Here is a 72,089-nt window from a genome sequence, read left to right as displayed (position 1 = left end):
AAATGAGATTTGGACCAAATCAACTCTAATTTTAATTTAATTTAATTTCCATTTGATTTATATTTTAATTGAAGTTACTAACAATTTATTCATGATGTAGCAATTTAAAGGAATGCGCGGAATGTGAGTAATTAATTAATTTAATTACTCTTATTTTATTTTAATATTTCTAGTATCATGATTAGGGTTATCTTATATTTGATTTGACTAACGCTATTATTGTTAAATTGCTTCCAATATTAATGTTTATTTTATTATATTTATTGATCACCATATTGCATGTTGAAAGGGAATATGTAATTGAAAATCACGCCTAATAAGATAATTTGGACAACCGGTTTAGGAACCTTTTTAATCTTGTTATTAATTCAAGTAATCACGATATTTTAGAATTATCTGTTGCATTAATATTCAACCAATTTAGCATAATAATATTTTAGAGCGAATTGAATCTTTGTTTGTATGCCTTTGAGATCGCAGGAATGCTTTTCGCAATAATAATCGAGTAGAGGCCAATATCAGCGAATGTGACTCCATGACTCACTTCGTACCATCATCCTCGATCCTCCTTTCATGGTTCCAAACCATATGGAGTTAGTAATCTCATTGATTATGAATGGGGTGTAACCTTCACGGGTCAATCGTTGTTGCCTTCGTTGTCCCTTATTCGTGGTTGCCTTAAATGATTCGTGAACGGTTTACAAGTTCCTTAAAAACTTGTTGGCGGCTCCCTACTTTCCTTGTCCCTAATCGTATACGTCGATTCCCACTTCTTAAGAGTGCCAAGCATATTCTCCACATGCTTAACGTACGCGCACTTCGAACGACGCCTACAATTTGGTGACTCCACTAGGGAGGATTCTTGGTTATTTATCGATTTGAGTGATCGGTATTTAATTAAGATGAGTGGATGAGACTTGAAAGATTCTTGGATTGTATTCCCGCGATTTAATTGGCATTGTCACATATGCATATGCATTTTAGCTTACCTATTTTGCCACAATAGTACGTGTTCAAATTATGTGGCTAGCCCGGGGGATTTATGCTCTATCAACCCGAAAACGCTCATGGCAATAAGGGTTCATCCGAGTTTTTTTAAATCCACCCAAACCATGGAGTCGAGTTCGATTTCATCACGAACTCGCGGAGCCGCCCGTTGGCATACACCCTCAAGGGAGGCTGCCTTGCTAACGCGTCCAAACTCTTAACCATGGTACCCTTTAACACCCAAAAGCTTGACCATAGTCGAACATAGAACTTGACTTTTGGTTGCGAACTTCATTGCATCATGCGTGACGATATGCTTATATGTGCATTTTTTTTATTGACTTTTTTTAATTATTTTTTTCTCTTATCAAACCCTTTTTTTTTATTAGAGTCGAGTCATTGATTTTTTTTTATTAGTTACCCGGATTTTTATTATAGTATACTGCATAAGAGTCAACTTATTTTGGTCATAGCCGGAGTTATAGAAAGAGTTACGTGTCGTGGAACCTATGGATCTGTAGCCCCGAGTTTTCTCTTTGATTTAGAGTTGGTTTCGTCCCAATAAGAGTGACATATAAAAAGTTATAACTTATATACTACAGCCTGTTCAGTTTAGGTGTCTTTTTAGCGTTACCTTTATTTATTTATTTTTTTTTAAAAAAAAAACGTGTCAACTAGTGTTACCCAAGTCCTTTAATCCGTGTCAACTCGTATAACATAGGATTGTAGATTTTTATTTTATTTTTTATACCCATGAGTCCTAACTCTTCTAGAGTTTTAGTCCTCTTCCTAGTTTCTTGTGATCAATTTTTGTGCTAACCTTAACATGTGTTCTTTGTTTTTGATTGTGGATGATCTTATTTATGACTAACGATTGCCAATGGACCGTATTCACCTAGTAAATAGCATAAACATTAAAATTGGACAAAATTAATCAAGTTAGTTTGTCTTTTAGTCTTCCGTGCTATTTGGTCATTGGGTCTTTTGTTTTTCACAACGTCCTCATGTCTAGCCATGCGATCATACCACGAGTCTTAATAAACTCACCTAATCACACATGTTGAGTCATTGCACACACTTTGTCTTCGAGTAATGCACTATATTGTTTATGATCGTATATTAGGACCATGCATGCGCCGTTTTTCATTGTAATAGGAATGAGTGGAGTTTTTCCCATCAGTTTTCAAAATTGTTTCATACACTCTTCCTTTCCAATTCGACTATTGAGTGAATGCATTAAGTGATTTCATCCTTACACAGTACTTGAGTCTAAAATCACTAGGCAATAGTTGGAAGAATAAGGGGAACGTCACTCCTTCCTTCTTTCCTTCCAATCAAAGCATCAACAACAAGAAACATTTTTCCTCACCAAGCGGCAAGAAGTAATGAACACAAGGCGCACAACAGATCCTTCGTGCAAGATTTCATGATTTCTTTTTTTTTTCCCTTTATCATTCATCTCCATTCCTCCATTCATGTCTAGCATAGGTTTTCCGTTTCGAATTCTTATATGTTTCATGTGTTTCGTTCACCTTTATTCCATTAATAAAATGAGCAATTTCCTTTACATCTTGATTATAGCATTTTTCATTCAATTATTCTAAAAAAAAAGAAAAAAAAATTAATTACCGAACTAAACACAAGGTACACCAATGATTTCAGGCACCTTTGCAACCCTGTCATTCCCTGTTAACTGAACCACTTTGAGCCTCGTCTAATGTTTGGCCTTCATTTCTTCAACCCACATTCACTTAACCATGGGATCGGAAGATGTGTAATTGTATAACATTCAAAAAGCAAGTTAAAAAAAAGCAGCAAAGCAATAATAAAACAATGTCTAAGGGCAAGTGTTCCAATGTCTTTGATATGAACACGTCTCAAATTACGTCTCTCATTGATTGCTTGGTACCGTGCCTGAGAAACATGAATGCTAAGTGAGTGATGGACTGCATGATCTGAGATTGCCCACATTGATTCAAAAGAATGGAAAAAAATCAAAGAAAATAAAAAGAAAATACAATGTTAAAAATAAACTTGCAAAATTCAAAATTTTCAAATTCGCAATTACACATCTTAGGGATTCTCTCGGGTCTTGAGCCTTGTACCCTTTTCTTCTTTAAACATCCAACTTAACCATATTACAACCCTTGAAAGACCGCTTTGAGGTGTACATACACTTGTGCAAAGTTCGCTTAGAGCTACGTTTGACCTGATTCCTAACAGATACGTAGGCAACCTCACATCGAGGTGCGGCCACATTCATATTCATATCCATGCATGATCGAGTCAAAGAATATCCAATGCTTACCCCTACCCATTTAGAGCTAGACTTGGGGCTTGAACCTACATAATTTAGCCTACCTAGCCTAAAGAGTCACCATCTCGACTCTTCTCACATCTATTTCCCTCACCATAGCCTTTGCAGCCTCACCTTAGTATCACTTTCACACACTTCTTTCACACATACATATCCATATCATCTTTCCCTTAGGAACCCTTTACCATGAAATCTTGTTTCCCTACCGCGCATGCTTCATCATCTTTTAAGACAACATTCATTAGAAGAAACGTTGTATACTTGCTTAGCTTCCTGACCTGAGCAATGTTCATTGTTTCATGCATCGCATAATGTGCTGAGCAGCATTTATATATCAATGATTTGTAATCATACAAAGCATATCGTCTTGATTTGTAATCATAAAAGCATATCATGACTAGTTCCTTGACCTAAGAAACGTTCATAATCACTTCATTTATATACATGCTTAACTTCCAGACCTAAGGGACGTTCAAGATCGCTTCTTTACACCATATAAGATGCTTATCTCCATGACCTAAGTTCGTTAATCTATCGTGTCACATGATGTAATTGTCCTTAGCGTCTTGGCCTAAGAACATTCATCATGCATACATTATTTTCAAGACAAGCAATTCAATCCGTACAATTCATTTCGTCTTGCTCAGGGAGGAAGTTCAAAATGACGGAAAATTTTTGCTTTTGCATTTTTGATTGTTTGCGTCTGCACACAACCACAAGTTATATACATGTCATGTCGTGTCAAGTCAAACTTGGTCAAGTTAGTTGGTCAAGTCAATCATAGTCTATACGAGTCCCTTGGCAAATTTTATTTTGCAGGTCTCATCTACAGCCCATGTCCGGGGACAAACGGACCATCTAGAGCCCACGTCCGAGGACAAGCGGACCATCTACGCCCACGTCCGGGGACAAGGGGACCATCTACATCCCACGTTCGGGGACAAGCGAACCATCTACAGCCCACGTCCGGGGACAAGCGGACCATCTAAAACCCACGTTCGGGGACAAGCGAACCAACTATAGCCCACGTTTGGGGACAATCGAACCACCATCATTTCACGATGCAAGGTTCTTGATACATAGAGACTTGCAATCTCATCATCAGACAAGTCTTTCCTCAAGCATGGAAAGCATTATCGGTGGATTTTTTTCTTCAAGTATAGAAAACCGCCAAGTTGGCTTTCCTCAAGCATGGAAAATATTATCGGTGGATTTCTTCAAGTATAAAAAAACCGCCAAATTATTCTGCCGGCTTTCCTCAAGCATGGAAAGTGTTATTCGGTGAATTTCTTCAAGCTTAGAAAAGCGCCAAATTCGTATGTCGACTTTTCTCAGGCATGGAAAGTATCATCCGGTAGGTTTCTTCAGGCTTAGAAAGGTACCAAACTCATCAGTCGACTTTCCTCACGCATGGAAAGTGTTTCAACGAAACATCATTCGGTGGATTCCTTCAAGCATAGGAAGCTACCAAGCTACAAAATAAATCTAAGGAGAATAAAAAGGTGCCTATGCTAGACTTATTGGGGAAAGGGTAAATAAAAGAAATAGAAAAGAGGAGGTCACGAAATCTCGTTGTTGAAGCTCGCCTCTTATCTTGTGTCATTTTGCTTTATCATCACTCGCTCTTCTTGTTAGCTGGACGCATGGGAAGCTTGTTATTATCGATCAAATGTTGGATAACCTCTTTTAGATTCCAACAGCTCTCAGTAGTATGACCCCTGCCTTGATGGTATTTGCAATGTGCATCTGGATTCCAACTAGGCAATCTCTTTTCAGGTGCGGGATCTTGAATAGGTCCAATGGGAGTAATGAGTCCCTTAGCATGGAGTCGATCAAAGGCAGTATTGTAGCTCATCCCAATGGGGGTGAAGTCTTCCCTTAGTTGCTTCTTAGATCCTTGATTATCCATGGCTAAAACTTCACTGAGATCAAAGGTACTAACATTGTTACTAGAGTGGGCATTTTTGGAAGAAGAAGGATTGTCATTCTTCTTTCCTTTTCAGCCACTGTGGTTGTTATTGTTAGTAGCTTTTTGCTTCGCGAGGTCATCTTCGATCTCGATGCCTATGTCATAGACAACTTTGAAAGTATTCAAATTGTGTTGATATTTTAAGTGCTTTGAATACTTTTCTTGTAAATTCTTGATAAACATCCTCACAAATTCTTTTTCGGAGGGCACCTCAATCATTTTAGCGGAAGTTTCCCTCCACTTATTGAAGAAAGATGTAAAGCCTTCATTCTCTTTTTGTCTTAACATCTCAAGTTGTCTATAATCGGTTTTGACTTGTATATTGCATTTATACCTATCAATGAAAGCGTTTACAATAGCATCCCAAGTAGAAGTTTTCTCTTCATCATGAGAAAAGAACCATTGTTGACAAACGGTTCAAGAGATAAGGAAAACAAGGAATGAAAGACTTTCCTATCAATCCCCTTAATGTTCATTATAGTTTCAAAGGCTCTTAAGTGAAAAGAAGGATTATCTGTTGCCTTGAATTTAGGGATGTCAGTGGCATTGAACTTCTGTGGAAGAAGCTCCTTGTCCACCGAGACCCCTTGTGAGCTAATGCCCTGGAATTTATAGTCATTGGATATCTTGCTCAAGCTCTCTTGCATGAGCTCCATTTGTTGTTGCTTCACAGGGTCATTGATTTTGAGGGTTAAAGCCTTCAACGCCTCAGTCACGTCAACCATTTGCTTCTTAAGCTCATTGACTTCTTCTTGACTTGCCATTATTTTCTTAGCTTTTATTTTCCGACTCACTGGTTTATCAAAAAGTTAAACTTGAACAAAGGTGTTGTCTTTGATTAATCGCCCTTTTCTTCTTGACCAAGTACTGTGGAAAGGGAAATTAGGGATATTCATTGTTAATTATTTGACTTAAACTCTATTCAACATGCATGGATGGAAGAAGATAGGAAGAATGAAGTTGTGATATGGAGAAAGATGATGTAGATGGAGAGATAAAAAAAATTAGGAATAGAATGTACCCCCAACTTAAATGACAAAAAAAAAAAATATCGACTCATGCATGAACCTAAGACCTGGTCATGGTGACATATACTCAAAGTGTGTGCTAAGACTAGTGAGTGTAGGTGACATTTTAAGACTCGTGTCATGACCATGTGACTAGACTCGAACAAAGACTAAGTTAAGAACACACGTATATGCATTAAATTGGACAGGTTGTGGTATTTTAGTCATAACTTTTAATTTGTGATGGGATGAAACCAATGCCAAATTAAAGATAAAACTCGGGGATACAAATCCATAGGTTGTACGACTCGTAGTTCTTTCTAGAACTCCGGATATGACCAAAACAAGTTGACGCTTGTGCAGTATACGGGAATAAAAATCCGAGTTGACTCAAAGGGACTATGACTCGATTTTAAGTTTATTTTTTAGTTCAAATTAATTAATCAATTAATTAAACAAAATCCCTTAGTCATCAGTTAGTTTAATTAGCCGTAAACACAAGTCAAACAAACGGTTAGGAAAAACACATAGAGTATGCACAACAAATAATACACAATTAGTCAAGTAGGCACAACATGATGCAATGAGTTTGCAACCTAACCATGACTCTAGTTCTCTAAAGTTCGGGATATGAGTTAGTCAAAGAGGGTCCATGTTACTTGTTCGGATGCACCACGTGGAAGCCTTACCTTTTGAAGGGTTGGCGCGAGTGGATGGGACACCGCGAGTTAAAAACTCGCTTCCATGGTTTGGTGAATTCAACATTCTTGGATGTACCCTTTGTTACACAGAGCGTTCAATCAGGTAGATGGAACATGAATTCCCATAGGGTTATGTCCATATGTAGAACACATATGGGTTTTAGAAAAGTGAGAAAAACTCATTCAGGAAGTAGGATCGAGCAAACAGTGTTAGAAACTGGTCAAAATTAGAACGCATATTTCTGGCTCGGTATTGGAAGAACTTGGCGCCAGCAAAAAGAGGCCGTCGCCGCAATTTGGCTCTGGCGCCTGGCAACAGGAGTGTCGCCTGGAGCCAGAGTCAAATTGTTGTCGACATACTCTGTTTTCTGACGCTAGTTCCTACATGCCTCAGCAGCTTTCTGTGCTCGATAAAATTTTCCAGTTTCGCGAAGCATTATTTCAATCCTAGTTGTGAAAGATATTCCTCAAATTTCCTACGTGTAAAAATCCTATGTTTTTAACTCATTATGGATAGTCTTTCCAATGAGATCTTTTTTATACATATGACAATAATGTTAATCAAAATTACGCACATGAAATACTTAGAACTTTTCGAGTCTCATCCACTCATTCTAAATTATTGCCAAAATAAATTTTTGGAATTAAAATAGAAATCTTCCCCAGTGGAATCGCCAAAAACTGTAGGGAATATTTCAAGCATTACCCCAAACTTGAACCCCATTGTGATCATACACTTAAGCATGGTGGCGTCCAAACGAAAGGAAGCTAGAGCAAAAGAGTCGCCAACAAGTTTTAGGAACTTGTAAACCGTTCACAGGGTGAAGGTTACACCGATCGTTAACTCCAAAAGGTCTGGAACCAAAACTGGAAGTTCGGGGATGAAGGTACAAATCCAACCTAAAAGAGATTGAATATGCACTAATAATAGGCCTCTACTTTATTTTGATCGTATTCATGTGCGCTTTCGGACTAACATGCAATCAATAGGTTTAACCGTAAACCTGTTTATCTATGTTGGTTGAATATTAATGCACAAATAAATATATTATTGGCGATCACTTGAATCATAATCATATTATCCTAAACAAGATTATTAATTATCTTATTAAGCGTGATTACAAGTACAAAATCCCTTTAAACATGCATAAAAGGCGTGATCAAGCAATAACAATATATATAAATATCAAGCAACATAATAATCATCATAATAACAAATAATAACAATAATCATAATCATGTTAAAGCAAAATAATAACAAGATCCTAGGCATGATACTAACAAGATTAATAACAAACCCTAGCATGTCACTAAACATCAAAATCAAATTCTTAACCCTAAGATGATACTAACATGCTATTAGGAAAGAAAATAAAAGGCATCATAGAAATTATAATTGATTTAAGAAACTTATTCTTTACCCTAAACATGATACTAGGAAGCATTCTTTTAATCATACTTGATATTAGAAATTACCCTAAACATGATACTAAGAATCAAAATAATAACCTAAACATGATTTCTAAATCATAATATCAACAAATCAATTAAAGCACTTACTTGGATGACTCGTACCTCTTTCTAATAACAAAATACACACGTTAGTAACTTCAAGGAAAATAATAAACAAACAATTAAATCAAATTATTGGGACCAAACCCTCAGAAATTAAAACCTTTCACGTCTAGGGCGAAAGCAACTTCGAACTTGGCTAGGTGTCTCTAGATCTTGTGAATGCGGAATTTTGTATGCAAAAGGCTAGTTTAGAAAAGAGAGAGAGAGAGAGTAATCAAGAGATTCTTGATGAGAGTTGGTGATAGAGAGAATTGATGATTGAAAATGGAGGTTTTAGGAGGCTATTTATAGAGAAAATCAGCCGGATATGATAAAAAATAAATCAGAGTTTCGAAAAGAATAAAACACGACCGCAGCGCCAAACACGTGCGTGTCGCCAAACGCTGGAGTGCAGCGCTAAACGCCAGGGCGCCAGACACTAGGTCTGTCGCCAGACGCTGGAAATAAATTTCCACGTGTTTTCTTATTTTGATAAAATTTAGCCGTACGTGAGGGAAAAATCGTATTTTCTTTAAAAACACTTCTTTTATTCTGATTAAAACTCTTAAAAGTCAACTAAAGTCAATTTATCAATGCTAATTAAATTAGGATTCAAAAGAACCATCTAGAGGAATCTAGAAGGCTATAATAAATTTTAATTTCATTATGAATGATAAATCAATATTAGGCCCTCTCTAGATCATTGGGCCGCATATAAAGATCAAACCGGGCTTAGTTTAGTAATTTGGCCATAACTTCCTCATTACTCATCGGAATTGGGCTTATAATATATCGTTGGAAAGCTCTTTTTGAACTTGACCCAACTACACCATTATTGGACCCTTTCCATGGACCAAATCAAACTAGATTGGATGTTTTCTTAAAATAGGTTTTCAAAAACAGAGAGAAAGAAAAGATATAAAAACTAACCGCAACACTAGACTTTCCACACTTTCACTTCATTCGATTATGATTCGACGTGAAAGGTACTCATCACTGGGTTTCGTTTAGGGGAGACACAAATGGGTGTCTACACCAGTGCCTCGACGTATTTTGTGAATGAGCCGGTACCTCGGCGCTTGTGCTTCTTTCTGAACCATTACTTTGGTGCTTGCGATGAGCCAATACTTAGGCGCTTTAAGCTAAGTGAGACGATCACTTTTCAGGTTGATCACTTACTGCGATTGTAATTAAGTTGACTACTTAATCATGTCAATTTGCTTATAGGGGATAACTGGCGTACCAAGGAACCCGAAATTGCTGTATAAGGTCAACATAATCATTTATGGGGGCCACGCATCTTGTCGCCGCATTGACGCGCGCTGCTATGCGCAACAGGCATTGTTGCCAAGCGACAACTTCATCGTCTGACACTGGATTCGGGATTTTCGAATAAACCCTCTTTCCTCCATTTCCGCTGCTGTTACGATTTGTGTTCCAATTTGAATTCAAATTGGTAGTTTCCTTTTAACCAAATCCGCTTAAATCTTTTTGCAAATTAAATCTCTTCATCTCTAGTTTGCCGATATATGTAAGTTTTGCTCCTTGGAAGTGATAGCTTCCTCAGCCTTGAAATCTTATCCTTCAAGATCCTACCGAATCCAAGTAAATTTCCATAGAGATCTTTTATCTTGGGAAGTTCGTGTTCATGACCAATTACTACTCCAAATGAGGTGCTTGATCAAAACCCGGATGTACTCAATTAATCAACATGATTATCATCAGGTCAATTGTTAATCTAACTGCAATCATGACGACTCTAGTTAATTTGTTAAGCTGTTTGCGTCCTTTTACTTCAAATCCTTTGTAAAGGTTTCTCGTCCGTCGGGGACTTAGTGTACTTGCATCTCTATTTTGGGCTTAGTGTTGCTTGACTCATTGTATAAAATATAATGTGCTTTTAACACATATGACTTGTCATGACTCGACTCAAAGCGTTGGACTTGTGTGACTTGACATGACTCAAGGTGAAAACTTGACTTAATGATGACTTACTGCGTGTGACTGGTGTGTGAAAAGTGTTGACTCATGACTCAATGTGCGACTCGAAAACAAAAATTTCTATCATTTTTGTGGAGTGACAACTTTCTCCCGAAAAAGGAAGACAAGAAAAGACAAGAGTAAAGTGTTACGTTGCATGTCGAATGAGCTTAAACAACTATATGTGTCGATGTCGTATCTTAGGGTGTATAACATCCTAGGCTATTTTGATTGTTGATTCTAGATGAAAGTATTTAGGTAACTTAGGCACGGAGGCTAAGTACTTCATACTTCATGATTCAATGATGACAAGGTATGCTTCCACGTTATGTTAAGATTTCATGACAAAAGGTTCCTAAGGGAAGTATCATTTGGGCATGTATCTGTGACGTGTGTTAAAGTGATACTAAAGTTAGGTTGCAAAGGGTAATGGTATGGAAAAATATTATTTCGAGAAGAGTGAAATGATGGTGAATCTTAGGCTAGGTAAGCTAATTATGTAGGGATCAAGCCCCGAAGTCTAGCTCTAAATGGAAAGGGATAAGCATTGGAAATCCTTTGATATGATCATGGTGTAAGTGTTTTAATATGAATGTGAATGCATTTTTATTACGGCCGCATCCCAATGTGAGGTTGCCTACGTATCCGTTAGGAATCAGGCCGAACGTAGCTCTAGCCGAACCTCGCACAAGTGTGTGTATACCTCGAAGAGGTCTTTTAAGGTTTGTAATTTGGTTAGGCTAAAGGTTTGAAGAAGAAGGGGATAAAGGCTCAAGACCCTAGATAAGCCCGTAAGATGTGCAACCTTGCTTTTGAATCTTTATATTATTATGCTTGAGGTTTCCTCACTTTTGAACTCTTATTCTTTTATTATTTTAAACTCTCTCTTTTGTTTTATCATTTTTTATTTTGATAAGTGTGGGAAATCTCGATCATGCGGTCTATCACTCACTTGGAATTCATGTTTCTCAAGAACGGTACCGAGCACTCGATATAAGAGACGCAATCTGAGACGTGTTCTTATCAAAGACATGTTCATGTAAAAGACATTGGAACACTTGCCCTTTTGTACACATTTATTATTTTTTGATTTTTTTTTTTGAAATTTTTAAGTTCTATGTAAAATCACTCAAGCTTTCGTATTTAGAATTTGCATAAGTTGCACACTATCACATCCCAAGGTTGGGTAGATGTGGGTTTTAGAAAAAAGGGTCTAGCGTTAGACGGGGTTTAAAGTGGTTTATCAAGAAAGGATTATATATGTAGACACCCAAATGTGTCTCCACAAAACCGAACCTAGTAATGAATACCTTTCACGACATTTGATTATCGAACGAGGTGAAAGTGTGAAAAGTCTAGTGATGTGGATGTTTTTATTAAAATATCTATCTTTCTGTTTTCAAAAATGTTTCTTCTTTCACTTTATTTATGAAAATATCCAGCCCAATTTGGTTTGGTCCATGATAAGGGTCCAATAGTAATATATTTGTATGGGGCTTGAAAAGACCTTTCTAACGATATATTATAAGCCCAATTCCGATTAATAATGAGAAAGTTATGGCCAAAATACTAAACTGGGCACAAACCGAATTTTACCTACGACCCAATGATCATGTGGAGGGTCCAAAGGTTTAATATTATTCCTAAACTAATTAGGATTAATTAGAAATTTCTATGAGTTTCTAAAAGATATTAATTATTGTAGGGAATAATTTCAAGCCTTTAAATCCCACTAGCTTGAACCCCACTGTGATCATACACTAAAGTACGGTGGCGTCCAAAAGGGAAGAAGATAGAGCAAAAGAGTCGCCAACAAGTTTTTAAGGAACTTGTAAACCGTTCACGAGGTGAAGGTTACACCCCTTAACGATCCAAGAGATCGTCAACTCCATAAGGTCATGAACCAAATAAGGGTTCGGGGATGATGGTACAAATCCAACCTAAAAGAGATTGAACCTGCCCTAATAATAGGCCTCTACTTTATTCTGCTCGTATTCATGTGCGCTTTCTGACTAACATGCAATCAATAGAATTAACCCTAAACCTGTTTAATCTATGTTGGTTGAATATTAATGCACAAATAAATCTATTATTGGCGATCACTTGAATTATAATCACAATTAACCCTAAACAAGATTATTAATTATCTTATTAAGCGTGATTACAAGTACCAAATTCCATTTAAGCATACATCAAAGGTGATCAAGCAATAAATAATATAATCAAGCAACATAAAAAAATAATCAACATCATGAATAAAAATAATATCATCAAAATAATAATAACAATAATATTCGCAATCATCATAAATTATAACAATCATAATCATAATCATGTTCATGTTAATATTAAAGCATAATAAAAATAGCAAGATCCTAGGCATGATACTAACAAGATTAATAACAAACCCTAGCATGTCACTAAGCAATAAAAATCAAGTCTTTAACCCTAACATGATACTAACAATCATAAATATTAGGAAGAGAATAAAAGGCATCATAACAATCATATTCAATATTAAAAATACCCTAGACATGATACTAGGAATATCATAATAACAATGTAAACATGATATCTACATCATAATATCAATAAATCAATAAAGTACTTACTTTGATGCCTCGTACCTCTTTCTAATAACAAAATACACACGTTAGTAACTTCAAGGAAAATAATAATCAAAACAATTAAATTAAATAATTGAAAGAGAGATTTGGGACCAAACCCTCAGAAATTAAACCTTTCACGTCTAGGGCGAAGGAAGCTTCGAATATGGCTAGGTGTTTCTAGATCTTGTGAATGCGGAATTTTGTATGAAAACAAAGTAAGAAAGAAAGATGAATGTTTTAAAGAATGCTAAAGAACTAATGTTTGTTGAGAATTGATGAACGAGAGATGATGAATGATTGTAGATGAATGAAAGCTTGCGAATGAAGAGAATTCATGAGAATTGGTGAATAAAAACGGAGTTTTTGATACGATATTTATAGAGAAAATCAGCCAAAAAAAGATAATTTAACAAAACAGAGTCTGACGATCGCAAAACAGGATTGGCGCCAACCCTGGCTAGCTGGCGCCAGGCACCGGTGGCTAGCGCCTGGCGCCAAGCCTGGTTCCAGGCGCCAAGGCCTGGGGTTGGACGCCAAACTGGATTTCAACGCGTTTTCGAAAATCTGATAAATTTCCCGTACTGGAAGATAAAATAATATAATTCCTTCGAAAATGCTATTTGATCTTGATTAAAACTCTGAAAAGTCAACAAAGTCAACTTATCAATGCTAATTGAATTAGGAATGAAAAGAACCTTCTAGAAGATTCTAGAAGACTAAAACCATTCCTAATTGCATTAGGAATGATAAATCATATTAGGCCCTCCCCTAGATCATTGGGCCGTACATAAAGCTCAAACCGGGCTCAGTTTAGTAAATTGGCCATAACTTCCTCAATATTCATCGGAATTGGGCTTATAATTTATCGTTGGAAAGGTATTTGCAAGCCCCATCCAACTACACAACTATTGGACCCATATCATGGAACAACCAAACTGGATTGGCTGTTTTCTTAAAATAAAGTTTTCCAAAACAGGGAGAAAAGAAAAGAAATAAAACTTTCCGCTACACTAGACCTTTCCACACTTCGTTTCATTCGATTATGATTCGACGTGAAAGGTACTCATCACCGGGTTTGGTTTTGGGGAGACACAAATGGGTGTCTACAATTATCCTTTTTGAAAAGATAAGATTGTAGAATTTGAAATTGAATAAAACTTTCCCTTTTTTTAAAAATCCTAATTCTATTCGAATTTAAAGATGTTCAAAGACAGTCAGATATTATTTTCGTGCCTCATAATTTTTATCCAAATCTTATATGGATTGATAGATCTTGAAATTATCATTCCAATGATAAATTATAATATTAATTCCGAGCTATAATGAAAAAGATATGAAAGGAATACGAAACTCTATCCAAAACTGAGACCCTTCCACTATTTCAGCCATATCTTTTTATTTACAAAATATTTTAATCTGAATATAATTGGGTTGAAAAGGAGACTTTAAGAGATTTCCAACGACATATTATATGAGTTATTTGGACTTTTGGATCAAAAGATATTATAAAAACAAAATCCGCAAAAAACTGTCCTAGTGCCAAACGACAGGCCTGTCGCTTGGCGCTTATATCTATTGCCTGGCGGTGTCCTGTCGTCTGGAGCTAACTCCTGTCGTTGGCAACAAGAGGTATTTTATTCCAAATATGACTTGATTTGATCCCGGACTATTTTCTATAAATAGGGGTTGTATCTTCCCATTTTTAATCATTTACAACCATCATCTCTCTCTATTCTCTCTCTCTAAAAGCTAGAAGCTTTCTCTCTCTTTAATATTTTTCTAAACCTTCCCTCTCTCAAAATTACTTATACATTAGTTCTAGACACACCTAGCTAAGTTCGAAGTTGCCTTCGCCCTAGACATGAAAGGTTGAATATTTTCGAGGGTTTGGTCCCAAACTTTATTTCAATTCTTTGATTAGATTAAATTGTTTAATTTAAAATTTTCCTTGAAGTTACTAACGCGTGTATTTTGTTATTAGAAAGACATACGAGGCATCCAAGTAAGTAATTTAATTATTATTTTAATATAGAAATCATGCTTTGATTATTTTGATTCCTAGTATCATGTTAGGATGTCTTTATGATTCCTAATATTATGTTTAGGGTAATAAATAAAATTTTTAATATCATATATTATTATGATGCTTCCTATTTCTTTCCTAATATTATGTTAGTATCATGTTAGGTTTAAAGCTTTAATCTTTAATGTTTAGTGACATACTAGCATTTGTTATTAATCTTGTTTGTATCATGCCTAGGATCTTACTATTATTTATATGCTTTATTCATATTGATTATTATTATGATGATTTATTATGTTTCTTGATATTAAATTATTGTAATTGATTGATCACGCCTTTTATGCATGTGTTAAAGGGAATTTGTACTTTTAATCACTCTTAATAAGATAATTAATAATCTTGTTTAGGCTAATATGATTTTAATTCAAGTGATCGCCAATAATAGTCTTGTTTGTGCATTAATATTCAACCAACATAGATAAACAGGTTTAGCTAGGGTTAACCTATTGATTGTATGTTAGTTAGAAAGCGCACATGAATACAAGAAGAATAAAGTAGAGGCCTATTTTTAGGGCAGATTCAATCTCTTTTAGGTTGGATTTGTACCTTCATCCTCGAATATCCAGTCATGGTTCCAGACCTATTGGAGTTAACGATCTCATGGATCGTTAACGGGTGTAACCTTCACCCTATGAACGGTTTACAAGTTCCTAAAACTTGTTAGCGACTCTTTTACTCTAGCTTCCTTCCCTTTAGACGCCACCATGCTTAAGTGTATGATCACAGTGGGGCTCAAGTGTGGGATGCTTGAAATATTCCCTACAATATATTTGAAGGATTAAAGTGATATGATATAGCTACAAGGGGTGCCTTAAATCATTAGTATACCTCGTGCTTAGTTTGGCATTTTTTTTTTATGCAATGCAATGATCATATGCGAGAAAAAGAAATGCTTATTTTATTAAAAGGAAAAAGGAAAAATCCTACAAAATAAAATCTAAATAAAATAAAAAGTGCCTATGCTAGACTTATTGGGGAAAGGAAAAATAAAAGAAAATAGAATAATAGGTCACGAAATCTTGTCGTTGAAGCTCACCTCGTGTCTTTTGTTTTATCATCATCACCTAGTCTTCTTGCCATTTAGAGGTATGGGAAGCTTGTTATTATCAATTGAATATTGGATGACCTCTTTTAGCTTCCAACAGCTCTCAGTTGTATGACCCCTACCTTGATGGTACTTGTAGTGTACATTTGGATCCTAACTAGGCAACCTCTTCTCAGGTGGGGGGTCTTGAATAGGTACAATGGAAGTAATGAGTCCCTTGGCATGGAGTCGATCGAAAGCAGTATCATAGCTAATCCCAATAGGAGTGAATTCCTTTTTTAGTTGCTTTCTAGGTCCTTGATTATCCATGCCTAAGACTTCATTAAGGTCGAAGGCACCAACATTGTTACTAAAATAGGTGATTTTAGAAGAAGAAGGGTGGTCATTCCTCTTTCCTTTCAAGCCACTGATGTTATTGCTACTAATCTTGGCCTTCTTGTTGCTCGGAGGAACATGAAGGAGATTTGAACCAATGAGGTCTTGAACGCGATCTTTGAGGGCGAAACATTCTTCAGTGGTGTGACCATGGCCTCTATGATATTGGCAATAGGATTTTGGGTCCCAATTGGAAGATCTTCTCTCAGGTACTGGATTTGGAATTGGACCAATAGGGTGAATGAGACCTTGGACTTGGATATTCATCAATGGTCCGTTTTTCCCGCGGCTTCGGAGCATTGAGTTTTTCATTAAATCCTTGACGGGAGGAAGAGGAAAAATAGTGATCCTCTTTTTTGTCCTTTTGGTCTTGACAATGAGAACCTTGTTCGATAACCATTATCCGATTTGCTAGTCCTTCTATTGCACCCATAAGCATGACAATAGTATTTCGTAGTTCATGTACGTCCTCTCCCAGACTTGACGAATTTTCCCCAATATTACTTAAGAAAACTTCTTCTTCACTAGCCATTATTACGACCCTTTCTTCTATCAAAGAGTGATAATTTAACCAAAAGTGTTGTCTTAGTTAAACACTCTTCTCTCCTCGATTAAGTGCTGCGGAAAGGGAAGTCATGGATGTTTATTATTAATTATTTGACTTAAACTTGATTCAACATGCATAGATGGAGAAAGATCATGGAATAATGAGGGGATTGATATGTATAGAGAAAGCATGGAGAGTGGAAAGACGATGTAGATGGAGAGATGTGGAAGAATTTAGGAATAAAGTGGACTTCAACTCAAATGACGGAAAGGACGACTCACGCATGAACCTAAGACATGGTCATAGTGACATATACACAAAGTGTGTGCTAAGACTAGTGAGTGTAAGTGACATGCTTTGACTCTTGTGTGAGACCATGGGACTATGTGCTTAGACACATTTAAGGACTGAATATAACTATTGTCATTAACAACCCTAAAACCTAAAACCTTGATAAAACAATACTCCTTATAACAACTACATTAAAAACCCTAGAAATAATTGCACAGTCAGTTATATAACAAAAAATAAATACGATATTCAAATCAAATCATACAATATCATACTAATTAATCATATATATAAAGAGTACAAATAATAAATCATCATATCACACATAATAATACAAAATATAATACACACATCTCCAAAGTTTTGTGTGATTACCTTTCAACAAGTTACAACCAAACCACAATATTCAAGGCAAGGTATATGGAGCGTCGCTGCGATCTGCGAGCTTTGACTATACAAATCCAATGGAGTTGTGAAAGATAAAGTTTCATAAAGAATCAAGTTTGGGGTTGGATGATGGAGTTCACGCACAAAAGGGCTACGTACGTCAAACTCTTTTTTTTTCTTTAATAAAATATCTTTTGAGAATTAAAGAATATTAATAGGGTTTAAAATAGTTTATATACATTTTGAATTGTACAATGCTATTTAAACAAGATAGGGTTTTAAAACTTTACGAACTCTAAATAAAAATATGAGTATATAAAAGTTATATAATAAATAAAAATAAACTATATTTTTATAAAATATATTATATAAAATCATAAAATATTCGGGTATTACAATCTACCCTCTTTAAAACAAGTTTCGTCCCCAAAACTTAAAATAAAAAATTTTAGGGTATTACAATCTACCCTCCTTAAAACAAGTTTCGTCCCGAAACTTAAAATAGAAAAACCTAAAATAGAAAAATTTAGGGTATTACAAGAAACCAGAGAATGTGATAAATGAAGAAACTCTGCAGGACCTTAGTTTGGAGGTGGTGAATGGGAAGATTCAGAAATTAGAGAAGGGAGAGGAAAAGAAAGAAAAAGGAACAGGAAAAAGAAAAGAAAAGGAAGAGGCTGAGCAGCCTGTGACAAAGAGTAGGAGGCTATCAACAAGCTTTGTCCCTCAAACCAGCATGGAGAAACCACTAGTGTTGGATACTGATGAAAGGGAACTGGATGGGCAAGTTGCAAAGCTCACTGTGAGATTGGTGTTAGCTGAAAAGGAGTTAAAGGAATCTGCTATAAAGATTCAGAAGTTAGAGAAGTCTGTGTAGAGGCAAGACAAACTCCTGAAGGACCAAAAGCTGGAGTTTCAGCAGCAGATCTAAAGTCTTGAGGAAAGACTAGACACTTTTGCTGCTCAACAGAAAGAAGACAACAAACAGATTCTGGAGTTCCTCAAGAGTTGATTCAGCAACCCTATTTTACCAGCCCTTTTTATTAGCCTAGCCCCCTTTATCACTTTGCAGTTATGAACATTTTCAGTTTAAGCTTTTAATGTTTTTTAACAATATTTTGGTTTATAATATTTTTAACTAGCAGGATATTACTCTTTTGGTTTTTAAATGAATATATGGAACTTTGCCTATATATGTGTGTCTTTGTATGTTATGAAAACTTATACAGGCAAGTGGAACTTACTTAAAGGAAGTTAGCAGCGCTGCCTTCAGTTTCCCACACTCGATGAATTTCTTGTGGGGCTGTGGCTAGATGCTTAATAACTTGAAAGATCAAGACTTTTTGATGATGCCAAAAGGGGGAAAAGAAAAGGCAAACTCGAAGGCTGAAGTTGTTCTGGGTTCCAATTTAGAAAGTATCAGAATTTTCTTCTGATAAAGATGCCAGTTTCTTAGTTTTGTTTAGTTTCTTGTTTCTGTTTATTTTTGTCTCATTGTTTGTGTGTTTAATTTAAGTTGCGTGTTTACTTTTTGTCAATAAATAAAAATCCAAAAATATGCCCTTATATTTGTTTTAGCTTTTCAAAAGAGTTCTCTTAAGTTTGTCATTATCAAAAAGGGGGAAATTGTTGAAGCTTAAAGGTTTTGATTATGATGAACTTAAACTAAAGCAAACTCAACTACTAAAGGTTTATAAGTGTTTGTATAGTACAGGTGAAGTTAACCTTGGAGGTGGAAAAGTAACTTAGACTATGAAGACATGAAGAGACCTTTGAAGAAAAGTCAAACAATATAGAAGAAGAGTTCTCAAACAAGAACTAAGTTCCTTAAAAGGAATGTTTCTTAACAGGAACTTGGAAGATGCAAGCTGAAGATAGTAAGTTCTGGATAGTTTGCAAAGTTCCAATTGAAGACTGGACTGGTCGGCGTGAAGCCCAAGTAATTCAGGATTACAGAAACGCGGCACAACAATATTAATTTAGTTAAGATTTTATCTTCTAGATTTATTGTTAAATATGTTAAGTAGATATGCACGAAACGTATTAGAATCTTGATAAGATAATTGGAAAATTTAATTAAAACGGAAAAAGATAAAAGATAGACTTTAAGAAAAGATTTTCAAATTGTTTTGTTTCTTAAAATCGGTTTTAACAAAAGATATTATTCTTTTTCCTATAACTTACTTTATCTTGTTTTCCGAAAAAGATTTTCTTCTAAAAGATTTACTTAAAACTATATTTTGTGATTTAGTTAAATTAACTTATTTATCTTTTGAAAAACCCTACTATCTATTCAAGTTAATCTTGTATAAATAGTAGATATCACATCTTCATAAGTTTTTGTAAGTTTTGTGTGAAGAAATCTCTGAGCTTAAATTGTGTAAGTTTGCCAAGCTTTAATCTTGTCATATCAGTTTTGGATTTTGTGCATTGCTTGCCTAACATATTATAGGTGTTATATTTTCTGTAATTGGTTGGGTTATTGGGTGTGAGTGTATGAAATTTATATTGCATACAGGTGAGACAGCTTTGAGTTCAAAGGCTGTGATTGTACTGTGAGAGTACGAGAGAATTCAAGTTGAGGACTTGAATTGGGTAGGATAGAGTCCAACTGTGTAGCAAGTTCTAATTGGAACTTGTGAGTAAAGGTCTGTCTTATAATAGGTTTGTAACTTGGTGTTTGCCATATTATAGTTGTAGACACCTAAAAATGTCTCCCCAAAACCAAACTCGATGATGAACAACCTTTCACCGCCATTATTGGTCGGGTTTAGTATTTAATCTTTGGAGTGCTTAAATCCATATTCAAATCCATATTTTTATTTCATAAACCAACCCAATTCCTAGCCCATTTCCCCAAAATATAACTTATTTTCCTCTTTTCGTTCCTTTAAACCCAAAATAATTCATTTCGTGTCCTTTAAAATCATTCATTTCGTGTCCTTTCTATAAAAACGTTTAATCCAGTTTATTTTGGTCCATAATCTGGGTCCAATGATTAAATAGTTGGATGGAGCTTTAAAAGAGTTTTCCAACGATATATTATAAGCCCAAATCCGAGTTATAACGAATAAGTTATGGCCAAAATATTAAACTGAGCCCAAACCGAACCTAAACCCACCTTGCCTACGACCCAATGATCATGTGGAGGGTCCAAATTATTTAATCCCATTCCTAAACCAATTAGGATTAATTATAAGATTCTATAATTTTCTAAAATATCTTAATTATCCTTTTTGAAAAGATAAGATTAAAGAGTTTGAAATTGAATAAAACTTTTCGTTTTTAAATTCCTATTTAATTTATATCCGAATTGAAAGACGTTCAAAGATAGACAGATATTATTTTCGTGAATCATAGTTTTTATTCCAATTTTATATGGTTGGATAGCCCTTGAAATTATCTTTCCAATGATATATTATATTGTCAATTTCGAGCTATAACGGAAAAGATATGAATAAAATGTCAAACTCTATCCAAAACTGACACCGTCCCACTATTTCGGCCATATCTTTACTTATACATAATATTTTAATCTGATTCTAATTGGGTTAGAAAGTATACTTCTAGTGCTTTCTAACGCTATCTTATTTATCTTATTCCGATATTTAGATCAAAAGATATGATAAAAACAAAAACCGTAAAAACTACTGTCTATCGCAAGAGTTTTATCCGATTCGAATTCTTATCTTTTCTTGATTCTTCGACCTTCTTTTTTCTCTATAAATAGAGGTCATATCACCCCTTTTTTAATGATCAACAAGATTCATGATCAAATCATTCTCTTCCTCTCTTTTACACCAAAAATTATTCTATTCTCTCTCCTATATTCTAAGCCTTAAACCTATATTCCTAATTACACTATTTCTTCCTTTAAGCACTCCAGGGAGTCCATACAATACCTAAAGTTCTATACTTTAACCAAGGCGTGATAGGTAGAATTAACTGAGGGTTTGGACCAAATCAAATCTATATTTTTTTAATTTAATTTTCATTTGCTTTCTATTTTTTTATTGAAGTTACTAACAGTTTATTCATGATGTAGCAATTTAAAGGAACGTGAAGAATGTGAGTAATTAATTAATTTAATTTCTCTTATTTTATTTTTATATTGTTATTATCATGATTATGTTATTATTATTATTTTATTTGACTAACGCTATTATTGTTGAATTGCTTCCAATATTAATGTTTATTGTATTATTATTTATTGATCACTATATTGCATGTTTAAAGGGAATATGTAATTGGAAATCACGCCTAATAAGATAATTTGGACAACCGGTTTAGGTTCCTTTTTAATCTTGTTGTTAATTCAAGTGATCACAATATTTTAGAATTATGTGTTGCATTAATATTAAACCAATTTAGCTTAATGATAGTTTGGAGCAAATTGAATCTTTGTTTGTATGCCTTTGAGATCATAGGAATCATTTTTCACTATAAGAATCGAGTAGAGGCCAATACGAGCGAATGTGACTCCATGACTCACTTTTTACCATCATCCTCGATCCTCCTTTCGTGGTTCCGAACCATATGGAGTTAGTAATCTCATGGATTATGAATGGGGTGTAATCTTCACGGGTCAATCGTTGTTTCCTTCGTTGTCCCTTTATCGTGGTTGCCTTTTATGATCCGTGAACGGTTTACAAGTTCCTTAAAAACTTGTTGGCGGCTCCCTACTTTCCTTGTCCCTAATCGTATTATGTCAATTCCCACTTCCTATGAGTGCCAAGCATATTCACACATGCTTAACGTAGGCGCACTTCTAGCGACGCCTACAATAGTGGATTGGTTTTTGTCTGGAAATCCCTTAGAAGGGTCGAGGTTTTACTTCCAGTTGGGCCCTGAAAGGTTTCCTCGTAAAATCCTGTGTGCATTGCAAAGTTCCTTTTATATTCTTTTTTATAATTTGCAAAAGTAGTCACTAAAAATTCACCTACAATTCACCCCCCCTCTTGTAGTGTTCATTTCAACTAACAGTTATGGCCATATGTAGAACACATATGGGTTTTACAAAAAAGGGAAAAACTCAATCAGGAAGTAAAACCGAGCAAACAGTACTAGAAAACTAGTTGAAACAAGAAGGTAGATTTCTGGCTTGGTATTGGAAGAACTCGGCGCGAGACTGCAGTGCCTGTTGCTAGACTATGACTCTTTCACCTGGTGACAGAGCCATCGCATTGGCAATGGCACTATTTTCTCAACGCTAGTTCCTACATGCCTCAGCAGCCTTTTGTTATTGAATTTTCCAGTTTTTTGCAGCGTTATTTCGATTCTAGTTGTGAAAGATATTTCCCTAATTTCCTACGTGTAAAAATCCTATGTTTTTGACGCATTACAGATGTTCTTTCTAATGTGGACCTTTTTTATGATTATGCCAATAATGTTAATCAAAATTACATACATGAATACTTAGAACTTTTCGAGTCTCATCCACTCATTCTAAATTATTGCCAAAATAAAGTTCAGGAATTAAAATAGAAATCCTCCCCAGCGGAGTCGCCAAAAACTGTAGGGAATGTTTCAAGCATCCCACACTTGAGCCCCAATGTCATTATACACTTAAGCATGGTGGCGTCCAAAGGGAAGGAAGCTAGAGCAAAAGAGTCACCAACAAGTTTTAGGAACTTGTAAACCGTTCACAGGGTGAAGGTTACACCCCTAGCTTCACGATCCATGAGATCGCTAACTCCATAGTGGCTTGGAACCATGACTGGATATTCGGGGATGAATGTACAAATCCAACCTAAAAGAGATTGAACTTGCCCTAATAATAGGCCTCTACTTTATTCTTCTCATATTCATGTGCACTTTTTAACTAACATACAATCATTAGGTTAACCGTAAACCTATTTATCTATGTTAGTTGAATATTAATGCACAAACAAAACTATTATTAGCGATCACTTGAATTATAATCGTATTAGCCTAAACAAGATTATTAATTATCTTATTAAACGTGATTACAAATACAAATTCCCTTTAAACATGCATAAAAGGCGGGATCAAGAAATAACAATAATCAAGCAACAATAATAACAATCATCATAATAATAATCTCAATAAAGCATAGTAATATTAGCAAGATCCTAGGCATTATACTAACAAGATTAATAACAAATCCTAGCATGTCACTAAACATTAAAGATCAAAGCTTTTTCCTTAACATGATACTAACATAATAGAAATAAAGAATAGGAAGCATCGTAGAAACATACATGATATTAGAAATTTTAGTTATTACCCTAAACATGATACTAGGAATCATAAAGACATCCTAACATGATACTAGGAATCAAAATAATCAAAGCATGATTTCTTTATCAAAATAATAATAATTAAAGCAAATACTTACTTGGATGCCTCTTATCGCTTTCTAAAAACAAAATACACCCGTTAGTAACTTCAAGGAAGATAATAAATCAAACAATTAAATTAAATAATTGAAATAGGGATTTGGGACCAAACCCTCAGAAATTATCAACCTTTCACGTGTCAGGCGACAGGCACAAGCGCCAGGTATCATCGCCAGGCCCCCTGGTTGTCGCCTTGCGCAAAGTCAGAAAAAAGACGCTCTTTGTAGGCAAAATCCTCTTATTAATATGATTAAGCAGCAAATTCCACATTTATCAAATTCATTTCGGGCCCAATTTAGTATTTTGGCCATAACTTCCTCATTATTCATCGGAATTGGGTTTATAATATATCGTTGGAAAGCTCTTTGCGAGCCCAATCCAAGTACACCACTATTGGACCCTTATCATGGACCAAACTAAATTGGACTGCTTCCTTTCATAAATAGAGTATAAAAAGAAATATTTTCAAAAACAGAAAGAGAGATATTTTAATAAAAATAACCGCATCACTAGACTTTTCACACTTTCACTTTGTTCGATAATCAAGTGACGTGAAAGGTATTATCACTGGGTTTGGTTTTGGGGAGACACATTTGGGTGTCTACACAAGCCCCCACTTTGACTAAGTTTGGAGAAACACAAGTTTCAAAAACAAAAGTCAAAGTAGCAATATTGACGGAGAATGATTTAAAGCGTTCTGCGACCCTAAATCATTCTTGTAACGCCGATACCTGCAAACTAGCGTTATTTAAACAAATAAAAGAGTTAAGAAACACGTATCTTACACTGTTGAGCACACGTCTCTAGAGTAACTGATTTTGTTGCTGTATTTTGCTGTGACGACCTCCATTGTGCCTCGTGAACGCCATCGTCGAAGACCGTTGCTAGTAACCATCTTCAAATGCTTGTGACAATAATCCACAGTACCTTGGGAACATTGTCAAAGGTGACTGCTTGTAGCCATCTTTAGGGTTGTGGCATTACCTCGCCACGACTATGCCTCGCCGCTATAAAAAATCTCCTCTTTACCTTGGGACATCGTCGAAGGTGACTGTGCCTCGCCACCTTCAGGGGTTGTGGCAGTGCCTCGCCACGGTAGTACCTCGCCGCTATAGATAATATCCTCTATACCTTGGGACATCGTCGAAGATCGCTGCTTAGCTATTGTAGGGAATAATTTCAAGTCTTTAAATTCCACTAGCTTGAACCCCACTGTGATCATACACTAAAGTATGGTGGCGTCCAAAAGGGAAGAAGATAGAGCAAAAGAGTCGCCAACAAGTTTTTTAGGAACTTGTAAACCGTTCACAGGGTGAAGGTTACACCCCTTAACGATCCAAGAGATCGTCAACTCCATAAGGTCTAGAACCAAATAAGGGTTCGGGGATGAAGGTACAAATCCAACCTAAAAGAGAATGAACCTGCCCTAATAATAGGCCTCTACTTTATTCTGATCGTATTCATGTGCGCTTTCTGACTAACATGCAATCAATAGGTTAACCCTAAACCTGTTTATCTATGTTGGTTGAATTTAAATGCACAAATAAATCTATTATTGGCGATCACTTGAAATTATAATCATATTAACCCTAACAAGATTATTAAATATCTTATTAAGCGTGATTACAAGTACAAATTCCCTTTAAACATGCATAAAAGGCGTGATCAAGCAATAAATAATAAATCAAGCAACATAATAATCATAATAATAAAATTATTATAGTCATAATAATAATCATAAATAAAATAATCATCATCATAATAATAATAATAATAATAATAATAATAATAATAATAATAATAATAATAAAATATAACAATTATAATCATAATCATGTTAACATTAAAGCATAATAATAATAGCAAGATCCTAGGCATGATACTAACAAGATTAATAACAAATCCTAGCATGTCACTAAGTAATAAACATCAAATCTTTAGCCCTAACATGATACTAACAATCATAAATATTAGGAAGAACATAGGAAGCATCGCAGGAATCATATTTAATATTTGAATTACCCTAGACATGATACTAGGAATCATAATAACAATCTAAGCATGAACTCTATATCATAACATAAATAAAAATTATTAAAGTACTTACTTTGATGCCTCGTACCTCTTTCTAATAACAAAATACACACGTTAGTAACTTCAAGGACAATAACGAACAAACAATCAAATTAAATAATTGAAATAGAGATTTGGGACCAAACCCTCAGAAATTAAAACCTTTCACGTCTAGGGCGAAGGCAACTTCGAATATGGCTAGGCGTATCTAGATCTTGTGAATGCGGAATTTTGTATGAAAACAAAGCTTGAAGAAAAGAATTGAATGAATGCTAATTAAAACTGATTGTAGAACTTGAGAATTGGTGAATAATAAGAGAGAATAAGTGAATGAATGAATGTAGATGATCGGTTCATCAAAACGGAGTTTTTAATACGATATTTATAAAGAAAATCAGCCAAAAAGATAAAATAAACAAAATAGAGTCTGACGCTCAGAAAACAGAGCTGGCGCCAACCCTGGCTAGCTGGCGCCAGGTACCAACACTAGCGCAAGGCGCCAATGGCTAGCGCCAGGCGCCAAGGCCTGGGGTTAGGCGCCAAGCCTGATTCCAACGCGTTTTCGAAAATCCGATAAGTTTACCGTACTGGAGGATAAAATAATATAATTTCCTCGAAAATGCTATTTGATTTCGATTAAAACTCTGAAAAGTCAACAAAAGTCAATTTATCAATGCTAATTGAATTAGGAATGAAAAGAACCTTCTAGAAGAATCTAGAAGACTAAAACCATTCCTAATTGCATTAGGAATGATAAATCATATTAGGCCCTCCTCAAGATCATTGGGCCGTACATAAAGCTCAAACCGGGCCCAGTTTAGTAAATTGGCCATAACTTCCTCAATATTCATCGGAATTGGGCTTATAATATATCGTTGGAAAGGTCTTTGCAAGCCCCATCAAACTACACTACCATTGGACCCATATCATGGACCATCTAAACTGGATTGGCTGTTTTCTTAAAATAAGTTTTCAAAAACAGAAAGAAGAGAAAAGAAATTAAAACTATCCGCAACACTAGACTTTCCACACTTTCGTTTCATTCGATTATGATTCGACGTGAAAGGTACTCATCACTGGGTTTGGTTTTGGGGAGAGACAAATGGGTGTCTACAGAAGCCCCCACTTTGACTGAGTTTGGAGAAACGCAAGTTTCGAAAACAAAAGTCAAAGTATCGATAGGGACGGAGAATGATTCAGAACGTTCTGTGATCCTAAATCAATCTTGCAACGCCAATACCTGCAAAACTAGCATTAGTTGAACAGATAAAAGAGTTAAGAAACGCGTATCTTGCACCGTCGAGCACACGTCTCTGAAAGTAACCGATTGTTTTGATGACCTCCTGCAAGCTAGAGAATGCCATCCCTCTTGAAAACCGCTACGCCTATAACTGCTTCCAAATAGAAGATTGCTTTGCCTGAAACGATCCTCCTCCGCATTGATAATATTCCACGTCCATGGGAATACCATCAAAGATTATTTCTCTTGAAACAATCTCCATCCGCATTGATAATATTCCACATCCTAGGGAATACCATCGAAGATTATTTCTCTTGAAATAATCCTCTCCGCATTATGACCATCTTCCATGCCTAAGGGAATATGATCGAAGACAAATTCGCTTGAAATTACCTTCAGTTGTTTCTCTCCGCAAACTAGGGAATGCCGTCAAAGATATCTTCTCTTGAAGTCATCTCCATTTGATGCGATAATTTTCCAAAGGAAAATACCGAAGATCCACGCCTGTCGATCTTTAAAAGTTCGCCTGAACTTTGCTTCCGCTATGCCTGTACGTCGGCGCTTCCGTTGCTTTGAACCTGTACGTCGGTGCCCTTTTGCTCTTGAACCTATATGTCGGTGCCTTTTTGAGCTTTTGAACCTATATGTCGGTGCCTTTTTGCTAATGAACCTATATGTCGGTACTTTTTTTGCTAATGAGCCAATGCTTAAGCGCTTTAAGCTAAGTGAGACGATCTCTTATCAGGTCGATCACTTTATGTAATCAAAACGATTACTAAATCATGTCAAATTGCTTAGAGGGGCTAACTGGCGTACCAAGGAACCCAAAAATATGTTGCAAAAGGCTAGCACTACCTCATCAGGTGGCTGGATGCTTTGGCGTCGCTGAAAAACCATCAGCGCCACCTTATTAGCATTAGCGCCAAGCGCTGATATTGGCGCCAGGCGCCAAGCCAAATTTGTGACGCCAATGCATAGGGCCTGGCGCCAGCACGGGGATTTCCTTAAATACCCCCTTCCTCTTCATTTCGCTGCTTTGTTCGTCGCGAAACTGCTCGACAGAAGTCCGAAACTTCAATTGCTCATTGCTTGCTCGTTTCTCAACCGAATTCGCTCAAATTTGTTGCAAATCAAAGCTCTTTTCATCTATTTTCCTGATCTATGTAAGCTTTCTTCAAACTCACATCAGTTTTTATGAATTCTTGGCATGTTTATTCACGAATTTCATGAAAATTCGAAATTTATAATGCTCAATTTGCTTTGTTTGTCAAGTTTTATGCCATGAAATTGCTTGATGATGTTTGTATATTGCCTTGGGAGCAATTTGAGACTTGTTTGACTCAATTTGGTGAAGAAATGAGCAATTTGCCGTTGTTGGACCTCTTAAGGTCGTGAAGAACAATGTGACTTGTTCTTGATGTTTTTGCTAGCAATTCTTGTTCAATTTGTCCCAATAATCACTATAGTGTTGCAAGAAATTGTTTGATTGCTTGAAAAATGCCGTCATGCTCAATTTGAATTTGTGCTCTGTTTTAGTACTACGTACTCTGTTTTTGCGAACATAGTATCATGCGGCTAGGCGAACCTTAGATACTGTAGAATCTTAATTTATGATAATTTTGCACAATGTAGCATGGCTAGACAGCGAGGCTCGGGTTCACGGTCTCGAAACACTAGACGGGAGCATGAGCCCGTAGAGGATGACATTACGCCTTCCACTTCGCTTGGTCGGCTTTCGGAGTGGGATGAGCTGACCTTGTTCTTCGCCCCGGTCCACCACATTTCTGAGAGGGTGAGACAGGGCATCGCGCCCGGGAGGTCACGGCATCACGGCTCTGGCTGTGATGGTTTAGGCGATTTGTACAGGATGTACATCGCTAGGGATCTTGAGACGAGACACCTATGGGAGTCTTGTGGATTAGCTACTCTGTTCGAGACCTCTGAGGCTATGGTCTCCTCCAGCGGGGGTCATCATGTAGTGCGCGGTTTGGTGGAGTTCTTCTGGGACACCACCAACACCTTCCATTTCCCCTAGGGCGAGATGATGGTCACCCCTACGGACTTCAGTCTCATCACAGGACCGGAGTTCACTTCTGTGCCACTGCCGTTTGACAGTGGAATCGACGTCTTCTCTTCGGAGGTCGAGGAGCTGTTGGGGCCGATCGCTATTCGGGCCCGAGTTGAGGTCGAGACGACTCAGTTTAGTGCTAGAGGAATTCGCCGCTCGACGCTGGCAGCGGCTCTTGATGACGATGCGACCACCCGAGAGCAGCGGGTGCGCATCTTTGTGCTGATGTTGTTGTCAAGGACATTCTCCCCTGACAAGGGTAGTAGAGCGTTGCTTTACTATCTTCCTGCTGTCCGTGATCTTTACCGGATCGGGACTTATGACTGGGCCAGCTTGGCCTATGCTGACTTCGTTCGTGCGCTGAGGGACTCGTGTCGACACCGCTCCTTTGGGACGAACGTTGCTTTGTCTGCCTTGTGGAAGGTCGTAGAGGTAAACATTTATTCCCTACAAGGTTTAGCTCTGCATATTAGTTAGCATTTGCTCACACTTTTAACTCTTTGTAGATCTGGTTCTACGAGTATTTTCCTTCTGCTGCGCCGGCGAGACCATCGCCGCGGGGATTTCCAGTGAGCGCCTCTTGGGGCGGCCACCATGTGGACATGTCCACTACACATGTCCGGAACCGGATCATCGCGGTACGACCTTTATTGTTTATCTTGCATTTTTCGCGGTGCTTAGATATATTCTTGCCTGATCGATGCTTTTTATAGGGACCTAAGGTGGTATACCGGCCGTGGGGCGGTTGGACAGTCCTTGGGTTAGCCGCACAGTATTCTAATGAGCGTCGCTATTTTCTGGGGACTTATGGAGCGGTCGCGCACTTAGGAGACAGGGTCGCTAGACAACATTCTTCTGATGTCTTCGTCGTTCCTGCTGCTCCACAACGTCATATGTTTGACGAGGCGCGGTTGTCGAGCATGTCTGAGGGAGCTGGTACTCCTTGGCGATCCCATGTAATCCTCGGGTGGTGTTATGTTGAGGAGCTACTACCTTTGTTAGCTCTAGCCCCCGTACCGGCTGAGGATGTGAGAGTAAGATTTTCTTAGCTTTACTTTCCACTAAGTAGCCCCCCAAGTAATGTTTTGCTGACCTTTTTGTCTTATCAGAACGGTGTTGTTGAGTTCGTGCCACCCCGTATGTCCATCCACTACCAGGGGATGTACGGGCCGATCGAGGAGATGATTTCTCCGGCTCCCGAGGGCGAGCGCTTCGTAGAGCGGCCGATTCCTCGCCACCAGACTAGAGTAAGCCTAGTTTTTTCAGAATTTTTGTGTTCATATATCATGCATTTTACTGACTTATTTTTCTGACAGTTTTCACGCGAGGTGGTTTCGGCGATGGCATGATGCATAGATGCCTTCCGGAGCCAGCTCGTCCGGATGAGGAATGCAGCCACTTGCCGTCGGGATGACATCATCCGAGAGGTAGCCTTTCTTTACTCATTATTTTTGCATTGCTACTTCAATTTTACTTTGTTTCTGATTTAACTCTTTTTGCAAGGCCAACCTATCTCTTCTCACACCCGCACGAGACCTGAGGGGCGGAGAGATCCGGCGAGGTCTAGCTCGAGACGTCGTCGCACTTCGTCAGGGGGGTAGAGGTGGTCGCTCTGAGGCTTCTCGAGCTGACGTTGCAGAGGGCTCAGGATCTTCTTCTGAGGGTGCTCATGCTGTACTGGTAGGAGAGGCTACCTCGGCTTTCAGGGGTGGTGGGATGTACGAGGTTGGCTCGTCATCGCAGCAGCCTCCGCGGCCTCAGCCTCAGGTTGATGCTGGCTGGAGTGGTCCTATATTGAGTCTTCCTCCTCCTACGGAGACTGGAGCTGGAGCTGGAGCTGAAGCTGGTGGAGAGGTGACTCCTCGTACGGCGCAATTTTATGACATGATGGGCCTACGTCCTCCGGCGCCGTAGTTTGTTCCTGTGTATATTTTATTTTGACTTTTTTTATAGAACTTTGCCTTAGACTCATTGTTTATAGACATATTTTGTATATTTATGCTATTATGAATTTATTTACTTGTTATGTGTATGTTAGTGTGTGCAAGAAGAGTGTGACAACGATTTTGCGCAAAAATTCCGTCATTTTTATTATTGATGGAGGGTATCCGACTCTCTCCCCCAAAAAGAAAAAAAAAGGAAAAAATTGAATAGAATGTCGGGTGTTTGGAATTTAAAATAAAGTCCAAAAAGAATAATATAAATTAAAAATAATAGCTATATTTAATTAATTAAGAAAAAGGATAAAAAAGATTAAACGGAGCCATAAAGTCATTAACCGACTCGAGTCTAATATTAAAAACGCAAGTTGAGCACGTGCGGTTGGTCTGGCAACTTGGCGCCAAGCGTTGGCGGTTGGCGCCAATCACGGGATTGTGACGCCAATTGACGCTGATATCGTGTTTCAGTCTGATTGAAATTCCTCGCAATTTGTGTATAAAAATCCCCTTGCCCAGTCGATTCTTCTCATAATTTCAGCGAATAAAATAATTCTCTTTTTTAGAAAAACAATAATCATGTCTTTAGTCACCAAGACCTTCACCCAATACACTCATGAATGGTGTCGATCTCTTAATGCGAGGGAGAGAAAAGAATTAGATTTATTTCACCTGGGGGAATTTATGGCATCAAAGGGGTAGATCTTAACCTAGACTTCATACATACCGCTTTAGAGTTTTGGAATGTTGATACTCATTGTTTCAGAATAGGGAATTTGCATTGCATTTTTACAGATGTGGCTAATGGAGAGGCTAGGATTAATTAGCTCTCTAGACGATATTGAAAAATATACTCCCAATTGCTTTGTGAGAAGGAAGAAGCGCATCCCTAAAATTGGGCGCCATAGGTGGAGAAAAGTCTTTGAATCGCGTGATTTTGCTATCAAGTGGGTCGTCCCATGGTGGAAAATAGAAAGGATGGTTGGTGTTAACAAGCAACCTTTCTGCCGTCTTCCAAGCTTGTCTCGTGTAACTTATTATTATCCCTGCAGGGTAAAAAGACAATACGGCTTGCTTCAGAATATTCCTTTTGGGGATCTTCGTCCTCCCTTTGAGTACCCTGTATCTCAAGAAGTAGATAGATTCGATGCTTACTGGAGCGCTAGACCTTTATGGGAAGTGATTACCCAAAAGGTTCCTCTTTCTTTGCCCAATGATGTAAAGAAGTGGTTGCTGAAGAAATCTTCCATTGATCAGGGTAGAACTGATGTGAAGAATCGTCTAGGTGACAGGGTGACTCCTGCCAAGGAACGCTTAGGTGCAAGAATTGAATTCAAAACACCTGCAATGCCTAGGAAGAAAGGTGCTACCAAAGACAAAGGGAAAAGGAAAGCTAACACCACAGATAAAAAGGCCTGGGTGGAAAAGAAGCATGGAGTGTTACTTGAAGGGGAGACCATCTACTCCAAAATTGAATGTAGGTCCTCTAAAGGATGCCTACTAGCTAAAGTTATGGATGAAGAGGAGGAAGCAGACAAGAATTGGAAAAGAGCTAGAAAGGAAAAGAAAGATTAAGAGCATTGCTTAGCTTTAGATTTATTAGACTTATATTGTTATTTTTATTTAAAGTTAATTTATTTCAGCTTTTATTTAAATTCCATCAATAATGTAATTTTATTTTATTAATGAAATATCAGCTTTCAATTAAATTATTCACTTTAAATTTATTTTATTAAATTTTCCAGAAATTCTTCGAGTATGGAAGTCGAAAATTTTCCGAAAAACACCGAAATTCGCCCAGAGCTTATTTCCAAATTGGCGCCAGTTATTGGCATTTGGCGCCTACCATTGAAGTTTGGCGCCAGGCGCCAATTCCATCGGCTGGCGCCAGGTTCTGTTCTGCGACGCCAATAATTCGCCGATTTTCTGTTGAAATCTAAATTAATTCTGGAACGCGGAGATGTCAAAAAATAAAGTGGCCGCACCCGTAAAGGGTTGCCTACGTATCCTTTCTTAAGGAATCAGGCCGAACGTAGCTCTCTTGAGTATCCTACTCAAGTAATTATGGGTAGTATTTCTTAAGTTGGTCAAGATTGGTCATGTTTGAGAATTCATTGCCATCCATGTCAGTTAGTTTTGCTGCACCTCCTGATAGGATTGTCTTGACAATGTAGGGTCCAGACCAATTAGGTATAAATTTTCCCCTTGGGTCTAAAATATTTAGCGCTTTTAATACCAAGTCTCCTACTTTGATATTTCTTGTCTTGACCTTCTTATTAAAATACCTAGCCATGCGAGTTTGGTAACACTGAGTGTGATGTAGAGCTTCTAGTCGTTTTTCGTCGAGTAGAATCAATTCTTCGTATCTTGCCCTAGTCCATTCAACTTCATCGAGTTTACTCTCTAACGCGATGCGTAGAGATGGTATTTCTAGTTCGACAGGTTGTACGGCATCCCTTCCATATACCAAGGAAAATGGCGTATTTCCTGTTGATGTACGGATTGACGTGCGATAACCCCACAATGCAAAGTGAAGCTTGTCAGGCCAATCCTTATAATTTTCTGTCATTTTCTCGATGATAGTCTTTAGATTTTTATTAGCTGCCTCAATTGCTCCGTTTGCTTGAGGTCTATAAGGGGAAGAATGATGGTGTTGAATGCCGTATTTTTGTAGCAATTCTTCACATTTGCTTGAAAGTGAGTTCCATTGTCACTTATCATTTCATGTGGGACTCCATATCGACAAATAATATTTCTTTCGATAAAAAGTGCTACATGTTTTGCAGTGAGTTTAGCGTACGATTGCGCTTCGACCCACTTTGTAAAGTAATCAATTGCTACTAGGATAAATTCGTGGCCTCCTATTCCTGGGGGAGTGATTTTGCCAATGATGTCAATTCCCCATGTAGAGAATGGCCATGGCGATGTGTAGGTGTAGAGCAAAGATGGAGGGACATGTTGTAAATTGGCATAAATTTGGCACTTAGGGCATCTTTTTACGTATTGATGGCAATCCCTATTCATTGTAGTCCAATAATATCCTTCGCGCATTATTTTCTGGACTAACATTTTGTCGTTTACATGAGTGCCACAGATTCCTTCGTGAACTATTCTCATTACTCTTTGTGTATCCATCTTTCCTACACATAAGAGAACTCGACCTTTAGGTACCCTTTTATGTAGCTCGTTGTCTATGAGTACATATTGAGAAGCCAAAAGTCTAAACGCTCGCTTTGCTCTTTTGTCAGCATGAGGAGGGTATTCTCCATTGGTGACATAATTGAGTATGTCCGTGTACCACGGTTCTTCTTCTTCTTCCTCTTCTTGGACTAAGTCGTCGTCTTCTATAGCCTGGATATATGCTGGTTTGTGCCTTTTTTCGATAGTTAGAGGCATTTTCTCGATTTCCGTGGGAATCCTAACCATTGAGGCTAATCTTGCCAAGGCATCGGCAAATTGGTTTTCCTCTCTAGGTAGATATATATATTCTACCTTCTCTAACTGATCGGTAAGAGTTTCCAGATAGGTTTGGTAAGGGGCTAGGCTTTCGCTCCTTACATTCCACCTCTTAGATATCTGATTGATGATCAAAGAAGAGTCTCCGAATATTCTTAACTTCTTTACTCCCAATGCCAAAGCTATTTCAAGGCCTACCACGCACGCTTCATATTCAGCAGCATTGTTGGTAACGTCGAAATCAAGCTTTATGGAGATTGGAACATGCTCCTCTTTAGGTGATACTAGTAGTACTCTAACGCCACATCCCTTTTGGTTTGAGGCTCCGTCGGAATACAAGGTCCAAGTATCATCTTCAGTGACCATTAAGTCTTCATCTGGAAATTCATTGTCTTGTATTGGCGTCGAGTCTTCTATTGGAAAGTCTGCTAGAAAGTCTGACACCACGGATCCTTTAATAGCTTTTTGTGGCATAAACCTTACATCGAACTGAGCTAGGTTAACTATCCATCTTGAAATGCGTCCATTGAGTGTAGATTTCTCGAACAGATACTTAAGTGGATCTAATCGGGAGACTACGAAAATGGTATGCACCAACATGTAATGTCTTAACTGAGTTGTGGCCCAGACCAAGGCGAGGCACAACTTCTCGAGCGGTGTATAGCATGTTTTGTATTCGAGCATCTTTTTACTTAGGTAGTAAATTGCGTTCTCTTTGCCTTCTACTTCTTGTGCTAGCATGGCTCCCATTGTCTCTTTGGTAACCGTCAAATATAACCTAAGAGGTATTCCGGGAAGTGTTGGCGCTAATACGAGAGGATTTGCAAGATAGGCTTTAATCTTTTCAAAGGCTTTTTGACACTCGTCATCCCATATTACTGGTACATTCTTCTTGAGCTTCTTGAAGATTGGTTCACATATCGTCGTCAGTTTTGATATGATCCTACTTATGTATTGCAACCGGCAAATAAATCCTCGAATCTGTTTCTCAGTCTTGGGCGGTGGCATTGACATGATTGCTTTAATCTTGGTTGGATCCACCTCTATTCCTCTAGAGCTTATGACGTATCCCAAGAGCTTGCCTGAGGTGACTCCAAAAGCACATTTTGATGGATTCAACCTCATGTTATACTTTCTTAGCCTTTCGAAAAATTTCCTTAAGGCTATTTGATGGCCTGGACGGTCTTTTGATTTTACAATCATGTCGTCGACATATACTTCGACTTCTTTGTGCATCATGTCATGGAGTAAGGCAGTTGCTGCACGTTGGTAAGTAGCACCCGCGTTTTTCAACCCAAATGGCATTACCGTGTAGCAGTAAGTGCCCCATGGTGTTATAAAGGTTGTTTTCTCTATGTCTTCTTCTGCCATGAGAATCTGGTTATAACCTGCGTACCCATCCATGAACGAGAGAAGTGCGTGATTTTCCGTGTTATCTACCAGAATATCGATGTGTGGAAAAGGGTAGTCGTCCTTTGGACTTGCCTTATTTAGATCTCGATAGTCGACACACATCCTTACCCTTCCGTCTTTCTTCGGAACTAGGACGACGTTGGCGACCCATTCGGGGTATTTGGATACCTTGATGAAACCTGAAGTTATTTGTTTTTGAACTTCTTCTTTTATTTTAAGTGCTACGTCGGGTTTCATTTGACGCAACTTTTGTTTTACAGGTTTCATTCCTGGAATTAGTGGTATAGTGTGTTGAGCTATTTCTCTATTAATGCCTGGCATATCTACATATGACCAAGCAAATACATCGATAAATTCTTTAAGTAAGTTAATTAAATCGGTTCTTTCTTGTTTATTCAATGTTAATCCGATTTTAACTTCTCTTTTATGAGTTGAATCATTCAAGATGTCAACAGTTTCAGTTTCTTCAATTACCGGTGTTTTCTTTTCGAGTGTTTCCATTGCTTTAATAATTTCTTTCTTTTTCATCGTTAGCTAAGCAATGCTCGTCATCTTGGGTTAGGGAGGAACACAAGAAGTAAGGAGAATGAGAAATATTATTATACTCTGAGATCATTACATCAAAGAGTGATATGTCCTCAGGGACTGGATCACTAACTATCCTAGGAGAAGAAATAGGAGGGGGAGGTGCTACTACTAAAGACTTAGAAGACTCTAAAGGGAAAGACTCTGACTCAGACGAGTCTTCAAATATCGGTCCCTGTCCTGTCGTGATTGATATCTTCCTTCCGCTTGGAGTAGTCACTTTGATAGTCTTGCGCCACCCTTGTAGTGAGCCTTCGGCTGGAGTAATTAGCTTCGAGGGGTCGAAGCTTTCACTTTGTAGGACCGTTTGAATGAGCGAGGAGTTATCTTCTTCATAAGTTGGCTCATTCTTTTCTCGCCCAAACAGTAATCCAATGACGTTAAAGTCAAAGCATGGGGGTGCTTTCTCCTTACGGACAGGAGTTGAGATTTCATCAGTGAAGTAGCAATCCAAGAAAATCTCGAATCCCGGTTGTCTTATGCCGTTTACAAAAAATGGCTTGGGAAATTCATGGCATGGATAGTCCTCTCCTTCTTTTATGAACTGACCATTAAGCGTAAGAGGGTACTGATCCATTGGAATTGCTTTCTTTTGAATGCGAGCGTCCCTACGTGCTTTCAACTTTTCTTGGGCTCGCTTGAGATCTTTCCGAGTCGGTTCAAAACCAAGTCCGAAAGTATCTAACTTAGGGAGGCTAGGTGACTCTAGCGGTTTTGTCATTTCTTTCTTCTTTCCTAAAGTCATTCCAGGAAAGTGTCCTTGTTTCTTCAGCATGGCGTTGACAATCATGTTGGAATGGGGGTCATGGCAAAGAGATGTCCTTTCATCCTCCAGGATTAAGGAGACTTCTTCGTTAAAGCCCCATAGGTCTTCGTCATCCTCGTCGTGCTCCACATTAATGATTGGATTCTCTATGGATTTGATTCTCATAGGCGAAGCATCGATGGTGATTGGAATTCCTCCAACTATAGCCTTCACTTATTGGTGGAGAGATGAAGGGACGGGCTTTAGATCATGAAGCCAAGGGCGTCCCAACAACAAGTTGAATGAAGCTTTGATGTCCACTACTTGGAAAGTAGTAGCATGTTTTGTTGCTCCTGCCGTTACATTTAGGGTAATCTTGCCAAGAGCTTGACGACGAGTATTATCGTAAGATCTTATTCCTTGTGTGGACGGAGTTAAGTCTTCGTCCTTTATGCCGAGCATCCTCGCAGTTCTAAGTGGACAGACATTGATAGCCGATCCATTGTCTACAAGAGTCATAGGAACATTCATCCTTTTGCAAACTACTGTGAGGTTTAATGCCTTGTAATGTTTGTCACCTTCTGGGGGTAAATCTTTGTTAGAAAAGGTGATCAAATTAATCGGATTAGGAAGGTCACTTGTGAGGAAGTTGGCTAGTCCCTCAGGAGTAGTGTCAGAATCTATCCCGACTTTATCAAAGGCATTCATTACAGCCAACCTATGTTCTCGAGATGTTGCCAGAAGTTTCCATACATTCATCTCAACTTTTGTCTTCTTAAACTGTTTAACAATGTCGTTGTCTTCGATGATAGGTATGGGAACTTGATGTATGGTTGGCATAGGTTGTGTTGAAACGGGAGGTTGCATTCTCCCAGATCTTGTGAGGACATCTATTGATGAATCTTCCTCAGCCCAAATGTCATCTGTGGTGTATGACACAGATAGTGAAGGTCCTACTATGTCCTTTAGACAGACATCTTCTTCATCACTGTCCCAAACTCCATTAATGGTTGTATCCTCTTCTTGTTGAACTTGGACTAGTTTCTTTTCATCAATCACTTTCTGTACCAAATCCTTGAATTTGAAACAGTTTTCTATAGTGTGACCCTCTGATTGATGATACTGACAGTAATATCTATCTGTCCTTTTTAATGACTCAAATGGTCTCGGTTCGAGAGGTTTGACCTCGCCACTCTCGGAGAGCATTTCGAACATTTGCGCATATGGGATCCCAATTGGAGTGTAGATTCTATTGCTCTTCTTGGGTTTTTTCAGTGACTTGTAAGGGAAAGTGCTTTGCCTCATAAGTCGTTCTCACTGGTGTGAATTCTCTTTTAGGTTCTTCTTTTGGAAGTGGAAGCTCACCATATTTCTTATGGAGTTCGTTCATAACCTTGAGAGCTTCGCGTAGTAGTTGCGATGCCTCCTTCATAGACAGTGTGAGCAATTGTATATCTTCCTTATTCGCCGATTCTGGAAGACTATCCTTAACATCGAAAAATATCTCCTCTTCTTTTCCTATGACATTGATTTCTTCGACAGGTTTAATGAGAGAGGAGGGGTCAACCTCGTTTTCCTCATCGGAGATAGCCAGGGTATGAGCTAGAGGTGCATTGACGATGCTTGGCTTCTTACTGGCAGGGGGCAACGGCAGTTTGTTATTGTCGATTAGGTCTTGGATAGCTTCCTTAAGCTTCCAACAACTTTCAGTGGAATGGCCCCTACCTTGGTGATACTTGCAGTGTGCATTGGGGTTCCAGTTAACCGACCTCTTCTCAACTAGTGGGTCCCCAAATGGTCCAATGGGAGTTATAAGACCTTTTGCATTTAGTCGATCAAATGCGGTGTCATAACTCATGCCAATAGGAGTGAAGTTCCTCCTAAATGGTTTCTTCTGTCCTTGGTTGTTCATGGCAAGAACTTCTCCTAAATTAAAGGTGCTAACATTATTTGAATGGGCGGTTTTGGAAGAAGAAGGATTGTCGTTCTTCTTTCCTTTCCAGCCAATGTTGGAGTTATTGTTGGCAGCTTTTGACTTAGCCAAGTCATCTTCAATATTGATCCCAATGTCATAAACGGCCTTGAAGGTATGGAGATTATTTTGATACTTGAGATGCTTGGAATATTTTTCTTGGAGATTTTTGATAAACAGTCTCACAGACTCTTTTTCACTTGGCACCTCAATCATCTTTGCTGAGGTTTCTCTCCACTTGTTAAAGAAAGAGGTGAAGCCTTCATTCTCTTTCTGGTTGAGGATTTCAAGCTCTCTATGGTCAGTCTCGACTTGAATTTTGCACTTGTACCTATCTACGAAAGCGTTTGCTATAGACTCCCAGGTAGAGGTCTTTTCTTTTTCGAGAGAAAAGAACCATTGTTGGCAAACGGTCTCGAGAGATAGTGAGAAAAGAGAAGGGAAGACCTTCTTATCGATACCCTTGATACTCATTATTGTTTCAAATGCTTTTAAATGAAAGTAAGGGTTGTCAATTGCTCTGAATTTTGGGATGTCGTTGGCGTTGAACTTCTGCGGAAGAAGATCTTTGTCCACCGAGACCCCTTGTGATGTAAGCTCTTGAAACTTGTAGTCGCTGGACAACTTGCTTAAACTCTCTTGCATGAGGTCCATTTGTTGTTTCTTCACGGGATCATCGATCCTAAGTGCGAGAAGCTTCAGTGTCTCAGTCACAGTAGTCTGTTGGTTCTTAAGATCATTGACTTCTTCTTGTGTTGCCATTATAACCCTAGCTTTTCTCTTGCGAGCTATAGGTTTGTCGAAAAGTTGGACTTGTACGAAGAGGTTATCTTTGATTAATCGTCCTTCTTTTCTTGACCACGCGCTATAAATTAAACCATTTTGCGTTTTAATTACTTGACTCGAATCATCTTGACTTTATGGTTTATTTTAAGGGAAAAAGAAAAAGAAAAGGGTGCATATTTTTGGCAAAAATAATGTACATATTTTTATTTTAGGCAAAAATAATGTACATATTTTTATTTTAGGGAACTAAGTATTATTATTTTTATATTGGAGGATCAATATCTGACTGACCCCCCTAAAAATGACGGAAAAACGCGCACACAAGACTCACTTAATCATGGTCAAAGTATGTGTATTGGTGTGTGCGTTGAGTGTAAGTGACATGCTTGGACTCTTGTGTAAGACCATGGGACTTAGTGCCTAAACTCGATCATTGATTCAATTAAACATTATTGACAGCAAAATTAACCGAATTAAACAGAAAACTGATTAATTAGACCCTAGGTGATGACTCGACCAATAATCCGAACTGTCGGCCAAGCGACAGGACTGGCGTCACACTGTGGAGCTTGGCGCCAGACAACATAGCTGTCGTCAGGCGCTACACTCCATAGTGAGGCGCTACAGCTCAGACTCTGGCGCCAATATTGGAGCTTCGGTCTGGGACTGTTTTCGGTGTTATTAGTCAGCTGGGGTATGCCTAAAGTCGTACTAGGTCAATTCCGATTAAAATATTAGACTTTATTGACTCAAATTAATTAATTAATTAATTAATTAGGCAAAGTTATTTAAGCCATTAATTTATTTAATCTCAACACAAGTCAACAAACGGTTAAGAGAAACATAGAATATATATGCACAACAAATAATGCACAATTAGTCAAGTAGGCACAATATGATGCAATGCGTTTGCAACCTAACCATGGCTCTAGTTCTAAAGTTCGGGATATGGTTTAGTCAAAAAGGGTCCATGGTTAATTTTCCGGATGCACCGCGCGGAAGCCTAACCGTGAAGGGTTGACGCGAGTGGATGGGACATCGCGAGTTTTAGAAAAAACTCGCTTCCATGGTTTGGTGAATTCAACATCTCGGATGTACCCTTTGTTGCACGGAGCGTTCAATCGGGTAGATGGAGCATGAATTCCTTGAGGGTTATGTCCATATGTAGAACACATATGGGTTTCAGAAAAGTGAGAAAAAATTCAATCAGGAAGAAGGATCGAGCAAACAAAACGAAAAACCGGTCGAAATTAGAACGCATATTTCTGGCTCGGTATTGGGGGAAATTGGCGCCAGCAAACAGAGACTGGCGCCAGCTTTTAACTGTAGCGCCTGGCGCCAATACTGCGTCTGGCGCTACGGCGAAAAGTCTGGCGCCAAGCTCTGGCCCCTGACGCTACTTCCCACATGCCTCAGCAGCTTTCTGTGCTCGATAAAATTCTCCAGTTTCGCGCGGTGTTATTTCAGTCCTAGTTGTGAAAGACGTTTCTCAAATTTCCTACTTGTAAAATCCTATGTTTTTAAATCATTACGGATGGTCTTTCTAATGAGATCTTTTTTATGCATATGACAATAATGTTAATCAAAATTACGCACATGAAATACTTAGAACTTTTCGAGTCTCATCCACTCATTCTAAATCATTGCCGAAACAAATTCATGAATTAAAATAGAAATCTTCCCCAGTGGAGTCGCCAAAAACTGTAGGGAATAATTTCAAGCCTTTAAATCCCACTAGCTTGAACCCCACTGTGATCATACACTAAAGTACGGTGGCGTCCAAAAGGGAAGTAGATAGAGCAAAAGTGTCGCCAACAAGTTTTTTAGGAACTTGTAAACCGTTCACAAGGTGAAGGTTACACCCCTTAATGATCCAAGAGATCGCCAACTCCATAAGGTCTAGAACCAAATAAGGGTTTGGGGATGAAGTTACAAATCTAACCTAAAAGAGATTGAACCTGCCCTAATAATAGGCATCTACTTTATTCTGATCGTATTCATGTGCGCTTTCTGACTAACATGCAATCAATAGGTTAACCCTAAATTTGTTTATCTATGTTGGTTGAATTTAAATGCACAAATAAATCTATTATTGGCGATCACTTGAAATTATAATCATATTAACCCTAACAAGATTATTAAATATCTTATTAAGCGTGATTAAAAGTACAAATTCCCTTTAAACATGCATAAAAGGCGTGATCAAGCAATAAATAATAAATCAAGCAACATAATAATCATAATAATAAAATTATAATAGTCATAATAATAATCATAAATAAAATAATCATCATCAAAATAATAATAATAATAATAATAATAATAATAATAATAATAATAATAATAATAATAATAATAATAATAATAATAATAATAATAATAATAATAATAATCACAAATTATAACAATTATAATCATAATCATGTTAACATTAAAACATAATAATAATAGCAAGATCCTAGGCATGATACTAACAAGATTAATAACAAATCCTAGCATGTCACTAAGCAATAAAAATCAAATCTTTAGCCCTAACATGATACTAACAATCATAAATATTAGGAAGAACATAGGAAGCATCGCAGGAATCATATTTAATATTTGAATTACCCTAGACATGATACTAGGAATAATAATAACAATGTAAACATGATTTCTACATCATAAAATCAATAAATCAATAAAGTACTTACTTTAATGCCTCGTACCTCTTTTTAATAACAAAATACACACGTTAGTAACTTCAAGGAAAATAATAATAAAACAATCAAATTAAATAATTGAAATAGAGATTTGGGACCAAACCCTCAGAAATTAAAACCTTTCACGTCTAGGGCGAAGGCAACTTCGAATATGGCTAGGCGTGTCTAGATCTTGTGAATGCGGAATTTTGTATGAAAAAAAAGCTTGAAGAAAAGAATTGAATGAATGCTAATTAAAACTAATTGTAGAACTTGAGAATTGGTGAATGATTAGAGAGAATAGGTGAATTAATGAATGTAGATGATCGGTTCATCAAAACGGAGTTTTTAATACAATATTTATAAAGAAAATCAGCCAAAAAGATAAAATAAACAAAACAGAGTCTGACGCTCAGAAAACAGAGCTGGCGCCAACCCTGGCTAGCTGGCGCCAGGCACCAACATTAGCTCCAGGTGCCAATGGCTAGCGCCAGGCGCCAAAGCCTGGGGATAGGCGCCAAGCCTGATTCCAACACGTTTTCGAAAATCCGATAAGTTTACCGTACTGGAGGATAAAAAAATATAATTTCCTCGAAAATGATATTTGATTTTGATTAAAACTCTGAAAAGTCAACAAAAGTCAATTTATCAATGCTAATTGAATTAGGAATGAAAAGAACCTTTTAGAAGAATCTAGAAGACTAAAACCATTCCTAATTGCATTAGGAATGATAAATCATATTAGGCACTCCTCAAGATCATTGGGTCGTACATAAAGCTCGAACCGGGCCCAGTTTAGTAAATTGGCCATAACTTCCTCAATATTCATCGGAATTGGGCTTATAATCTATCGTTGGAAAGGTCTTTGCAAGCCCCATCCAACTACACTACCATTGGACCCATATCATGGACCAACCAAACTTGATTGGCTGTTTTCTTAAAATAAGTTTACAAAAACAGAAAGAAGAGAAAAGAAATTAAAACTATCCGCAACACTAGACTTTACACACTTTCGTTTCATTCGATTATGATTCGACGTAAAAGGTACTCATCACTGGGTTTGGTTTTGGGGAGACACAAATGGGTGTCTACAGCTATCTTTAGGTTTGCTGTAATAATTTTCCGCGGAAAATAATCAAAGACCATCGCTTGTTGATCCTCTTGAATCTTTTCTTTATAGATGCTACGCTGAATTTGCTGCTGTGCTAGTGCCTCGGCGTATTTTGTGAATAATCCGGTACCTCGCCGCTTGTGCTTCTTTGTGAACCATTACTTTGGTTCTTTCGATGAGCCAATACTTAGGCGCTTTAAGCTAAGTGAGACGATCATTTGTCAGGTCGATCACTTACTGCGATTGTAATTGATTCGACTATTTAATCATGTCAATTTGCTTATCGGGGATAACTAGCGTACCAAGGAATCCGAATTGCTGTATAACGCGTAATCATTTATGGGGGCCACGCTTCTTGTCGCCGTATTGACGGACGCTGTTATGCGCAACAGGCATTGTCGCCAGGCGACAACTTCGTCGTCTGACGCTAGAGTCAGGATTTTTGAATAAATCCTCTTTCCTTCTTCATTTCCGCTGCTGTTACAGTTTGTGTTCCGCTTTAAATTTTCGAATTAGTCGTTTCCTTTTAACCAAATCCGCTCAAATCTTTTTGCATATTAAATCTCTTCATCTCTAGTTTGCCGATATATGTAATTTTTGCTCCTTGGAAGTGATAGCTTCCTCGGCCTTGAAATTAAATCTTATCATTCAAGATCCTACCGAGTCCAAGTTGATTTCCATAGAGATCTTTTATCTTGGGAAATTCGTGTTCATGACCAATTACTACTCCAAATAAGGTGCTTGATCAAAACCCAGATGTACTCAATCAATTAACATGATTGTCATCAGGATGGTTTGTTAATTCAACTGTAATCAGGCCGACTCTAGTTAATTTGTTAAGTTGTTTACGTCCTTTTGCTTCAAATCTTTTGTAAAGGTTTCTCGTCCGTCGGGGACTTAGTGCACCTGCATCTATATTTTGGCCTATAGGACTTTTCTCATGTAATTAGAGTTCACCTAAGGCTTAGTGTTGCTTGACTCATTGTATAAAATTTAATGTGCTTTTAACACATATGACCTGTCATGACTCGACTCAAAGCGTTGGACTTGTGTGACTTCACATGACTCAAGGTGTTTACTTGAATTAATGATTACTCATTGCGTGTGACTTGTGTGTGCAAAGTGTTGACTCATGAATCAATGTGCGACTCGAAAATAAAAATTTATGTCATTTTTGTGGAGTATCGACTTTCTCCCGAAAAAGAAAGACGCGAAAAAACAGGAGTAAAGTGTTACGATATGATGCATGTTGAATGAGCTTAAACAACTATATGTGTCGATGTCGTATCTTAGGGTGTATAACATCCTAGGCTATTTCGATTGTTGATTCTAGATGAAATTATTTAGGTAACTTAAGTACGTAGGCTAAGTACTTCATACTTCGTGATGCAATGATGAGAAGGTATGCTTCCACGTTATGTTAAGATTTCATGACAAAAGGTTCCTAAGGGAAGTATCATTTGAGCATGTATCTGTGACGTGTGTGAAAGTGACATAAAATCATATTTTCGATTACACATTATACCTATAATGACTTATTGATATTTCCTCACTCATGCCTCAATACAAATTTTTGTGAACAACACGTGCATTGCACGGGCCAAAAGGCTAGTTTTTATTGAAGGAGACAACCTTACTGCTATTAATTAGTTGCAAGGTATTGCTTCTTGTCCATTGAAGATTCATTTGCTTATGGAGGAAGATAATTAAGATCATAGTTTAACAATGTTAATCCCTTTAACCAAGATACATGTACAAAGAAGCTAACAATATTGTGTATTATGGTTTTTCGCTAGGTCACTAAATGTGCGGTCATCAATAAATAAACTCCTTTATACACATTAAATTATGACTACGTTCTTGCTCAAGGTCCATGGGTTATTGGCGATAGTTATCTGTCTATCAGAAAATGGGTTCCGAAATTTGTTCCGGATGAAGAACCAATCAAGAAACTCACGGCATGGGTGCGTCTCCCTAATTTATCGGTTCAGTATTTTGACAAGCAGTTTCTCCATGATATTGGCTCCAAAATTGGCCGAGTAATTCACATTGATAAGCACACTGAGTCCCAAAGCAGAGGACAATTTGTCCGTTTTAGTATAGAGGTTGATTTGACAAAGCCTCTGCTCGCTAAGTTTCAAATGAATGGTCGTGTGTGGAGAGTTCAATACGAGGGTTTACAATTAATTTGCTTTAAATGTTGCAAGTTAGGTCACAAAGATGATCAATGTCATAATTTTAGTGTAGGAGATGAGAGCAGTAATGAGATTACTCCTAATGTGCAAGGCCATCTGATGGTTCAGAATAAAGTATCGAAGGTTCATAAACCAGAGGAAAAAGATAACTATGGGTCCTGGATGATTGTCCAACGCAATAATAGGAAGTATTCACCTAAAAGCAAACTGGAGCAAAAGCAGAGATCCCCCCAAGAGCAGAGTAACCATCAATCGGTTACTAAAAAGTTACAGAATGGTAGCCAACAACAGCGTAGGAAAGGGTCAACTGAGTCTAAAATTCCAGTTAACAGTGCTAAACAAGTTTCAGGATCGAGGTTTGATGTGCTTCAAGTTGAAGAAGGTTTGGAGGAGGCCGCAACTCTACCAGAAGTTCAAGCAAATAAGCACAATGAGGAGAATATTATCTCAAATGGAAATTTGCTCCTTGTGGACACAGCTATGTTAGGAGAGAATCATATGATTGGGACGGGATTTATTCCTCTTGAGCCTATTACCAAATTTGGCGAAGTCTTAAGCAAAGAGGGACAGTCTGGGAATAGATTAGGGGATACTCATACTCAGGACAAAATTGATCTTTTGGCAAATAATCAGTGTGATATAGTTTTGAGGGATAAGGATGGTAAGTTTCTCCCTGGAGTTTTGCCAAATAACTTTGTTGCCAATAATTCTAATTCTGAAGAGTCGAGAGAGCATATGAAAAAATTGCCTCTATCAATTCAGAGTAAGAATTTACTTAATTTAAATGGGAGGATAATTAGGAAACAAGATTATAAAAAATCTTTGTTGCCTTATTCGAGATCGAAACCTGTTTCAGGGAAGGAGAATTGTTATGAAATAGCCCCTTCTTCTCCGTCTACCCTAAAGAATATTTCAGCCAGTGAAGGGAAATCAATTAATTCAGTGCTTCGTAGCCATCATGAATCCGAATGATCGATGTTCCGATTACGTTGGAAACTCGAATTCCCCCATCTTACGAGATGTTTATGGACTTCCCAACGGAGGGGCCAACCCTGATTGTTTGCCATCCTCTGGTGAACAAGGCAAACATGGAAGTGACTACGTATCTACCGCCGGATCACAACCCCCCGGATATGATGGCGTCGTTCCAAATTCCAATAGAGACGGATGCACCAATGCGTGCTCTGAGGGAAGCTTATCTCTCGCTCATGTCTCATGTTCCTAGGAACGTGTATGATAGATTCCCTTCTTTTCCTATGTTTAATATGTCAATTAAAATACTAGTATGGAATGTGTAAGGTGTTGGGAATAAGTTGTCTATTATTAGAGAACTTGTTAGGATTAATAATCCAACTGTGCTTTTGCTTGTGGAAACCCATATAATTTGGGATCAAGCTCAAGCAGTTTGTGACCAAATTCGCTTCTCTGGGCAGACTCATGTGGATGCTGAGGGTTTCGCTGGGGGGATTTGGGTTTTTTGGAAAGAAGAAGAGGTGACTATTACTCCATATGATAGTCACTCGCAACATGTGACAGTGAGAATTCAAAAGCTGGGGGAAGATCCGTGGTTATTCTCTGCCATATATGCTAGTCCTAATAGCACCTGTCGCAAGGAGTTGTGGAGTGAGCTGGAGAAAATCAGAGGTAATTATAATGGTCCCTGGCTGATGGCAGGGGATTTCAATGGGACCTCCAATTTAAGAGAGAGGAATGGAGTTGAAAGTGCAGAGATGGTTCGAAGATGTCGTGATTTTAAATCTGGATACTTTTAAATCTGCTAGATTGGATAGAGGATTGGTTAATGAAGAATGGAGGTTTCTCTTTCCAAAAGGTGCGGTTCGCAATCTTCCAAAATCGAGGAGTGATCATTGCCCCATTATTGTTAGTACTACGGGTTTTGCTCCAATTCCGAATGCAATTAAGCCTTTCCGCTTTCAAGCGGCTTGGATGAATCATGGCCAATTTGAAAATTTTGTTCGAGACAAATGGGATACGGCTGCTCCTTTGATCCCTTTTCTGAAATCGTTTGCTAGCTGGCTGAATGTATGGAACAGGGAGGTTTTCCATAATATTTTTCGTAAGAAAAGGGAACTCTGGGCTCGAATGGAAGGGATTCAAAAAATTCTTGCGCAGGGTAGAGATAGACACTTGATAAAATTAGAAGCTGTTTTGCACAGAAAGTTGGATGATATCCTTCATCAAGAAGAATTGTTGTGGTTTCAAAAGTCGAGACTTGAGGCAATTAAAGATGGAGATAGGAATACAAAGTTTTTTCACCTCTCCAAAATTATTCGAAGTCGAAGAAATCGCATTGAGACTCTTCAAAATGCTGTTGGTGAATAGGTACTTTGTCCGAATTTAGTGAAAAATATGATCACTGAGTATTGGACAAAATTATTTCAAGAAGAGCCTGCTAGCTTTATTGGTGAACGTCTATTTCTAGACCAATTCCCATATATTGCCGAGGAAGACACGGAGATTATTATGAGGCCTTTTGCTGACTGTGAAGTGAAGAAGGCACTAATGAGCATGAAAGCCTATAAAGCTCCGGGTCCCGATGGTTTTCAACCATTATTTTATCAACAATATTGGGACTTGGTTGCGCCAAATTTGATCAGATTGGTAAAAAATGTTCTTGAGGGAAGGGAGTTTCTAGAGGGCCTCAATGATGCATTTCTTGTCTTGATTCCAAAGACAGATGTGCCCCAAAAGCCGAATCGGTTCAGGCTAAACCGGTGCCCAAAACCGGTCCAGTAATGGGCGGGATTTTAGACGAAGAGAAAAGGCACCGGTTCAGATTGAACCGGTGCCAAAAATGCAAATGGAACCGGTTTGAACCGGTGCCACTGAACCGGTTCACCCTTTTTTAAAAAAAAACGGAGCATTAAACTTATATACCCTAAAATTGTTTAATCTGCCCCCATTTCCTCTCCTCTCCTTCTCTCTCCTCCTTCTCTCTCTGTTCATTCTTCTTTCAATCTCCATTGTTCATTCTTCTTTCAATCTCCTCTCTCTCTCTGTTCGTTCTTCTCTCTCTCTCTTCGTTCTTTTTTATTCTTTCATCTCCATCGATCTCCTCTCCCTCATATTCTCCCTTCGATCTACAACAACAGCCGCCGCCACCACCACAACGTTCGAGCACCAACAACAACAGCCGCCGCCACCACCACAAAATCTCTCAAAGTTAAAGTTCTGGCTTTATTTTTTCGTTTTTAATTGTTTTTGTTTTCGATTCACCAATTTCGATTTTGGTTTTGTTTTTCGTAATTGGTTTTTTTTTCGATTTTTCCTTTTAATTTCGATTTTGGTTTTTTTTTTCGATTTGTGGGATTTTTTTTTCGATTTTGGTTTTCTGGGTTTCAATTTTGATTTTGGTTTTTTTTTTTTTTTTTTTTTTTTTTCTTTTTCCGATTTCTGGAATTTTGTTTTTGATTTTGGTTTTTTGGTTTTCAATATTGATTTTGATTTTTGATTTTGGATTTTGTTTTTGATTTTGGTTTTTTGGGTTCCAATATTAATTGTTTTTTTTTTCCGATTTTGATTTTGTTTTTTTCGAATTTTTGGTTTCTTTTTTTCGATTTGAATTTTGGTTTTTTATTTCGTTTTAGATAATTTCGATTTTGATTTTTTTCCGATTTTGATTTTTTTCCGATATTGATTTTGATTTTTAATTGGTTTTTTTTTTCGTTTTTGATAATTTCGACTATGAATTTTTGGGTTTTTTTTATTTATTATGAATTTTTATTTCAAATTGAATTTTTGGGTTTTTTTTTATTTATTCTTTAGCTTATTTTTACCAATTGATTTTTTTTTTCTGTTTTAATTAGTGCAGGTACAGAACATTATGCAAGTTGTAATTGATCTATATTGTAATTTTTCTAATTTTTCATTATAATTTTTTTTTATGATTTATAATGTAATTTTTTATTTATTTATTTATATGTTAGTTGTAATTGAGCTATATTGTAATTTTGGATTTGATTATGTATTGTGAATTTTTTATTATATAAATTATAACCAATTCGATTTTTGTTGTGATTGTTATTTTTTTTTTTTCAGTTGATTGATTTAATTGGTAAGTGAAAAAAACCAAAAAAAAAAAAAAATATATATATATATATTTTTTGGACATTTTTGGCACCGGTTAACCGGTGCCAAAAGGAGGATAAAAAAATTTTTTAATGTATTTTTGGCACCGGTTAACTAATGCCAAAACCTGTTTATGGCACCGGTTTTGAACCGGTGCCAAAAAGGGGGGTAATTGGCACCCCCCACATTGGCACCGGTTCAAACCGGTGCCTTAGGCCGGGTTTGAACCGGTGCCTAATGCTTTTTTTCTACTAGTGTAACTTCTCTTTTATGAGTTGAATCATTCGAGATGTCAACTGTTTCAGTTTCTTCAATTACCGGTGTTTTCTTTTCGAGTGTTTCCATTGCTTTAATAATTTCTTTGTCTTTTTCATCGTTAGCTAAGCAATGCTCGTCATCTTGGGTTAGGGAGGAACACAAGAAGTAAGGAGAATGAGAAATATTATTATACTCTGAGATCATTACATCAAAGAGTGATATGTCCTCAGGGACTGGATCACTAACTATCCTAGGAGAAGAAATAGGAGGGGGAGGTGCTACTACTAAAGACTTAGAAAACTCTAAAGGGAAATACTCTGACTCAGACTCTGACTCAGACGACTCTTCAAATATCGGTCCCTGTCCTGTCGTGATTGATATCTTCCTTCCGCTTGGAGTAGTCACTTTGATAGTCTTGCGCCACCCTTGTAGTGAGCCTTCGGCTGGAGTAATTAGCTTCGAGGGGTCGAAGCTTTCACTTTGTAGGACCGTTTGAATGAGCGAGGAGTTATCTTCTTCATAAGTTGGCTCATTCTTTTCTCTCCCAAACAGTAATCCAATGACGTTAAAGTCAAAGCATGGGAGTGCTTTCTCCTTACGGACAGGAGTTGGGATTTCATCAGTGAAGTAGCAATCCAAGAAAATCTCGAATCCCGGTTGTCTTATGCCGTTTACAACAAATGGCTTCGGAAATTCATGGCATGGATAGTCCTCTCCTTCTTTTATGAACTGACCATTAAGCGTAAGAGGGTACTGATCCATTGGAATTGCTTTCTTTTGAATGCGAGCGTCCCTACGTGCTTTCAACTTTTCTTGGGCTCGCTTGAGATCTTTCCGAGTCGGTTCAAAACCAAGTCCGAAAGTATCTAACTTAGGGAGGCCAGGTGACTCCAGCGGTTTTGTCATTCCTTTCTTCTTTCCTAAAGTCATTCCAGGAAAGTGTCCTTGTTTCTTCAGCATGGCGTTGACAATCATGTTGGAATGGGGGTCATGGCAAAGAGATGTCCTTTCATCCTCCTGGATTAAGGAGACTTCTTCGTTAAAGCCCCATAGGTCTTCGTCATCCTCGTCGTGCTCCACATTAATGATTGGATTCTCTATGGATTTGATTCTCATAGGCAAAGCATCGATGGTGATTGGAATTCCTCCAACTATAGCCTTCACTTATTGGTGGAGAGATGAAGGGACGGCCTTTAGATCATGAAGCCAAGGGCGTCCCAACAATAAGTTGAATGAAGCTTTGATGTCCACTACTTGGAAAGTAGTAGCATGTTCTGTTGCTCCTGCCGTTACATTTAGGGTAATCTTGCCAAGAGCTTGACGACGAGTATTATCGTAAGCTCTTGTTCCTTGTGTGGACGGTGTTAAGTCTTCGTCCTTTATGCCGAGCATCCTCGTAGTTCTAAGTGGACAGACATTGATAGCCGATCCATTGTCTACAAGAGTCATAGGAACATTCATCCTTTTGCAAACTACTGTGAGGTTTAATGCCTTGTAATGTTTGTCACCTTCTGGGGGTAAATCTTTGTCAGAAAAGGTGATCAAATTAATCGGACTAGGAAGGTCACTTGTGAGGAAGTTGGCTAGTCCCTCAGGAGTAGTGTTAGAATCTATCCCGATTTTATCCAAGGCATTCATTACAGCCAACCTATGTTCTCGAGATGTTGCCAGAAGTTTCCATACATTCATCTCAACTTTTGTCTTCTTAAACTGTTTAACAATGTCGTTGTCTTCGATGATAGGTATGGGAACTTGATGTATGGTTGGCATAGGTTGTGTTGAAACGGGAGGTCGCATTCTCCCAGATCTTGTGAGGACATCTATTGATGAATCTTCCTTAGCCCAAATGTCATCTGTGGTGTATGACACAGAAGGTGAAGGTCCTACTATGTCCTTTAGACAGACATCTTCTTCATCACTGTCCCAAACTCCATTAATGGTTGTATCCTCTTCTTTTTGAACTTGGACTAGTTTCTTTTCATCAATCATTTTCTGTACCAAATCCTTGAATTTGAAACAGTTTTCTATAGTGTGACCCCATGATTGATGATACTGACAGTAATATCTATCTGTCCTTTTTAATGACTCAAATGGTCTCGGTTCGAGAGGTTTGACCTCGCCACTCTCGGAGAGCATTTCGAAAATTTGCGCATATAGGATCCCAATTGGAGTGTAGATTCTATTGCTCTTCTTGGGTTTTTCAATGACTTGTAAGGGAAAGTGCTTTGCCTCATAAGTCGTTCTCACTGGTGTGAATTCTCTTTTAGGTTCTTCTTTTGGAAGTGGAAGCTCATCATATTTCTTATGGAGTTCGTTCATAACCTTGAGAGCTTCGCGTAGTAGTTGCGATGCCTCCTTCATAGACAGTGTGAGCAATTGTATATCTTCCTTATTCGCCGGTTCTGGAAGACTATCCTTGACATCGAAAAATATCTCCTCTTCTTTTCCTATGACATTGATTTCTTCGACAGGTTTAATGAGAGAGGAGGGGTCAACCTCGTTTTCCTCATCGGAGATAGCCAGGGTATGAGCTAGAGGTGCGTTGTCGATGCTTGGCTTCTTACTGGCAGGGGGCAACGGCAGTTTGTTATTGTCGATTAGGTCTTGGATAGCTTCCTTAAGCTTCCAACAGCTTTCAGTAGAATGGCCCCTACCTTGGTGATACTTGCAGTGTGCATTGGGGTTCCAGTTAACCGACCTCTTCTCAACTAGTGGGTCCCCAAATGGTCCAATGGGAGTTATAATACCTTTTGCATTTAATCGATCAAATGCGGTGTCATAACTCATGACAATAGGAGCGAAGTTCCTATTAAATGGTTTCTTCTGTCCTTGGTTGTTCATGGCAAGAACTTCTCCTAAATTAAAGGTGCTAACATTATTTGAATGGGCGGTTTTGGAAGAAGAAGGATTGTCGTTCTTCTTTCCTTTCCAGCCAATGTTGGAGATATTGTTGGCAGCTTTTGACTTAGCCAAGTCATCTTCAATATTGATCCCAATGTCATAAACGGCCTTGAAGGTATGGAGATTATTTAGATACTTGAGATGCTTGGAATATTTTTCTTGGAGATTTTTGATAAACAGTCTCACAGACTCTTTTTCACTTGGCACCTCAATCATCTTTGCTGAGGTTTCTCTCCACTTGTTAAAGAAAGAGGTGAAGCCTTCATTCTCTTTCTGGTTGAGGATTTCAAGCTCTCTATGGTCAGTCTCGACTTGAATTTTGCACTTGTACCTATCTACGAAAGCGTTTGATATAGACTCCCAGGTAGAGGTCTTTTCTTTTTCGAGAGAAAAAAACCATTGTTGGCAAACGGTCTCGAGAGATAGTGAGAAAAGAGAAGAGAAGACCTTCTTATCGATACCCTTGATACTCATTATTGTTTCAAATGCTCTTAAATGAAAGTAAGGGTTGTCAATTGCTCTGAATTTCGGGATGTCGTTGGCGTTGAACTTCTGCGGAAGAAGATCTTTGTCCACCGAGACCCCTTGTGATGTAAGCTCTTGAAACTTGTAGTCGCTGGATAACTTGCTTAAACTCTCTTGCATGAGGTCCATTTGTTGTTGCTTCACGGGATCATCGATCCTAAGTGCGAGAAGCTTCAGTGTCTCAGTCACAGTAGCCAGTTGGTTCTTAAGATCATTGACTTCTTCTTGTGTTGCCATTATAACCCTAGCTTTTCTCTTGCGAGCTATAGGTTTGTCGAAAAGTTGGACTTGTACGAAGAGGTTATCTTTGATTAATCGTCCTTCTTTTCTTGACCACGCGCTGTAAATTAAACCATTTTGCGTTTTAATTACTTGACTCGAATCATCTTGACTTTATGGTTTATTTTAAGGGAAAAAGAAAAAGAAAAGGGTGCATATTTTTGGCAAAAATAATGTACATATTTTTATTTTAGGCAAAAATAATGTACATATTTTTATTTTAGGGAACTAAGTATTATTATTTTTATATTGGAGGATTAATATCCGACTTACCCCCCTAAAAATGACGGAAAAACGCGCACACAAGACTCACTTAATCATGGTCAAAGTATGTGTATTGGTGTGTGCGTTGAGTGTAAGTGACATGCTTGGACTCTTGTGTAAGACCATGTGACTTAGTGCCTAAACTCGATCATTGATTCAATTAAACATTATTGACAGCAAAATTAACCGAATTAAACAGAAAACTGATTAATTAGACCCTAGGTGATGACTCGACCAATAATCCGAACTGTCGGCCAAGCGACAGGACTGGCGTCACACTGTGGAGCTTGGCGCCAAACAACATAGCTGTCGTCAGGCGCTACACTCCATAGTGTGGCGCTACAGCTCAGACTCTGGCGCCAATATTGGCGCTTCGGTCTGGGACTGTTTTCGGTGTTATTAGTCAGCTGGGGTATGCCTAAAGTCGTACTAGGTAAATTCCGATTAAAATATTAGACTTTATTGACTCAAATTAATTAATTAATTAATTAATTAGGCAAAGTTCTTTAAGCCATTAATTTATTTAATCTCAACACAAGTCAACAAACGGTTAAGAGAAACATAGAATATATATGCACAACAAATAATGCACAATTAGTCAAGTAGGCACAATATGACGCAATGCTTTTGCAACCTAACCATGGCTCTAGTTCTAAAGTTCGGGATATGGTTTAGTCAAAAAGGGTCCATGGTTAATTTTCCGGATGCACCGCGCGGAAGCCTAACCGTGAAGGGTTGACGCGAGTGGATGGGACATCGTGAGTTTTAGAAAAAACTCGCTTCCATGGTTTGGTGAATTCAACATCTCGGATGTACCCTTTGTTGCACGGAGCGTTCAATTGGGTAGATGGAGCATGAATTCCTTGAGGGTTATGTCCATATGTAGAACACATATGGGTTTCAGAAAAGTGAGAAAAAATTCAATCAGGAAGAAGGATCGAGCAAACAATACGAAAAACCGGTCGAAATTAGAACGCATATTTCTGGCTCGGTATTGGGGGAAATTGGCGCCAGCAAACAGAGACTGGCGCCAGCTTTTAACTGTAGCGCCTGGCGCCAATACTACGTCTGGCGCTACGGCGAAAAGTCTGGCGCCAAGCTCTGGCCCCTGACGCTACTTCCCACATGCCTCAGCAGCTTTCTGTGCTCGATAAAATTCTCCAGTTTCCCGCAGTGTTATTTCAGTCCTAGTTGTGAAAGACGTTTATCAAATTTCCTACTTGTAAAATCCTATGTTTTTAAATCATTACGTATGGTCTTTCCAATGAGATCTTTTTTATGCATATGACAATAATGTTAATCAAAATTACGCACATGAAATACTTAGAACTTTTCGAGTCTCATCCACTCATTCTAAATCATTGCCGAAACAAATCAGGAATTAAAATAGAAATCCTCCCCAGTGGAGTCGCCAAAAACTGTAGGGAATAATTTCAAGCCTTTAAATCCCACTAGCTTGAACCCCACTGTGATCATACACTAAAGTACGGTGGCGTCCAAAAGGGAAGTAGATAGAGCAAAAGAGTCGCCAACAAGTTTTTTAGGAACTTGTAAATCGTTCACTGGGTAAAGGTTACACCCCTTAATGATCCAAGAGATCGCCAACTCCATAAGGTCTAGAACCAAATAAGGGTTCGGGGATGAAGGTACAAATCTAACCTAAAAGAGATTGAACCTGCCCTAATAATAGGCATCTACTTTATTCTGATCGTATTCATGTGCACTTTCTGACTAACATGCAATCAATAGGTTAACCCTAAATTTGTTTATCTATGTTGGTTGAATTTAAATGCACAAATAAATCTATTATTGGCGATCACTTGAAATTATAATCATATTAACCCTAACAAGATTATTAAATATCTTATTAAGCGTGATTAAAAGTACAAATTCCCTTTAAACATGCATAAAAGGCGTGATCAAGCAATAAATAATAAATCAAGCAACATAATAATCATAATAATAAAATTATAATAGTCATAATAATAATCATAAATAAAATAATCATCATCAAAATAATAATAATAATAATAATAATAATAATAATAATAATAATAATAATAATAATAATAATAATAATAATAATAATAATAATAATAATATTCACAAATTATAACAATTATAATCATAATCATGTTAACATTAAAGCATAATAATAATAGCAAGATCCTAGGCATGATACTAACAAGATTAATAACAAATCCTAGCATGTCACTAAGCAATAAAAATCAAATCTTTAGCCCTAACATGATACTAACAATCATAAATATTAGGAAGAACATAGGAAGCATCGCAGGAATCATATTTAATATTTGAATTACCCTAGACATGATACTAGGAATCATAATAACAATGTAAACATGATTTCTACATCATAAAATCAATAAATCAATAAAGTACTTACTTTAATGCCTCGTACCTCTTTTTAATAACAAAATACACACGTTAGTAACTTCAAGGAAAATAATAATAAAACAATCAAATTAAATAATTGAAATAGAGATTTGGGACCAAACCCTCAGAAATTAAAACCTTTCACGTCTAGGGCGAAGACAACTTCGAATATGGCTAGGCGTGTCTAGATCTTGTGAATGCGGAATTTTGTATGAAAACAAAGCTTGAAGAAAAGAATTGAATGAATGCTAATTAAAACTAATTGTAGAACTTGAGAATTGGTGAATGATTAGAGAGAATAGGTGAATTAATGAATGTAGATGATCGGTTCATCAAAACGGAGTTTTTAATACAATATTTATAAAGAAAATCAGCCAAAAAGATAAAATAAACAAAACAGAGTCTGACGCTCAGAAAACAGAGCTGGCGCCAACCCTGGCTAGCTGGCGCCAGGCACCAACACTAGCTCCAGGTGCCAATGGCTAGCGCCAGGCGCCAAGGCCTGGGGATAGGCGCCAAGCCTGATTCCAACGCGTTTTCGAAAATCCGATAAGTTTACCGTACTGGAGGATAAAATAATATAATTTCCTCGAAAATGCTATTTGATTTTGATTAAAACTCTGAAAAGTCAACAAAAGTCAATTTATCAATGCTAATTGAATTAGGAATGAAAAGAACCTTCTAGAAGAATCTAGAAGACTAAAACCATTCCTAATTGCATTAGGAATGATAAATCATATTAGGCACTCCTCAAGATCATTGGGCCGTACATAAAGCTCAAACCGGGCCCAGTTTAGTAAATTGGTCATAACTTCCTCAATATTCATCGGAATTGGGCTTATAATCTATCGTTGGAAAGGTCTTTGCAAGCCCCATCCAACTACACTACCATTGGACCCATATCATGGACCAACCAAACTTGATTGGCTGTTTTCTTAAAATAAGTTTTCAAAAACAGAAAGAAGAGAAAAGAAATTAAAACTATCCGCAACACTAGACTTTCCACACTTTCGTTTCATTCGATTATGATTCAACGTGAAAGGTACTCATCACTGGGTTTGGTTTTGGGGAGACACAAATGGGTGTCAACAGCTATCTTTAGGTTTGCTGTAATAATTTTCCGCGGAAAATAATCAAAGACCATCGCTTGTTGATCCTCTTGAATCTTTTCTTTATAGATGCTACGCTGAATTTGCTGCTGTGCTAGTGCCTCGGCGTATTTTGTGAATAATCCGATACCTCGCCGCTTGTGCTTCTTTGTGAACCATTACTTTGGTTCTTGCGATGAGACAATACTTAGGCTCTTTAAGCTAAGTGAGACGATCATTTGTCAGGTCGATCACTTACTGCGATTGTAATTGATTCGACTACTTAATTATGTCAATTTGCTTATCGGGGCTAACTAGCGTACCAAGGAACCCAAATCGCTGTATAACGCATAATCATTTATGGGGGCCACGCTTCTTGTCGCCGTATTGACGGACGCTGTTATGCGCAACAGGCATTGTCGCCAGGCGACACCTTCGTCGTCTGACGCTAGAGTCAGGATTTTTGAATAAATCCTCTTTCCTTCTTCATTTTCGCTGCTGTTACAGTTTGTGTTCCGCTTTAAATTTTCGAATTAGTCGTTTCCTTTTAACCAAATCCGCTCAAATCTTTTTGCATATTAAATCTCTTCATCTCTAGTTTGCGATATATGTAAGTTTTGCTCCTTGGAAGTGATAGCTTCCTCGGCCTTGAAATTAAATCTTATCATTCAAGATCCTACCGAGTCCAAGTTGATTTCCATAGAGATCTTTTATCTTTGGAAATTCGTGTTCATGACCAATTACTACTCCAAATGAGGTGCTTGATCAAAACCCAGTTGTACTCAATCAATTAACATGATTGTCATCAGGATGATTTGTTAATTCAACTGTAATCAGGCCGACTCTAGTTAATTTGTTAAGCTGTTTACGTCCTTTTGCTTCAAATCCTTTGTAAAGGTTTCTCGTCCGTCGGGGACTTAGTGTACCTGCATCTATATTTTGGCCTATAGGACTTTTCTCATGTAATTAGAGTTCACCTAAGGCTTAGTGTTGCTTGACTCATTGTATAAAATTTAATGTGCTTTTAACACATATGACCTGTCATGACTCGACTCAAAGCGTTGGACTTGTGTGACTTCAGATGACTGAAGGTGTTTACTTGACTTAATGATTACTCATTGCGTGTGACTTGTGTGTGCAAAGTGTTGACTCATGAATCAATGTGCGACTCGAAATTAAAAATTTCTGTCATTTTTGTGGAGTATCGACTTTCTCCCAAAAAAGAAAGACGCGAAAAAACAGGAGTAAAGTGTTACGATATGATGCATGTTGAATGAGCTTAAACAACTATATGTGTCGATGTCGTATCTTAGGGTGTATAACATCCTAGGCTATTTCGATTGTTGATTCTAGATGAAATTATTTAGGTAACTTAAGTACGTAGGCTAAGTACTTCATACTTCGTGATGCAATGATGACAAGGTATGCTTCCACGTTATGTTAAGATTTCATGACAAAAGGTTCCTAAGGGAAGTATCATTTGGGCATGTATCTGTGACGTGTGTGAAAGTGACATAAAATCATATTTTCGATTACACATTATACCTATAATGACTTATTGATATTTCCTCACTCATGCCTCAGTACAAATTTTTGTGAACAACCCGTGCATTGCACGGGCCAAAAGGCTAGTTTTTATTGAAGGAGACAACCTTACTGCTATTAATTAGTTGCAAGGTATTGCTTCTTGTCCATTGAAGATTCATTTGCTTATGGAGGAAGATAATTAAGATCATAGTTTAACAATGTTAATCCCTTTAACCAAGATACATGTACAAAGAAGCTAACAATATTGCGTATTATGGTTTCTCGCTAGGTCACTAAATGTGCGGTCATCAATAAATAAACTCCTTTATACACATTAAATTATGACTACGTTCTTGCTCAAGGTCCATGGGTTATTGGCGATAGTTATCTGTCTATCAGAAAATGGGTTCCGAATTTTGTTCCGGATGAAGAACCAATCAAGAAACTCACGGCATGGGTGCGTCTCCCTAATTTATCGGTTCAGTATTTTGACAAGCAGTTTCTCCATGATATTGGCTCCAAAATTGGCCGAGTAATTCACATTGATAAGCACACTGAGTCCCAAAGCAGAGGACAATTTGTCCGTTTTAGTATAGAGGTTGATTTGACAAAGCCTCTGCTCGCTAAGTTTCGAATGAATGGTCGTGTGTGGAGAGTTCAATACGAGGGTTTACGATTAATTTGCTTTAAATGTTGCAAGTTAGGTCACAAAGATGATCAATGTGATAATTTTAGTGTAGGAGATGAGAGCAGTAATGAGATTACTCCTAATGTGCAAGGCCATCTGATGGTTCAGAATAAAGTATCGAAGGTTCATAAACCGGAGGAAAAAGATAACTATGGGTCCTGGATGATTGTCCAACGCAATAATAGGAAGTATTCACCTAAAAGCAAACAGGAGCAAAAGCAGAGATCCCCCCAAGAGCAGAGTAACCATAAATCGGTTACTAAAAAGTTACAGAATGGTAGCCAACAACAGCATAGGAAAGGGTCAACTGAGTCTAAAATTCCAGTTGACAGTGCTAAACAAGTTTCGGGATCGAGGTTTGATGTGCTTCAAGTTGAAGAAGGTTTGGAGGAGGCCGCAACTCTACCAGAAGTTCAAGCAAATAAGCACAATGAGGAGAATATTATCTCAAATGGAAATTTGCCCCTTGTGGACACAACTATGTTAGGAGAGAATCATATGATTGGGACGGGATTTATTCCTCTTGAGCCTATTACCAAATTTGGCGAAGTCTTAAGCAAAGAGGGACAGTCTGGGAATAGATTAGGGGATACTCATACTCAGGACAAAATTGATCTTTTGGCAAATAATCAGAGTGATATAGTTTTGAGGGATAAAGATGGTAAGTTTCTCCCTGGAGTTTTGCTAAATAACTTTGTTGCCAATAGTTCTAATTCTGAAGAGTCGAGAGAGCATATGAAAAAATTGCCTCTATCAATTCAGAGTAAGAATTTACTTAATTTAAATGGGAGGATAATTAGGAAACAAGATTATAAAAAATATTTGTTTCCTTATTCGAGATCGAAACCTGTTTCAGGGAAGGAGAATTGTTATGAAATAGCCCCTTCTTCTCCGTCTACCCTAAAGAATATTTCAGCCAGTGAAGGGAAATCGATTAATTCAGTGCTTCGTAGCCATCATGAATTCGATCGATGTTCCAATTACGTTGGAAACTCGAATTCCCCCATCTTACGAGATGTTTGTGGACTTCCCAACGGAGGGGCCAACCCTGATTGTTTGCCATCCTCTGGTGAACAAGGCTCACATGGAAGTGACTACGTATCTACCGCCGGATCACAACCCCCCGGATATGATGGCGTCGTTCCAAATTCCAATAGAGACGGATGCACCAATGCGTGCTCTGAGGGAAGCTTATCTCTCGCTCATGCCTCATGTTCCTAGGAACGTGTATGATAGATTCCCTTCTTTTCCTATGTTTAATATGTCAATTAAAATACTAGTATGGAATGTGTAAGGTGTTGGGAATAAGTTGTCTATTATTAGAGAACTTGTTAGGATTAATAATCCAACTGTGATTTTGCTTGTGGAAACCCATATAATTGGGGATCAAGCTCAAGCAGTTTGTGACCAAATTCGCTTCTCTAGGCAGACTCATGTGGATGCTGAGGGTTTCGCTGGGGGGATTTGGGTTTTTTGGAAAGAAGAAGAGGTGACTATTACTCCATATGATAGTCACTCGCAACATGTGACAGTGAGAATTCAAAAGCTGGGGGAAGATCCGTGGTTATTCTCTGCCATATATGCTAGTCCTAATAGCACCCGTCGCAAGGAGTTGTGGAGTGATCTGGAGAAAATCAGAGGTAATTATAATGGTCCCTGGCTGATGGCAGGGGATTTCAATGGGACCTCCAATTTAAGAGAGAGGAATGGAGTTGAAAGTGCAGAGATGGTTTGAAGATGTCATGATTTTGCTAAGTGGATTGAGAATAGTAAGCTTATTGATCTTGGGTGTTCGGGTCCCGAACACACTTGGTTCCGTGGTAATTCTCCGGATACTTTTAAATCTGCTAGATTGGATAGAGGATTGGTTAATGAAGAATGGAGGTTTCTCTTTCCAAAAGGTGCGGTTCGCAATCTTCCAAAATCGAGGAGTGATCATTGCCCCATTATTGTTAGTACTACGGGTTTTGCTCCAATTCCGAATGCAATTAAGCCTTTCCGCTTTCAAGCGGCTTGGATGAATCATGGCCAATTTGAAAATTTTGTTCGAGACAAATGGGATACGGCTGCTCCTTTGATCCCTTTTCTGAAATCGTTTGCTAGCTGGCTGAATGTATGGAACAGGGAGGTTTTCCATAATATTTTTCGTAAGAAAAGGGAACTCTGGGCTCGAATGGAAGGGATTCAAAAAATTCTTGCGCAGGGTAGAGATAGACACTTGATAAAATTAGAAGCTGTTTTGCACAGAAAGTTGGATGATATCCTTCATCAAGAAGAATTGTTGTGGTTTCAAAAGTCGAGACTTGAGGCAATTAAAGATGGAGATAGGAATACAAAGTTTTTTCACCTCTCCAAAATTATTCGAAGTCGAAGAAATCGCATTGAGACTCTTCAAAATGCTGTTGGTGAATAGGTACTTTGTCCGAATTTAGTGAAAAATATGATCACTGAGTATTGGACAAAATTATTTCAAGAAGAGCCTGCTAGCTTTATTGGTGAACGTCTATTTCTAGACCAATTCCCATATATTGCCGAGGAAGACACGGAGATTATTATGAGGCCTTTTGCTGACTGTGAAGTGAAGAAGGCACTAATGAGCATGAAAGCCTATAAAGCTCCGGGTCCCGATGGTTTTCAACCATTATTTTATCAACAATATTGGGACTTGGTTGCGCCAAATTTGATCAGATTGGTAAAAAATGTTCTTGAGGGAAGGGAGTTTCTAGAGGGCCTCAATGATGCATTTCTTGTCTTGATTCCAAAGACAGATGTGTAAAAAGGGCCTCTTGTGATGAAATTGATAGAAAGACTCGAAGGTTCTTATGGGGTGGTGATGAGGAGCATAGGAAAATTCACCTTGTTGCGTGGGAAAATGTTTCTAAACCCAAATCGGATGGCGGTTTGGGGATTTGGTCTATGAGGCAAGCTAATGCCGCTTTTTTGGCGAAGTTAGGGTGGAGGTTGCTTGCGGAACCTCAAGCTCTATGGGCTCGAGTTCTTCGAAATAAATATTGTGAGGGTCGATGCGATGTTAATATGTTCATGGAGAAAGCAAGTGCCTCGAATGTGTGGAAGGGTATTGTGAGTAATGTGGATGTGCTCAAGAAAGGGGTAAGTATGGCTCTTGGAAATGGCAAGAGAATTCTATTTTGGAGAGATAGATGGGCTTCGAAAAAGCCTCTAATTGAGTAAGCTGACCCTATTCCACCTGAGGACCTTCAAGGAGCCACAGTTAATGAATTATGGGATTCGAACACAGGGTGGAAATTTGATTTATTTGCTGAATTTCTGCCTAACAGTGTGCTGGAAGAATTGGCCTCTTTAAAGGTTGTTGAAGATGAGAGTGCTGTAGATGAAGTTTTCTGGAATGGGGCTGCTTCTGGAGGGTTTACAATTAGTTCTGTGATTGATATAATTCGGAATAACACTCCCATTAGCATTGAGATGAAGCAAGCTTGGAAATGTGTGTGGAAAACGCCTGTGCCTCAAAGGATTCGTATGTTTATTTGGCTAGTGATGGATGATAGAATTATGTCTAATATGAATAGATTCTTGCGCAAACTAACGAGTGATCCAAGGTGCAAGGTGTGTGGAATGGCAGTGGAAGATACGAATCACATCTTAAGAGAATGCCCTGTAGCTACTGCAATTTGGATGAAGCTTGGGTTCGAAGTCTCTAGTTTAGATGCAGATATGTCCTGCAATGATTGGATTTTATTTAACATAGGGACTACCTCTTTTGAGGTGGGGGAGCAACGTGCTATTGTTTTTGCTTTAACCATATGGTGGCTTTGGCGTTGGAGGAATGAAAGAGTTTTTGCGAGAGAGGCTAACATTCCCATTGATCAGATTGCGTTCCTCTTGGCTAGGGTGGGAGATGTGAAGCGTGCCTTTGATAAACCTCAGGGAAGGATAGCTGCTGGAATTGATAAGCGTAAGGAGGTGTTTATTCGGTGGGATGTTCCTAGAGTTGGATGGGTCAAACTCAATACGGATGGGGCCTCGAAAGGTAACCCCGGCAGAGCTGGAACTGGTGGGTTGATTCGGGGTTCTTATGGGGAAATTCTCCAGGTTTTCGCTTCGCATTGTGGTGTGTGCTCGAATACAAAGGCTGAGTTGTTAGGGGTTCTTCGAGGACTTGCGGTGGCATGGTATGCGGGGCATCGAAGGGTTCAATTAGCGGTTGATTCGGAGGTGGTGGTTTGGTTTTTGGTGGAGGATTGCCCTCCACACTCTCCATATATTCATCTTATTCGTAAGTGTAAATCTCTTGTTTTGCGTCAAGGTTGGGAAGTGACGGTGAGTCATTCCTATAGGGAAGCCAATCGAGCAGCGGATTGGTTGGCGAACTATGGTGTCAACTCTGATCAAAATCTAGTGATCTTTGAGGCGATCCCTTCGGATCTTCGAGCCGTTTTATTGGAGGACATGTGTGGAGTTGCTCGTGCGAGGCTGGTTCCAAGAGCTAAGGCTTAGCGGAGTTGTGTTCGAGTAGTTTTAGTTTTCGTTTTCCTTTCTGTTTTCTTCTTTTTCTGTTTTGTTTGTGTTTTTTGCTTTTATCTGTTTTGTTTGTGTTTTGTTTGTCTCCTTTGGGGCTTGCCCCTCTTTTGCACAAAAAAAAAAACATTAAATTATCTTATTTTATTTCTTTAAATAGATTATCTTATTTTATTACTTCAAATAAGTTATCTTATTTTATTATTTTGGGTTCTCTCTGCGTCATTAGGAGAATTTTTTTGGTTCCTCCATTATTAGATTTTTTTGGTTTTTTTAAAAAGGTTTTCCTTCATTATTCTCCTTTTCTCTCTTTTCTTCTGGTCTCAATTAAAAATTATTGTAGGGGCTTCCACCGATGTTTATTGTCGGTGGTAAGCCCCAATTTTTTTTTTTTGCTTTCAGTAAATGGATCTCATATGTATGACAGTGTTTATCCTATTAGGTTTAATTTCTTTGTTTGTTCGTCTGCCAAAGATTGAAGATTTAGGGTTTTATAATCTTCGGACATATCTAGAAGGCCATATGAGTTTTTTCTTAAAAACAATTATTCATCAGTGGATCTTAAGCCGAATTAGTGCTAACTCACAGATTGTATTGATTCGAACGAAGTTTTTTTTTTTTATTAAGGCGATCATCGATCGAATCTGCGATTTAACTAGTTATGAGGTATTTGTACTTGTGTTAGAATTTTATATTTCCTAGAAATTGTTTGTAAGTGTCGTTTGGCTATCTTTCATTAATGAAAACTTATTTCTTTTTGTCCAAAAATTTTTTTAATAAAAATAAAAACAAGCTATTTGAGGCATTAAATAAAAAATCTAAAAGTGAAAATATTAATGTAAAACAAACATTCATTACACAGGTGAACATGGACTTTAACATGCATTTGAAATTTAATACTATTTTAAATAATATACTCCGTATTAATTAGTTATCTAATGCTGTATAAAGCTTGTTAGCGAGGTCCTCATAAACCATGGAGTATATTTTAGTAAATTTAAAACATAAATGCTCTCTTTAATAATCAGAGATTCGGAGGGAAGTACAATCGATTGGGTTGTTAAGACTTTGGAGTTCCACCCTCCCACAGGATTCGACACCTCATCTCCTGTCGTTATGCTTTTATTTTCCTTACTTGCATTTATACGATAACGTACGTGTAAATGGTCCACCGTCTACCTTATTATGAAAAAAGTAAGATGCTCGGATAACGTTTAACTCATGCAAATTACTTTACTTTCGCATGTACAAAACTTATCTTAATTGATTCAATTTGTTTGACTAAATAAGATAGAAATTTATAGACAATGTTTATTGGACAAATTAGCCTAATAGACATAAGGTTAGGGACATAGGGTTAATTATTGGACAAAGTAGCCTAATAGACATAAGGCAAGGGACTTAAGATTAACTTAAAAAGACCATTTATTATTCAAGACTTTAACGGAGAGATCCATTATTGACCGGGGTATATTACTCTATATATCAATCCTCACTAGTGACAATTAAGGGATGAGTTTCCATATCTTCCCCCCACTCTCTCAATGTAATATGTGTAGCCTGCTAACTCGGAGCGAGTTAATCTGTGAAGGGTTTCGATCCATCAGAGTCATTCATCTAACTAAAAATAAATATCACTGTATATTTAGCGAAAAAAATAGACTAATGATTTTGTAAGGAAAAAACAAAAATTAAGAAAATAAAATTAGACTACATTCATAGTTTCATATCCATGTGCTAGTTTTTATCTCAGTCGGCCTTTTCATTTAACCTTGCTTGTTTTATGCCTTATCCTTCAAACCATTTAAGCAGATTGTTTTTTACGTACATTTTAAAGAGTAACTCACTTATAACCTGAACCGCTAGTCAGCTAGTGATCCACACCAGCCCTAACATGATAATATTTTTTTATTCTAAGTTTAAGATTTAGAGACGTCGTGATATGTCAACTACCAGATAAATAATTTGATAATAGTGTGTTTACACATCTATATCTTCATCATCTAAATGACTCTATGTGTGATTCAATTTCAATGGTAAGAGATCACAACTTGTCAACCAAATTAAAAAAAAAAAAGATAAACGTGTGCATTAATATTCAAACTTTTTTTTCATTACAAGCTAATTTAAACAGTGATGACTTACATCTTCTGAGTCAAATACAATGTTTGAAACACCTTAAAATTTCTAGTAATAAAACTAATGTACATTAGACAACTAGCTAACATATATTCTAGATATCTTCATCTTTTGTAAAGTAATTTATAGTTTTGGTACAAGTAAATTCCTACCTTTTAAGAAGTATGAGTTAACTCTTATGTCGACCTTTTAAAAAGTATGAATTAACTCTTATGAATAGTGATTGGACAATTATAAAAGTCATGCTCCATGAATGACATGTAGTGGACTAATAAACATCACTTTACGTGATAATTGATCGACTCCAAGAGAAAATGCGGATAAAATCCGAAGATTCTTTGATTTAATTATGTTTATGATATGAGGGAGCATTTTGGCATAATTGTGAATTAGATTCCTAGCTAGCTAGCAACGTCGGTGGGCATCAATAATGTTGGTTGAGATTGGAAGTGGCTTTGGCCCAAGCAGTTGGAGAATCACTAACTACGTTATCAAGTTATCATATCATTTTGTTTGCATGGACTATCATACCCTCAATATGGTTATAAGCTTCTTCGTTAAGGTTACGTATATATTTTTTAAACTTTATTTTTTATAATTTATATTCTTTTGTGAAAATACATACGTTACGTTTTTATTACGAGGAAGAATATGGAAAAACTTATCTTTCAGAGATGGTGTCATGGAGATTGGAGAATATTTGTTTATGTGCATGAGGCCATGAATTATAAAATACTATGTACATATAGACATATATATTGACAATATCATATTACTCTCTTCGTCCCATAATAGTTGACACAATTTCTATTTTCGTCCGTCTCACAATACTTGACTCGTTAATAAAACCACTAATAAAATAATGTGCTCCCACATTTTCTCTCTCATCACTACCCCCACCTCACCCCCACTTATTATTTTCTTGTAATATAAAAATACAAAAGAGAATCTTTTATATAATAAACAAATGTTTTAAATGGACCAACTTGTAATTTTCTTAAATTACGTGTTTACCCCAACGTCTCAAGTATTATGGGATGAAGGGAGTACTTTTTTTTTTTTTTTTTTTTGAAATAAAGATGAAGGGAGTACTTGCTACATATATATATATATATATATATATATATATATATATATATATATATATATATATATATATATATATATATATATATAAGATCATGTGAATTAGGAACTCATCCTGACCGTTGATCACTGTCAATCCAACGGCTGATGCTTCACCCGCCTTTTTCATTTCATTGAGGGTATTTTTGTAATTTCGTTTACTGAATGACTTCCGTTCTTTTCCGCTGCCGCGTCGTTTTCTTTCTCTCTCTACCTTCTAATTCTCTGGAAGCCTTTTTGCGATTCTTCGATCTGGATTCTTTGATTTTACGATTATATTTGTTCAATTCTTGGATTGTTATCTTCAATTACTTCGTTTTTTCCATTCATTGAGGTAATTATCTTGTGTTTTTTATTATATTTTTATTTTTTGTTATTTATTTTGATTTCATTGTTTATGCGATTATGAGTTTTTTCAATTTAAGGTTTTATAGTGTAATTAATATCAGTTGTTACTTATTAATTGTTCTCTGATTTATTCTATATAATTTAGTGTTTGATTTAGTCCTTTATTTTTGCGATTTAGCTTTTTATTTTGAATTTAGGGTTTTACACTTACTTAATTAATGGTATTTGTTTTGTATACGGTTGTTATATGGCTGGCTGCTCTTAATCAAGTAGTAGAACTTGTTGTTGTTTTAACTTTAGTTTTTGCATTCACTCATTAACTTTTCATTATTAGTTTTACTTAATCCTTATAACTTCATGTTTTTTAGTTTCTTCAAGTTTCTTCAAGTTTTTTTTTTTAATTTTTTTTTAATTTTTTTTTAATTTTTTTTTTTTACTTTATGCTCTAAGTCATTTACTTTTTAGTATATCTCTAATAGTTTTTATTAGTATATTTTTTAGATTTTGTTTACTTTTATTTATAGTTTATTTACTTATTGTAATAGTTTATTTACTTTTTCCTTTGATTCATTTACTTTTTAGGACACATGAATGAAAGTGTAGAGCATCACACTTCATACGTGAGTCCACACCATGACCATGTCTTAGGTTCATGCATTAGTCGGTTTTTTTCCGTCATTTGAGTTGGGGGTACATTCTATTCCTAATTTTTTTGATCTCTCCATCTACATCATCTTTCCATTCTCTACATGCTTTCTCCATATCGCAACCTTCATTATTCCTATCTTCTTCCATCCTTGCATGTTGAATAGTGTTTGAGTCAAATAATTAACAGTCGATATCCCTAATTTCCCTTTCCACAGTACTTGGTCGAGGAGAGAAGGGCGATTAATCAAGGATAACCTCTTTGTTCAAGTCTTACTTTTTGATAAACCGATTCGCCCAAAGAGGAAGCTAAAAAGATAATGGCAACTGAAGAAGAAGTCAACGAACTTAGGAATCAATTGACTAATGTAACCGAGGTGTTGAAGACTTTAACCCTTTAAATCAATGACCCTGTGAAGCAACAACAAATGGAGCTCATGCAAGAAAGCTTGAGCAAGCTATCTAGTTACTACAAGTTCCAGGGCATTAGTTCACAAGGGGTCACGGTGGACAAGGAGCTTCTTCCGCAGAAGTTCAATGCCACTGACATCCCTAAATTCAAGGCAAAAGGTAATCCTTATCTTCACTTAACGGCCTTTGAAACTATAATGAACATTAAGGGGATTTATAGGAAAGTCTTTTATTCCTTGTTTTCTTTATCTCTTGAAACCGTTTGTCAACAATGGTTCTTTTCTCTTGATAATGAAAAAACCTCTACTTGGGATGCTAGTGTAAACGCTTTCATTAATAGATATAAGTATAATATTTGTTTGGGGGTAAAAATACCCCCTATATATGTGGACCAATGCCACCTCGACACGTGTCCGCAAGCTCAGCGCTCAATGAGCCAATTAGAGCATGACACGTGTCACTCAATAATAGAAGGGTGAAAATGGGCTTTAAGCCCACAACCCTAGAAACCGTAAAATGGTGGGAAGCCAATCTACTTAGGTTAAATAACCTAAGAGGCACATATCCCAATACTCTATAAATACTGATCATTACATCAGCTTTAAGGGAGCCAATTTTCTCTCCAAGGGCAATGCCCCCCACATTTACTCTCCCTTCTCTCTACTTTCTCTCTCTAAAATACATTATTTCGGTCACTGACTTGATCGTTGGAGGCGGACCTCCGGCCCCCCCAGGGTCCGTTGTTTTGCAGGTGATCGGGCCGTTCGAGTGTTGCATTGCAGATCTGTCTCCCGAGGGACGTACACACCCTCCATTCGGGTACGTACAAAAAACCCCAAAACATTTGGCGCCGTCTGTGGGGAGACACATCTGTAATGGCACAACGGTAGTGGATCACCGGCTCAAGAGGGGAGCCTCCTTTGGGAGGCAGCAGGCGTCATGAGGCCTGATGTCTAGAACAGCAGGCGTCGTGAGGTTGAATGTCGAGAGTCAGGCGGCCAAAAAGGTCGGTCAGACTAAGTCATGCATTTTTTAAGGTTAAAGGGCAATGTCGTTTAAGCTAAATTTTATTAGTGGAGAGACGGTCAAATTGGCCGACTACATTACTTTAATCCGACTCATTTAATGAGCCGGCCGCATGCTCAGGCCACCCAGCCGGATCATACAGCCGGCCTTAATGCTATCTTTGATTGATAGTTTGATACTATCAACATCACACTAATTGTATTATTATATACATAATATTATACAATTAGTTTTCAAGAATAAACTCTTGGAATTAGTGGGGGACATGCGGATAAACTTAAGCATCAATTCTCCATGAATGATGGGAATGCCGCATGTACAAGTATTATTTTATTCCTCTTCCATTTGCAACGGAATTCATATTGATATATGAAGAGCCGCATGCATATGGCATTTGTGGGAAAGAGCGAGAGCCGCTCATTCATGCAAAGTGGAGCTTCATCTCCATATAGCAAAGATGGTGATCAGGTGGTATTCATTACCGGCCTTTGCACCGATCAATCAAACGGTAGCCGACAACTTTATCAAAAGTATCAACTTCATCAATGGTGGCAGCCGGTCACCGTCATCAATTATGCGGCTGCTCTGTTCAAAGCTGGCTCCCATGGTTGCCTCGTTCAACCTCAAAGCCGGATGTTTGGTTGCTTGGTCATTGAGGCAGCCGGCACTTTGTACCCGGATGACCATGAAGGATGAGCAAATTAAATCACCTTGTGGTAGTAGCCAAGCGGCATTATACAGCCAAGTAGCTTCTCTATTAGTCAGGAGCCCAAGCTTACTCTGATACAAGCGGCAATATGCCGACTCAAATTCAACCCGATAGCATAATGAAAATGGTGGCATTATGATTGATACTATCATAAACACTAATAATGCAATTACCTTTCAAACGTGTACTCATGTAATCAGTGAGATACAAGCGGCAAGAGTGTACTCACGCACTTCCTACATTCGGCTAACGAGGGTGTAAAGCTCTTAAGAAATTTCAAGCTCGTCTACCTGGTAGGCCGCATGAGTATTGTTCAAAATAACAAAAATAATTATTATGATTAAAAAAAAAGGGAGCTAGCAAAGGGCTCGATTATAAGCTTGGTCAAGCGGCAACCAAACTAAACAAAGTCAGGCGGCCATGAAGCCGGATGTAGGGGCTGCTTTGTTCAAGCGGCTGACATTACATAATCCTCTAGCATATGCGGTCGAGCGGTTGTGGGGCTGCTTTGTGCCTCAACTAACTCCGGCTGAAGAGGCTGCTATATTCAGCAATTAAGCCGGCTGTAGGGGCTGTTTCCAGCCTAAATTAACCCTGGCTATAGGGGCGGTTTTCAGCCTTAACAAAGCCGGCTGCCATGGTTGTGTTGTTTCACCTCAATACCGATTGTAATGGTTGTTTTGTTCCAAAAAAAAAAGCATCC

General features: G+C 37.7%; 2 protein-coding genes across 2 annotated transcripts; both read left to right on the top strand.

The window, feature by feature from the left end:
- Positions 1-18,588: 18,588 nt before the first annotated feature.
- Positions 18,589-48,816, top strand: LOC145625122 (uncharacterized). The gene is made up of 5 exons (XM_081678202.1): positions 18,589-18,719; positions 45,156-45,220; positions 46,148-47,236; positions 47,773-48,117; positions 48,176-48,816. The coding sequence occupies exons 1-5, from the start codon at positions 18,589-18,591 to the stop codon at positions 48,814-48,816; spliced, it is 2,271 nt and encodes a 756-aa protein (XP_081534328.1).
- A 27-nt stretch (positions 48,817-48,843) lies between these two features.
- LOC145625121 (uncharacterized) lies at positions 48,844-62,899 on the top strand. Its single transcript, XM_081678201.1, has 4 exons — positions 48,844-49,033; positions 60,161-61,699; positions 61,782-62,215; positions 62,261-62,899. The coding sequence occupies exons 1-4, from the start codon at positions 48,844-48,846 to the stop codon at positions 62,897-62,899; spliced, it is 2,802 nt and encodes a 933-aa protein (XP_081534327.1).
- Positions 62,900-72,089: the final 9,190 nt, after the last annotated feature.

Source organism: Chenopodium album, chromosome 3 (genome assembly GCF_948465745.1).
Source record: "Chenopodium album chromosome 3, dcCheAlbu1.1, whole genome shotgun sequence".
NCBI classification, from domain to species: domain Eukaryota; kingdom Viridiplantae; phylum Streptophyta; class Magnoliopsida; order Caryophyllales; family Amaranthaceae; genus Chenopodium; species Chenopodium album.
The sequence above is the reverse complement of the archived record's forward strand: the minus strand, read 5'-3'. Positions and strand labels throughout refer to the sequence as shown.

Coding starts and splice junctions, on each gene's coding strand:
- LOC145625122 (XM_081678202.1), top strand. CDS start 18,589: ATGGAGAAACCACTAGTGTTGGATACTGATGAAAGGGAACTGGATGGG. Junction 18,720..45,155: donor AAGATTCAGAAGTTAGAGAA/GTCTGTGTAGAG, acceptor TCTTTTGTAAAG/GTTTCTCGTCCGTCGGGGAC. Junction 48,118..48,175: donor TGAGCTGGAGAAAATCAGAG/GTAATTATAATG, acceptor CTCCAATTTAAG/AGAGAGGAATGGAGTTGAAA.
- LOC145625121 (XM_081678201.1), top strand. CDS start 48,844: ATGATCACTGAGTATTGGACAAAATTATTTCAAGAAGAGCCTGCTAGC. Junction 49,034..60,160: donor TAAAGCTCCGGGTCCCGATG/GTTTTCAACCAT, acceptor TTCTTGCTCAAG/GTCCATGGGTTATTGGCGAT. Junction 61,700..61,781: donor ATCTCTCGCTCATGCCTCAT/GTTCCTAGGAAC, acceptor GGAATGTGTAAG/GTGTTGGGAATAAGTTGTCT.